Genomic DNA, 52,026 nt, shown 5'->3' on the forward strand with positions numbered 1-52,026 from the left:
TTCAGATGTCATAAGGCATGAAATGTATACAGGCAGTACTAATAACCAAGCCACACTGGCTTTTCTGTAAACTTTCTTATCCATAAGGGGGTTCATGTTCTGCCTACAGTACCAATTCCTTTGTTTTTTCAGTCACAAATCATAGCCTGTTCATTGACCAACACTTACATGCTTTTTATTTGTTCTGCTATCATGCCTAGAGTCAATAAAAATAATAATTGTGTTAAGTTTGAAAATCTCATTGTACATCTAAGAAAAGGAATTCCAAGTACAATGCTAAGTGAAACGAAGTGTGAGAAAAGTGCATAAAATTTTATTACACTTGTAAAAATACAGAAATTCTTTTGTTCTTGTTTATATGGAAAAAAGTTTATATGATAAATGAAAAAAAAGCCCTTAAATATAACACCTTAAATGGTTACGTGTCAATAAGGGTTTTAAGAGTTTAAATATGCATGCACAGTACTACTTTCCACATGTCTGTAATTGAATAAAAATTTCAGTACTTACTGTCTGCCTAAAAAACACAAATGCATGCACTCATTTTCAACACAGCTTAAACAGTTAGTACATTTTTTTCTGTAAATCGTTAATGCATCACTAAAACAAGAAATAACATACACAATCTGATTCTACAAAATTTGCTCAGTGGAACAAATGTCCCCACAATGAAAGTCGAAACTGGCGTTACAGTTTATTAGCAAACTGACATCCCTCAAGATGTTTCACTGTCCTTGATAAAAACTGGAAGTTTCAATAGATTCTTGAGGGGGAGATATTTGTTGTCATTTTGGTGCTTCAATTACAGCGTTGGCAAGGCAAGTCATCTTCGGATACTTAATCTTCTTCTTATCCAATTCATCTTGTGCCCATAATATTAATTTTAACAAATTTGACAACTTTGGAGTTGTAGATTCTCTGTTTTCCATTTTTAGTATTGCGGCATTTAGTTCACTTGCGACTTTTTGTCTATGTGTAGGGTGCAACAAATCACTAAATGGTGACTGATGGGGGTCTTCAAACGCCAAAAGGGCTAATGTTCTTTCCAACTCATTTAAAACGGTAGGATCAGATTCTGCAGCTTCTGATAACTGTTCTTGAGCAAAATGGAGCGCTTCTTCAATTTTTCCGCTTCGAATCAGTTCTGTCAAATGTAACTGCTGAAGATGAAAATATAAATACCTATCGTTATCTAGTAACTCAGGATGCAGCTGGTTAACTATTGCCGTAGCTTCCTGAATCTTACCACTCTGAATGGCATCACGTATTCGTATTCTGTCATCGAGAGAATCCAGATCCATACACGGACTCACGCCTGATTCCTGCTGGAATTTTTCAGTTGCTTCCTTAAATCCTTCTGTCACCAAATAATTCATAATAAGCTTATTCATGTCTGAACGCTGTACATGAACACCTTCGAGATGCTCCATCCAGTCGTCCTTCGAAATGTTTTCGTGTTTCTCTGTGTAGCTCATTTCGTCCACAACGCTACAGCTGTCAAGAAAAAGAAAAAAGCTTCTATAAATACCTTAAAAATAATTTCAAACATTCAACTATCACAGTAAATTATTGTTATAATAAGTTACCTCTGAATTCAAATGCAAATATTACCTGGCGTGATGACGATACACTGACTGCACATAGTAACAAGCCAAATCACACACTGAACAGCTGTCGTAACTTTACCACCACTGTCACACATATTATTTAGTCACCGACTTTATGCGCACGCCAAAGATTCGTCTATTATAAAATATTTCCAGAAAATTAGTTTTTCTACTTCTTTACTTTCTTTTTAATTCTGAAGGAACGTGTAATGGTGATACTATTCAGCTGTGACGGAAAATACTAACAATATATATATATATATATTTTCATTTTAGTTAGCGTGGTACGAAACGAGGTACAAACCGATTTTCACATGTTTTTTAAGCGGGTGGGACTCGAAATATCTGTGTTCGTCTGTTCGGACTTGGAAAACACAGAGTGGAATTGTAATTAACAAATGCTATGGATAGAATCGCAGAGGTATTGTATGTTTTATTCGGTATGATTAGTTTTGTCTTGCGTTCGGAAGTAACGTTAAACTCGTGTAGCTTGCAGGAGAGGATGATACGGAAGAGAGAAACAGGACGTTTGTGTTTGCTGACGAGGGCCACACATTCGGGAATGCTTTAAGGAGCATTATAGTGAGATAGTAAGTACGTTAGAAGTAGTGGTGCTTATAAACAATTAGAGACCATGAAGAACGTCTTTTATATATGCTGATGTAGGAGACGAACTTTGTATGAGATTATTTCGTATGAGTCGTCGTAAGCAGTCTTGGAATGCAGTTCCATAAAGCTTGTAACACACTCCATTGCGTCGTTTGATAACTTTATTTTGTACTAAGACTAGTTCAAAATTTGGAGCATGTACTGTGAAAAGATGAAGTTATCCTGTTAAAGTGTGCCTACGATATCGGTGGCTCTGCCGCTGCGTGAGCACGCAGCGCAGAAGTTTCTGACACTAAAGTGCATCGTCACCAGGTTTACATTAAGGTTATCATCTAATTTAATTCAAGCCTAGTTGTAACTGACAACGCACAACGCAGCTTTTGTACTTTTAACTTTTATAGAAAAAAACGCATTATTTGCCAGTTGCGTGTAAAAGTTTCATTAAACAACCCATGAGAGCTGTTTGAAACAATTACAATTTTACTGCAACTTGAAATACTTCTGTCAAACGGAAATTCAACATCTTATTATTAAAGAGAACTGAATATTTTCATTGGATGTTCTTTCTAAATAACTTTCATTTCATAAAATATATCTTAATTTTTGGCACTGTATCTCGGGGGACTAATGCAAAGCGTTAATTTTTGGTAGTTCACTGCAGAATACGTGGTGGTCAGAGATTCCTAGACCAAAGGAAAATTTATAAATATTTTCAAAAACATTATTTGTTAAAATATTAGTACAGATCACTGACCAACATTTTATTGAGATTTTCAAGCAGGTATTTTAGTTGTAGCTTTTTCTAGTAGTCTGTAATTAGAAACTACTATGACATTTAGCTCCTTTAACTCAACACAGTAGTTCTCAAATTTTCTCTCATAATGCAAATGATTAAAATAATTTCTTCTTTCATGTTTTATTTCGCAATGTGTTTTGCAAGGCCTTTGACGTGATTTTTGCTGTCTGCAGAAGTTGTTGCTAACTTGTAAAATTTAAAAATCTTGATTTATTTTTATTTATTTCTTTATTTGTCCTTCGACCATTCAGCACAACAGTATAGGACATATAAGACACATTAAAAATATAATCAAACACTGGAAATCTAGGGTGGACTAATAATAATATTATGAAAACGAATAGAGCAGATGTTGAGTCACATACAGAAACAATGAAAAGACTACTTAACATTTAAGATTTTGGCCAAAAGGCCTTCTTCATAAATAGAAACTACACACAATCAGATCACAATGGCAGGTTGGCCATGTGTGTGCAAGTTGTGCTTGTGTGTGTGCATTCTATTTCCAAAAATCACCTTTTGACCAAAACTTAAATGTTAAGTTGTCTTTTCATTGTGCTCGTCTGCAACTTAATGACTCCTCTATGTGGTGAGTAGCAATCTATCTTTTTCATAACATCAAAGATGTAATATATATGTAAGCTGTGTAGTCAAAAGTATCCAGCCACATGGCTTAAACGAACTTAAAAGTTCGTGGCGCCTTCCATCAGTAATCTACATCTACATCCATACTCCGCAAGCCACCTGACGGTGCGTGGCAGAGGGTACCCTGAGTACCTCTATCGGTTCTCCCTTCTATTCCAGTCTCCTATTGTTCGTGGAAAGAAGGATTGTCGGTATGCTTCTGTGTGGGCTCTAATCTCTCTGATTTTATCCTCATGGTCTCTTCGCGAGATATACGTAGGAGGGAGCAATATACTGCTTGTCTCTTTGGTGAAGGTATGTTCTTGAAACTTTAACAAAAGCCCGTACCGAGCTATTGAGCATCTCTCCTGCAGAGTCTTCCACTGGAGTTTATCTATCATCTCCGTAACGCTTTCGTGATTACTAAATTGTCCTGTAACGAAGTGCGCTGCTCTCCGTTGGATCTTCTCTATCTCTTCTATCAACCCTACCTGGTACGGATCCCAGACTGTTGAGCAGTATTCAACCAGTGGGCGAACAAGCGTACTGTAACCTACTTCCTTTGTTTTCGGATTGCATTTCCTTAGGATTCTTTCAATGAATCTGTCTGGCATCTGCTTTACTGACGATCAACTTTATATGATCATTCCATTTTAAATCACTCCTAATGCGTACTCCCAGATAATTTATGGAATTAAATGCTTCCAGTTGCTGACCTGCTATTTTCTAGCTAAATGATAAGGGATCTAACTCTCTACGTATTCACAGCACATTACACTTGTCTACATTGAGATTCAATTGCCATTCCCTGCACTATGCGTCAATCCGCTGCAGATCCTCCTGCATTTCAGTACAATTTTTCATTGTTGCAACCTCTTGATACACCACAGCATCATCTGCAAAAAGCCGCAGTGAACTTCCGATATCATCCACCAGGTCATTTATGAATATTGTGAATAGCAACGGTCCTATGACACTCCCCTGCGGCACACCTGAAATCACTCTTACTTCGGAAGACTTCTCTCCATTGAGAATGACATGCTGTGTTCTGTTATCTAGGAACTCCTCAATCCAATCACACAATTGGTCTGATAGTCCGTATGCTCTTTGTTCATTAAACGACTGTGCGGAACTGTGTCAAACGCCTTGCGGAAGTCAAGAAACACGGCATCTACCTGTGAACCCGTGTCTATGGCCCTCTGAGTCTCGTGGACGAATAGCGGGAGCTGGGTTTCACACGACCGTCTTTTTCGAAACCCATGCTGATTCCTACATAGTAGATTTCTAGTCTCCAGAAAAGTCGTTATACTCGAATGTAATATGTGTTCCAAAATTCTACAACTGATCGACGTTAGAGATATAGGTCTATAGTTCTGCACATCTGTTTGACGTCCCTTCTTGAAAATGGGGATGACCTGTGCCCTTTTCCAACCTTTTGGAACGCTTCGCTCTTCTAGAGACCTACGGTACACCGCTGCAAGAAGGGGGGGGGGGGGGGGGCGGCGGCAAGTTCCTTCGCGTACTCTGTGTAAAATGGAACTGGTATCCCATCAAGTCCAGCGGCCTTTTCTCTTTTGAGCGATTTTAATTGTTTCTCTCTCCCTTTGTCGTCTATTTCGATATCTACCATTTTGTCATCTGTGTGACAATCTAGAGAAGGAACTACAGTGTAGTCTTCCTCTGTGAAACAGCTTGGAAGAAGACATTTAGTATTTCGGCCTTTAGTCTGTCATCCTCTGTTTCAGTACCATTTTGGTCACAGAGTGTCTGGACATTTTGTTTTGATCCACCTACCGCTTTGACATAAGACCAAAATTTCTTAGGATTTTCTGCCAAGTCAGTACATAGAACTTTACTTTCGAATTCATTGAACGCCTCTCGCATAGCCCTCCTCACACAAAATTTTGCTTCGCGTAATTTTTGTTTTGTCTGCAAGGCTTTGGCTATGTTTATGTTTGCTGTGAAGTTCCCTTTGCTGGAATTCAGTACAGTGTTGGCCCACCCTTAGCCTTGATGACAGGTTCCACTTTCGCAGGCATATTTCAGTCAGGTGCCGGATGGTTTCTTGGGGAATGGTAGCCCATTCTTCAGAGTGCTGCACTGAGGAGAGGTATCAGTTGGTCGGTGAGGCCTGGCACGAAGTCGGCATTCCAAAGGTGTTTTATAGGATTCAGGTCAGGGATCTGTGCAGGCCAGTCCATGACAGGGATGTTGTTGTCGTGTAACCCCTCTGTCACAGGCCGTACATTATGAACAGGTACTTGATTGATGCAATCGCCATCCCCGAATTCCACTTCATCAGTGGGAAGCAAGAAGGTGCATAAAACATCAATGTAGGCCTGTGCTCTGATAGTGCCATGCAAAACAACCAAGGGTGCAAGCCTCTTCATTCCACTGTTCAATGTTTACGCTCCTCACACCAAGCGTGGCGTCGTTTGGCATTTACTGGCATGATGTGTGGCTTATGAGCAGCCACTCGACCATGAAATCCAAGTTTTCTCATCTCCCGCGTAACTGTCATAGCATTTGCAGCGGATCATGAGTGATGGTCTGTATAGATGTCTGCCTATTACAGGTTACAACCTTCTTCAACTGCCTACGGTCTCTGTCAGGCAACAGACGAGGTCGGCGTGCATGCTTTTGTGCTTTACGTGTCCCTTCATGTTTCCACTTCACTACCACATCGGAAACAGTGGATGTAGGGATGTTTAGGATTGCGGAGATCTTGCGTAAACACGTAGGACACAAGTGACACCCAGTCACCTGATCGTGTTTGAAGTTTGTGAGTTCCGTGGAGTGTCCCATTCTCCTCTCTCACTATGTCTAATGACAACTGAGGTTGCTGATGTGGAGTACCTGGCAGTAGGTGGCATCACAGTGCACCTAATATGAAAAACATACATTTTTGTGGGTGGTCGGACACTTTTGATCACATGAAACACATACAAAATTGTATTGGTTTAAGTAAGACTGTGCAGGATGTGTCCTAAAACCTGATCCCTATTTTAGTCAAGTCGTGCCGTAAATCTCTTTCTTCCTCAATTAGACTCAGTTGCTACTCAATAAACACTCGATCTACCTATCTACTCTACCAAATTCTTCTCTAACACTGATGTAAAGCTCATTGTCCTCAAATCACTTCTTTAAATTCATGCACTCCAGACAAATACATTCAGAAAAGACTTCCTGACACTTACATTCATATTAGATGCCAATGAAGTATGACTTTTTCAGAAATGATTTTTATGCTGTAGCGAGTCAGTATTGTATATCCATTCTGCTTTGGCCATTGTCAGTTATTCTGTTGTCCAAATAGCAAAAGACTTCTACTATTCCTCATGCCTCATTCCCTAATGGGTGATTCAGTGTTACGTGTTAGAGATGGTTCCCCCTCGACCAACTCTGATTTTGTGTAGCTTTGGTGTAATCGTTTACTATATGGCCAAAGGAGGATTTACAAATTTCTAGCTCCCAAATTTTAATATTTTGTCATTTGGGTGATTGTAAGTAAAGTGTGCATAAATGTTGCTACTTTTCAGACAATTTAGCCGTACTCGAAGTGTTGTAATTAAGTGGATATTTGAGTTAAAGCTGCAAAACTTGGCAAGGTAGTCGAACAGCTTGCAACGTGCACATTGTGTAAGCTTTATGTCGTTTGGTTCACTATTTTTGCTCGAAGTGCTACTCAAGATTGTCAGTGACAAAAGTCTCGTTATCTAGTTGGTTTACAAACTTCTCCTTTTCTGACATTATTGCCTAGTAGTTTTCTTATAAAACCTGTAAGTTTTATTACTATTGGCTCTATAGCTTTAGTGACAGGTGAGGGTGAGTATTTGAAAGAACATTATTTTCTCTGCAGTGAACAAATTGTTACGAGTGCTTTGTTACCTGTTCACTACCTAACATAGGTTTTCTGAATGCATCTTGCAGTTTCAACCAAATTATCGCCATCTTTGGTAACCCAGACCTCAGGCTACACTACAGATCAGTCTGTTGCTGCAACCAATTTTTAAGGGAGCTTAACTATTGGGAGTATCAGAAACATGTTTTATTATTATTATTATTATTATTATTATTATTAGAAAAAGAAAGTAACTATCAGCTGCAGTATAATCATATGCATGCTCTGGTACATTACCTTTTAGTAAAAACCTGGCATCTTCATCACATCCGATGGACACAGGCGAAGGGACTTTTTCCGGGTAACCAAGCCTGCTAGTTAATAGTGTGTTGAATAGTAAAGGCTCCTGAGTCATGTGTGTTTCTTAAATTGATTCTGAAGCCATTAGGGATTTAGCAGTTACCCCTGTCTTTTGTTTGGAATCTGTATAGTTTGCAAGCCAGAATACTGACAGTAATCAAAAAACAGCATTAATGCTGCAGTAATTTAAATTTTACATCAACTTTATTAATGACTCATGCTGGGAAACGGTGTTGCTGACCCACTGTTGCAGATGGTGCTGGTAAATTTGTGATAATGTGATAATTGGGGATCCATCGTGTAATTTTTTTTTTTTTTTTTTAATTGAGCTGTGAAACAATCTTGAAGGGGCCACAAGATTGCATGAAGTTTATAAGTGCATCATTCTCCTCAAATGAAATTTCACAAACATTGCCAACCCATCAGACATGCATACATATGTAAATAAAGGTATGTAACATACTGTCCCAGTTGCATTTTTGAAACCATAAATTCTGAAGCATCATCAGTTGGTTCTGATATTTTGGCAACAAATGACAAGAAATTCCACAGGAATTATTTTAAAATAATCATTTTGATTAAACTGATTAGTCTCTCTTGTTCCAGCAACTCCAAAGCCAAAGAAAACCTTTCTTCCTGAGAAGCTCTTGTTGATTCAGTTAAGCCCTCTCAACAAAATTTAGTTTATTCAAGCTTTGTTTGCATATTTTATGTAAATCAAAGATATGAGGATTTGGTTTTCCTTTGGGCACTTTAGGCTAGCCAAAGCAGCCAATTTTTTCATAGTTCCTCAGATTCCTTCACATTCTGGTTTTCCATGACTGGGTGCAAAAAAAGTTCCAGTCAGCTGTCATTCAAAAATCTTTGATGTGGTAACATAGATGATGAAATATTTGTACTAGTTTGCAGACCCTTAGCTGATGTACATGATTTTCTCGAAGTTTGTCACTTTTTGTTTCACTAAACTGACAAGCTTTATCAAAAAGACATGAACTGCAACTGTATCAGATCTTAGATTAATAACACAAAAACTTTATGCTTTCTATTTGCTCATTTTCTCTAAAGCTTTTGGTTACAGCAGGAGATGAGTCTGGTGGGCGATAGAAGGATCCAGCTTCATTTTATGCTCACCCCTAATACTGAGTGTAGCCCAAACAATCTCACATGCAGCTTAAATTTCTACTGTCGCATTCCCACTGTGTGTTAGACTTGCGACTAACTATTGCATTCTTATTGTGGAAGAAGTATGTCCTCTATGTTTATCATGTTTTTATTGAAGATCACTCAGCAGAGAACACACAACATAGGCAGTGATTACACAAAAATAACCAATGGAACATTGGGTAGACCTCCCCAGAAACATTCTATGAAATCAACAACAGAACAATTATAATGTAGCACACTGTTTAAAAGTTGGGGAACACTCATGCGCTGCGGCAAGGACTAATTACATGTCAGCACTCCTCGTGACCAGCATGCGAACCTCGTTGACACTTGCGTTCCATCAGCTGATTGCAGCTGCCAGCTGCACGAGACCGCCGTAGTTGCCACATCTACCATACTGGGTTTGAGTTTCTTGTGTATGGCAACATATACACCACCTCCAATTCTCACTTGCCCATCTTTTTGACTTACACTTTCCCCAAAAATTTCACTGCTGCAGTTTCAGGTATCAACCAGCTTTCTGTACCTACTATTATGTGAGCTTCACTGGTTTTTGTGAGTGCTTCAAACTCTGGCACTTTGTTGCCAATGATTTGGCAGTTTACCATTAAGTCTAGTTTACATGATGACATCAGGTTGCAGGCAACTATGCTACCAGCCACTGCACATGCACAGTGTGCGTTTGTGCAAGTGATTGGTGAAACTAAACACTTTCGGTCTGGTCCAACTTTGGCGACACTAGTTGCATGAGTTTTGAGGCCATATATGTTCGTAGGGTGTAGACAATCTGAAATATGAAGTGGGGAATGGAGAATAATGCTCACTTTTTATGTCTCTATGCTTTGCATAGGTGTTTGTTGGATTTCAGTGATGCTGATTACAAAAACGAGCAACATATTGATGCTCTTGAGACCATAATGTGCGATCAGAACACATGCTTATGCTCATAAATTACGGATAATGCTGATACATGGTGAAACAACGCTCTGGTAGGTGGTTTGCAGTTTTAAATCACCTTGGGGTGTGACCATGCAGTGCATTTGACCTGCGGTCTTCACACGGTGGTGATGGCAGCAGTCCACATATGCAGAGGCTTGTTGGTGCATGTCGGAGTATGGTGCAGCGAGTAAGTGTGCAGTTGTTTTCAGACATGCTAATGGTGACTGTGTGTTGAAAATGGCTCAAAGAACACACATTGATGACATTATGAGGGGTAGAATACTAGGGCGACTGGAGGCTGGTCAAACACAGCAGGTTGTAGCACAGGCCCTCTGTGTGCCACAAACTGTGATCTCAAGATTGTGGCAATGATTCCAGCAGACAGGAAACATGTCCAGGCGCTACAGTATGGAATGTTCATAGTGTACACCACCACAAGAAGACCTATATCTCACCATCAATGCCCGCAGATGGTGATGGAGTACTGCAGGTAGCCTTGTTCGGGACCTTACCGCAGCCACTGGAACAGTTGTCTCTAGACACACAGTCTATAGACGGCTGAACAGACATGGTTTATTCGCCCAGAGACCTGCAAGGTGCATTCCACTGACCCCAGATCATAGGAGAGCCCATAAAGCCTGGTGTAAAAAACACAGTACATGGTCATTGGAACTGCGGTCCCAGGTTACGTTCATGGACGAGTCCAGGTATAGTCTGAACAGTGATTCTCGCTGGGTTTTCATCTGGCTTGAACCAGGAACTAGATACAAACCTCTTAGTTTCCTTGAAAGAGACATGTATGGAGCTCGTGGTTTGATGGTGTGGGGTGGGATTATGATTGGTGCACATACACCCCTGCATGTCATTGACAGGAACTGTAAAACGTCAGCTGTATCAGGACGTCATTTTGCACCAGTATGTCTGCCTTTCCAGGGGTGCAGTGGGTCTTCCTCCTGATGGATGATAACGCACAGCCCCACTGAGCTGCCATTGTGGAGGAGTACCTTTAAACAGAAGGTATCAGGCAAATGGAGTGGCCTGCCTGTTCTCCAGACCTAAACCCCACTGAGCACGTCTGTGATGCTCTCGGTTGACGCATCGCTGCATGTCTTCAAACCCGTAGGACACTTCATGAGCTCCGATAGGCACTGGTGCAAGAATGGGAGGCTATACCCTTGCAGCTGCTCGACCACCTGATCCAGAGTATGCCAACCTGTTGTGCGGCCTGTGTATGTGTGCATGGTGGTCATATCCCATGTTGGTATTGGGGTACACGTGCAGGAAACAGTGCCGTTTTGTAGCATGTGTGTTTCGGGACAGTTTTCTCAACTTATGACCAATACCGTGGCCTTACAGATCTGTGTCATGTGTTCCTTATGTGCCTAAGCTATTAATGCCAGTTTTGTGTAGTGGCACGTTGTGTGGCACCACATTCTGCAATTATTCTTAATTTATGAGCATGAGTTTAGATGGTTTGACAGTATCTGAGCTGCAGGGCAAAATGTATTGGGTTAGGAGCACATGACAACTGAATTAAGGAAAATACAAGCAAGTAATTCTAGATGTGGCAATGCTCTCATCTACAAGACTAAAATCCCATCTTTTGAGTTGGCAGACTCTTTTTTTAAGGAATATTGTTGACAGGAGGGAAGGTTACACAAATCGAGAAGCTTCATTGTTCATTCAGTATTCATCTATTTAAAACGTCACAGCAGTGATCCTCATTCACATATGTTAGAATTTTGAAATTTTGTCACTGCATAGATCTGTCTTCAAGAGAGTAGTTCGCAAATAATTCTGTTCTTAATGCGGCCTACTTTGGATAATTATTGCTGTCAGTGTTAATAATTATTGCTGTTAATGGAAAAAGTGTCATCGCCAACAAAAACAGCATCTTATAACATGCTGAGTCTTCTCGATTGTAATGCACGCAATATGGTATTAATTTCAGTTCTGGCAACAGTACTTCATGCATTACAGTTTATTTACTCCTTATCGCATAATTAGCTCTACTTGGAAGAAACTTGAACAGTTCTGGTGACATTCTAAGATAACTGAAAGAAGTTCTTGGGTTTTCCATTGTAAATTATTTCAGCAAGGATGCTGTTCTTCATCCAGTCAAGAATCAAAACATGTTTCTTATTTTTTTCTTATGCAGTGAGTCCATGCAACTAAATTTAACTCCATCACAAGTCGTGCAATGTACATCTGCCAAAACTTTCATTTCAGATGTAGCTCAGGAACCCTCAAAGCGACGAAACTGAAATTTATACTGGTGGCATACAACTCATTCCACGCAACAAGTGGCGCAATCCGACGTTGTCATGTAAACTAGGCTTTAGGATTTTAATGCTCTCACCTGTTGGAGGTACTTCTTTTGATCTTGCACATCTTGTGTGCCCCCCACACACAGTCAGCTACCTGAGTAGTATTTTCTTATGTGTAGTGCCCATCTGACCCATTTAGGGAGACCCCACAGTTCTCAGCCGTATGGCGCAAGTTCAAGAAGTCACAGCCTGACTAGTCACAGAACCTTCAAAGTCTCTGGTTCAGTCCTTTTATTTGACTCTAAATCAAAGAGCCATGATCAGTTCTGGGGACAATGCTGTAAATTATGAGCTTAATTGAAACTTCATAAGTAGGGCTGGTCTTCTCACCCTTCTCTGCCAGTCGCTGGAATGACCCAAGAGTGACGTCAGAGCGCAAACTACAGGCATCATTTGTCCCACCGTGCGCCACAATCTAAATTTGGTTGCACCCTGTTCCCTCAGTGGCTGCTGGAATAGCCTCTTAGACATGTTGAATAAGGCCCTCAGGCACACACACTAAGTGTACCTGGTGTCCTTCCCTGTCCTTTGCTACCATTTCCCGAAGGGGTATTTTCATCCACTGTACATTTAACTGCCAACGATTAATAGATCCCTACCCTTTTGCATTTGATTCCTCTTGACACTGAACAAAACAGGTTTCTCCAAAACGGGTGAAGTGAGCCTCACTGGCTTAGTTTCGGTGAAAGACAGCACCTCAAACTTGTTGGTTAGGGGGATCGGTACAACACCTTGAGTCCTCTGTTGTCTCTATCCACCCTGTACAGGGCACCTAGATCTACCATTGACACATCACTCACTATCAAGTGGACGAGTAATGACAGATCCTGTAGTTTCTACAGAGGAGATAGGAATCACGGGAGAAGATGGTGTCTGAGCTACCTCTGGTACAAATATCACAGGTACATGACTCTCTAGAGCTCTTCCAACACACCGATTCGCAGCAGTTGCCAGTCATTTGACAGTAGTCAGGATGATTTCCAGCTGCTAAAGAATGTCTAGTTCAAGAACAGCATTCACAGTGGGGCTGCAGTGTGTTACAAGGTAGTTAGCAAATAATTGTTAATTATGCCAACTAATTATCTTTTAATCTGTTGAGTTAAAAAGTCGCTAATCCCCTATAAGAATTGGAACAAGTACGCAAAACGAAATTTCTGTCAAGGCAGCACAAAAACCTGTGGTAATGACTCCTGGTTTCCTAAAACATTTTGATGTTAATTATTGTTAGTAAATTCGAAAACGGAGTTAATTTATGGTAAATTTATGGTAAATGCAGATAGTATATATGGCTAATCCTCTGTAAGGGAAAACTAGGTGTAACAGAATGTGGTAGTGAGAAAATCTGCTACAATAACTAAATAACAAATGCCAATTTGCTACAGATTGCTCATGGATTTTGCAGAGGACAATGGTAAATTCCAAAAATTCACAAATAAAACACGTTTATTTTCGTTGATATAGAATGAAGTTCAGCGGTGACGTATTCTTTGTCAGAACTGTGAACCACAAGTGTTGATTTCCTTAGAAATAAATTACTTATCCAAAACAGACATGTATTGGTAATCTAGTTTTGTGCGCATCCGAAATTACTCAAAATAATCTATGTTTTCACATAATTGTGCAATGAAATTAGAGAAAGATTGTTTTGAATGAGGATAGTCCTACTGTTCTCGAAAATTTTAAGAGCATAAGTAAGTTTAAGCCCACAATTCACAATAACACTAAGAGTTTATCATGGCACTCGCGAATGTTTGAAATTACACAATATACAACAATATAAACAGGAATTGGTACAATCAGTGAAAGATTATGCAGAAACCATGTTAATAGTAAACTAAGCGAATTTAGAACTTTAAAACAGCACAAAAAGGTCTTGCACAAAGGAAAATTCTCTTGTCAGGTTTTATATATAAATAAATGTGTGTATTGTGTGGATTTTTCAGTTAGCTGATTCTGTGCACACTTTACACAGTCATGCTGAAGAACAACATTTCAGCCAGAGTTTCTTTGTCAAAATTGCTAAAATATGCAGCACCCACAAAGTACATCTTCTGCTTTTTGCAACTAACTGCTGGAAACTGTAGAGAAACCCTCAGTTCACTGGTATGCAAGTTCCCCAGTCACACTGTAATCATCTGTGGAGACTTTATCAACCAACTGTTAATTGGGAAAAATCTCAATTTTGTTAGTGGTGGGAGTGATAAGACATCTCGTGAAACTTAACTAAATGCCTTCTTTGAAAGCTGCCCAGAACTGATAGTGAGGAACACCACTCATGAGAGGAAGTCTGGCTCCAGTTTAAAAGAAAGTTGCCAATGCACTGGATAGATATATACCCAGTAGAACAGTTCATAATGGGAAGGAGCCTTGACAGTATACAGTCGCTGTATGGAAATTTTTAAAGAAAAGGAGATTATGGCGTAATAGATGTAAAACAAACCAAAGGGCTCGAGAGAGAGAAATACTGGATGAAGCAAATTTGGCTGTCAAGAGAGCAATGTATGATGTCTTCCATGACTACAGTGGTGGACTATTGTCAGGTGACCTTTCACAGAACACAAAGAAATTCTGGTTGTTTCTAAAGGCTGTCAGCAGCACCAAAGATAGTGTCCAGTCTGTAGTGAATAGAACAGGAATTGAAATCTAGGATAGCAAAGTAAAAGCTTAAATACTTAAGTTCATTTTCAAATGTTCCTTTACAAATGAAAACCCAGATGAACTGCCCCAATTTAGTCCTCGTAACACTGAAAAGGTGAATGAACTAAGTGTTAGTGTCAGTGGTGCTGAGAAACAGCTGAAATCATTAAAATTGAACAAAGTTCCCGGGCACGATGGAATCCCTGTCAGATTCTATACTGAATTTGCACCTGCATTAGGCCCTCTTCTAACTGCAATGTATCATAGATCCCTCGAACAAAAAACTTTGCCCAATTCTTGGAAAAAGTCACAGGTCACACCTGTCTACAAAACTATTGTCCAGTGTAGAATCTTTTAACATATTCTGAGCTCAAACGTAATGAAGTATCTTGACCAGAATGACCTCCTCAATGCCAACCAACATGAATTTTGAAAACATCAATCGTGTGAAACGCAGCTTGCAGTTTCCTCACATGACCTACTGAAAGCTTTGGATTAAGGCAAACAGATAAATGCTGTATTTCTTGATTTCCGAAAGGCATTTGACTCAGTACTACATGTTAGCTTATTACCATATGGGGTATCAAGTGAAATTTGTGACTCGATTGAGGACTGTAGAATGATGACACGGCATGTTGTCTTGGATAGAGTGCCATCATCAGATGTAGAAGTAACTTCGGTTGTGCCCCAGGGAAGTGTGTTGGGACACAGGCATCAGGCTTTTTGCAGATGATGCAATTATCTGTAATGAAGTGTACTGTCTGAAAGTAGCTGCATAAAAATTTGGTTAGATCTTGATAAGGTTTCAAACTGATGCAGAGATTGGCAACTTGCTTTAAATATTCAGCAATTTAAAATTTTGCACTACACAAAATGAATGAAAAAAAAAATAGTATCCTGTGACTATAATATCAGCGAGTCACTGTTGGAATTGTCCAACTCGTACAAATACCTGGCTGTAACACTTTGTAGGGATGTGACATGAAATGATTGCATAGATTCAGTCATGGGTAAAGCAGGTGTTAGACTTCGGTTCATTGGTAGAATACTTGTGAAATGCAGTCTACAGAGGAGATTGCTTACAAATCACTTATGCAACGTGTTCTAGAATATTTCTCAAGTGTGTGGGACATGTACCGGATAGGACTGGCAGGGATATTGAACATACGGAGAGAAGCATGAGTGGTCACAGGTTTGTTTAATCTGTGGGAGAGTTTCACAGATATAGTGAAGAAACTGCACTTGAATACTTTTGAACATAGACATAAACTATCCCAAGAAAGTCTGTCAACGAAGATTCAAGAACTGGCTTTAAACGATTACACTAAAAACATATTGTAGCCCCCTATGTGTCATTCACATAGGGATTGTGAGGATAAGATAAAATTAATTATTGCATATGCAGAGGCATTCAGTAATTCTTCTCACACTCCATACATGAACAGAACAGGAAGAAACTGTAATAACTTGTGCAATGGGACATATGCTCTGCTGTGCACCTCATGGTGGTTTGCATTGTATTGATGTAAATGTAGAAGTAGACAATAGTGATTGCATATGACCAAATGCCCTTGGATTTTGTGAAAGATCATTTGACAGTAGTCTGCTGTGGTAGTCATTATAGGCATTGTTTTCTTGACAGCCAAATGCATTTCATTAAGAATCTCTCTATCTCTCTATCCATTTCAGGTTTCTTTTTGAGATAGGACACTACTACCTTGTCCTCTAGTTTACTGAACATATAAATCTTTCTACCTGTTTTTGACCAAATAATTTAATTTAATTTTTGTTTTAGCTGTTAGTTTAGCTTGTTTTAGTCGTCCTTTGTACTTGGCTAATCGTTGTTGCTAGAACTGCCTCATGGTCATTGATACCTGTTTCAATGTGGACATCCTCAAAGACGTCAGGTCTATTTGTTGCCATTGGATCTGCTATATATCTGTCATAAGTGGGATTCTGAACTATCTGTTCAAAGCAGCATGAACTTGGGTTCTGAATGAGTGGAGAGGTCAGACTTCTAATGCTACCTCTCTGACAAAATTGTCTACCTGCAGCTGCTTAATTTCAAATGATGCATGATCTGTTTTTTACCACTTTTTGTGCATGTCTCTCAAAACAACTCTCATGTTGATGCAGCATGTAAACTTTTGTTTCTGTACCACAAGGTGTCAGATTTGTCAGATATCGTTCATTCCAATTGCCTAGCAACAGCCACTATTGTTTCTGAACTTGTATTCCCTCAACTCTAATAGGAACACAAGCCTTCATGCTTTACATAAATCTGTGGCTGCCGTGACTCACAAGTATGGAAATGATTAGCAGATAGCATTTGGATACTTATTAAACTTTCTGTCCAATTAACTTTACACTTGAGGTAGCCTTTTAAATTGCATTTACTGTCCATCTGAATTTAAAGAGTGGAAGCCCCAAGAGAACCCATACTACTATTAACCTTATCACGTACTTTCATCTGCGCAATATCAGATGAAGCCAAAGCTTTAAAAGCAACCAAATTTTGTTATGGAGTTCTCCGTGGCAGTTTACACACTATATTTGCCCATTTAAACCATACTTGCTGAAATTTCTTCAGCTGATTTGCCAGAGTTTGTTATCCATCTCCAATATTTGCAGTTGTGATGATTCTTCTGCAAGAAAGGATTGCCACACGATATTTGCAGTTTCAAATTTTGTCAGCAAAATCGCTATATGAGAAAGACAAATCATACATTCTTAACCGAACCTCCAACCAAAATGACACAACAATAGTTTCTTTTGTTCAAGAGAAAAATCTTTAACATTTGGCAGCCAAAAGAACATAATTTTCAAAATACACTGCGCAAGCTTTTGGAGCCAGTGGTTCCTTCTTCAACAGAAGGGTTGAAGGGCAAGGAGGGATGAAGGAAAAGGATTGGTAAGGTAAGGAAACAGGGAGAGTTGTGGAAAAATCGCCTAGAATCCTGAGACAAGGGAGGAGACAGGGGAGACTTACAGGATGGGATGACAAGAAAAAACTGTTGGGCACTGCACTGAATGAAATTTGAAAACTGATAGCTTGTGTGGCTCCACAACGGGAATTAACAGACTTTGAATGTGGAATGGTAGTTGGCGCTAGGTGCATGTGACGTTCCATTTCGGAAATCACCAGGGAATTCAGTATACCAAGATCCACAGTGTCAAGAGTGTGCTGAGAGTACCAGATTTCAGGCATTACCTCACACCATGGACAACAGTAGTCTTCACTTAATGACTGACAGCAGTGGTGTTTGTGTAGAGCTGTCATTGCTAACAGACAAGCAGCACTGTGCGAAATAACCAGAGACATCAATGTGAGACATATGATGAATGTATCTGTTAGGACAGTACGGCAAAATTGGGCATTAATGGACTACGGCAACAGACGACCGACACAACTGCTGATGCTAACAATATGACAACACCTGCAGAGCCTCTCTTGGGCTATATAAGTTGGACCCTAGATGACTGGTAAACTGTGACCTGATCAGGTGAGTCCCAATTTTAATAGGTAAGAGCTGATGGTATAGTTTGAGTGTGGCACTCCCAAAGCCAGGGACACAAGTTGTCAACAAGGCACTGTGCAAGGTTGTGGTGGTTCCATAATTGTGTGGGTTGTTTTTACGTGGAATGGACTGGGTCCTCTGGTCTAACTGAACATCGTTAACTGTAAATGGTTATGTTTTGCTACTTGGAGATCATTTGCAGCCATTCATGGACGACCTGTTCCCAGACTACGATGGAAATTTTCTGGGTGGCAGTGCACCATGTCACTATACCACTAGTGTTCTTGATTGGTTTGAAGAACATTCTGGACAGTTTGAGCGAATGATTTGGCCACTTAGATCGCCTGACATGAACATTTATGGGGCATAATTGAGAGGTCAGTTCACACACAAAATCCGGCACCTACAACATTTTCGCAATTATGGACAACTGTGGAGGCATCACAGCTCAGTATTTCTGCTGGGGAGTCTGTGCCATGACAAGTTACTGCTCTGTGCCAAGCAAAAGAAGGTCTGACATATTAGGAAGTATCCCATGACTTTTGTCACCGTGTGAATTAAGGCCAGGGGTCATAACTGTCTGCTTTATGTCAAAATTTTATGAAAGCTTAATGAAATGGTTTTAAAATAGTACCAAACCTCGCCCACCGTGAAAGATGGAATTCCCACTAGTGTGCGTTTGGTACTAGGTTGTGACTATCAACTCGTGTAGAGAATATGCTCATCAACATGATATTGTGTGTCAGCAATATGCATTCTCTGTCCATGCCCTTTCATGCTAAGAAATAACTTGGTAAAATAATGTCATGAAATGGGGTTCATTCCATCTGACAATTCGCCCACCGCTCCTAGAATAGCTCTTTGTCACCCATAAACAGGTCTGTGACCTTTCATGCTGCCTTGCTGTGTATCTTTTTAATATCCCCTGTTAGTCCTATTTGGTACAGGTCACACACAGTTGAGCAATTTTCTGGAGAAACTTTACTGAATAATTGTAGACCATCAAAGAAAAAAAGTGTTGTGATGCGAAAAGAGGCAGCCAGGGTTGCAATGAAAATTGATGTTTATTTAGTTGGTGACCAATTTGGGGCTATGTCCATTCTCAAAGCAAGCAATGTTTGCCAAGTAAAAAGTCGATCCAAAATAGCAGTACATAAAGTGGTTTCATATGTATATGGTCCTGGTTGATTCTGAAGTTGCGAGAAAAGCATTCATAAAACTGAGATTTTTTGTAGAGAAAGAGATCCTCTTTCAAGTAGTCGTCAAAGCAAGTAGGGCTCAGGTATCCATTCCGAGGTACAAATGTTCAGAAGTCACTTACTTCGGCAGCAAATTTCTTTGTAGGTAACTTCAACCGTGACTCTTTTTTTAAAAAACTGAACCGAAGAAGTGATAAAATTCACAAGTTTTATAAACATGCTACTGGGTAATAAGGTCACAGGAGGAGAAATTTCGCAAACCAATTACATAAAAAGAAATCGTATCACACAAAATTTATCAACAACTTTGTGTTCCAGTTGGAGCAAAAATACTGAACCAAATGACAAAACTGTACACAATGTCCGCACTGAAAACTATTCAGCTGTCTTGGCAAGTTTTGCAGCTTTAGCACAATTATCCACTGAATTGCAGCACTTTGTACATGGCTAAAATTTTTGAAACATCAGACATTTGTGCACCCTTCACTGAAGACCCTCCCACTCACAAAGCATCGACTGATTTAATTAGACTACATTCTATATCTAAATCAATTCTCTGCAAGCCACTATATGGTGTGTGTGGCAGAGCGTACCCATAACACTATTAATAATTTCCTTCCCCATTCCAATGGCAAATGGATAGAGGGAAAAAGGATCGTCTATATGCCTCCATATGAGCCCTAATTTCTTGTATCTTATCTTTGTGGTACTTAACACAAACTATGTTATAGCAGTAGACTCATTAGGCAGTCAGCTTGAGATGCTGGTTCTCTAAATTTTCTCTATAGAGTTCTTCAAAAAGAATGTTGCCTTCCCTCCAGGAATTTCCATTTGAGTTCCTGAAGCATCTCTGTAACATTTGCATGTTGTTCAAACCCACCAGTAACAAATCTAGCATCCAGCTTCTGAATTGCTGTGATGTCTTGCTTTATTATCCTGGTACGAGTCCCATACACTCGAATAGTACTTAAGAATAAGTCACATTGTCATCCCATATGTGCTCTCCTGACACTTAAATCTATATTTGATGTTAACAAATTTCTCTTTTTCAGAAATGCTTTCCTTGCCATTGCCAGTCTACATTTTATATCCTTTCTACTTCGACCATCATAAGTTATTTTGCTCCCCAAATAGCAAAACTCATTTAATACTTTAAGAATCTCATTTCCTATTCTAATTCCCACAGCATCACCCGATTTAATTCGACTACATCGCATTATCCTTGTTTTGCTTTTGTTGATGTTCATCTTATATCATCCTTTCTTCTCCATGGATTTTAATTCCTACTTAGAATTTTTCTTTTGTTTCCTTTAGTGCTTGCTCAATATACAGATTGAATAACATTGGGCATAGGTTACAACTCTGTCTCACTCCCTTCCCAACCACTGCTTCCCTTTCATGCTCCTCAATTCTTATAACTGAAGCTTTTGAAATGGGGTGCTACAGAAGAATGCTGAAGATTAGATGGGTAGATCACTTAACTAATGAGGAGGTATTGAATAGAATTGGGGAGAAGAGAAATTTGTGGCACAACTTGACTAGAAGAAGGGATCGGTTGGTAGGGCATATTCTAAGGCATCGAGGAATCACCAGTTTAGTATTGGAGGGCAGCGTGGAGGGTAAAAATCGTAGAGGGCGACCAAGAGGAAGAGGGAGGAGGAGGAGGAGGAGGAGGAGGAGGAGGATGACGTGTGCTCTCTTTTACAGATGAACCACACTTTCTTAGAATTCTCCCAATAAACCGAAGTTGACCATTTGCCTTTCCTACCAAAGTCCTTGGATGCTCATTCCATTTCATATTACTTTGCAACATTATGTCCAGATATTTAAATGACATGGCCGTGTCAAGTAGGAAGCTACTAATGCTGTATCAGAACATTATGGGTTTGTTTGTCCTATTCATCTGCATCAACTTACATTTTTCTGTATTTAGAACCAGCTTTCATTCATTACACCAATTAGAAATTTTTGTCTAAGTCACCTTGCATAGCTTCCCACTGTCACTCAACTTTGACAGCTTATCGTACACCACTGCATCATCAGCAAACAACTGCAGATAGCTGCCCACCCCTTCCGCCACATCATTTACATACATAGTAAACAACAGTGACCCTACCACACTTCTCTGGGGCGCTCCTGATGATACCCTATTCTCTGATGAACACTCGCCATTGAGGGCAACATAATGCATTCTATTACTTACAAAAGTCATCGAGCCACTCCCATATCTGTGAACTTATTCTATACGCTCATACCTTCATTAACAGCCTGCAGTAGGGCACAGTGTTAAATGCTTTTCAGAAATCTGGAACTTTCCTCTTGCCCTTCATCCATTGTTCTCAGTATATCGTGTGAGAAAAGGGCAACCTGAGATTACCATGAGCAATGCTTTCTAAAACCATGCTGATTTGTGGACATAAGTTTCTCTGTCTCATGAAAGTTTATAGTATTTGAACTGAGAATATGTTCAAGGATTCTGCAGCAAACTGGAAGGGACATAGGTCTGTAATTTTGTGGATCTGTTCCTTTACCTTTTTTTATATACAGGATTCACCTGCATCTTTTTCCAGTCACTTTTTACTTTGCACTGGGCAAAAGATTCATGAGAAATGCAAACTAGTTAAGGGACCAATGCCATAGAGTACTCTTTCATAAAACCGAATTGAGTTTCCACCCAGACCTGGTGATTTATTTGCTTTCAAATCTTTCAGTTGTTTCTCCAAGGCAATGATGCTTATTACTGTGTTGCCCACACGAGAGTCTGCCCAATGGTCAAATAACGGTATGTTTGTATGATTCTCCTCTTTGAAAGATTTCGTGAATGCAGTACTTAAAACTTCTTCTTTCGATTTTTACTTTCAGCTGCCACACCAGACTGGTCAACTAGGGACTGATTGGAAGGCTTAGACTTGTCTAGCAATTTTACGTAGGAGCAGAATTTTCTCTGGTTCTCTGCCAGATGTTTTGCTATGGTATGATGGTGATAGTTTTATACTTCGTACGTAGATCTTTTCACAGATGTACGAATCTCTACAGACCTTCACTTGGGTCATGCAGGGTAGCCACACTGTATGAGGCATCGTGCACGGTTCTTGTGGAGGTTAGAGTTCTCCTTCGGGCATGGGTTGTGTGTGTCGTCCTTATCGTAAGTTAGTTAAAGTTAAATTAAATAGTGTGTAAGCTTAAGGACCGATGACCTCAGCAATTTGGTCCTATAAGATATTACCACAAATTTACAAACATTTAACCTTTACTTGTCGTCGTTTGTACATTGTCTTTTGAACCGAGAGTGCAAAAGCTACTGCTTCCTTACCATATTCTGAATTTTGTTATTAAAACATGCTGGGTCTTATCTACCCTTTATCCACTCACTAGGCAGTTTGCTCATAATCCCTCTACGTCCATCTTAGTGGTACGAAGTGACTTCAATTCAGTGTGAGATAGTGACAAGTGCTTATCTACTATATCCAGCAGAAACATTATCCTAGCCTTCTTCACTGATTTATTAACTTTCGTAATCATAGTTGCTGTTATGATATCATGATTGCTAATCCCCATTTCTATATTGATATTTTCAATAAGATTTGTAGCTTCAAGGTCCAAGATATTTCCATTGTGCATTATGTGTGGGCAGCCGAGCTAGCTGCTAAAGGCAATTTTCAGAAAATGTGTTCAAAAATATTTCTCAAGACTGCCTGTCTGTAACACCCCCCCCCCCCCTCCCCCCAATGAATCTGCACACATCCCAGTCTGTACTTGGTAGGGTAAAGTCATCTCCAACTAGTATTGCATGATCTGGGTATTTACGCACTACTGCCTGTAGACTTTCTTTGAATGACACGAACTGTCACAGTGGAATTAGGTGGCCGGTAAAAACATCCAACAATTAACTTGTTATTCGCAGCCACATCTACCTCAATAGAAAGAATAATTTTGTCCACTGCAGTGAACACTCCCCCTCCTATGGCCTCTAATTTGTCTTTCTGATATACATTCCACAACTCGTTAAATATCTCAGAATTTTCCATTTTAGGTTTTAGCCAGCTGTCAGTCCCAAGACTAATTTGAATGAGATAGCTTCCCTGGAGGGCAGTAAATTCAGGAACTGTGGTATAAAAACTATGACAGTTCACTAACAAAAGTTTGACAGTCGAAGTGATTCTACTCTGAACGCAGCCTGACTTCCCTTGCGGTGTATCAACTCGCGAGTGCTCATCATAGAACCTCGAACTACTGTCTAGCCTAGAAAACCCTAATGTGCACTCCATAAGTACTCTGCTACCTGAGTATCTGCTTCCTTCGTGTTCCGTTATCCTTGTTTTATTTTCCAGATTTTTTTTCCGCCCTACCTTTAATTCCCTTTTTAAACTTCTCCCTGGTATTCTTTAGTGCTTGATTAATGTAGAAATTGAATAACACATGGGAACTGCCACAACCCTGTTTCACTCCCTTATCACCCCCCCCCCCTCCCCCACCCACTGTTGCAGGTCCTGGGGTTAGAATAGGCTCAAGGTATCCCTGCCTGTCGTAAGAGGTGACTAAAAGGAGTCTCACACTTTTCGGCCCCATAAGCTCAGGCCCTGTTTTATTGTTTGACCTGCCACTTTCTGAGCTCTACAGAAGTGCAGGCCATATGAAGGAGGACTCCTTATGTGGTGCATTAGTTATCTATAGTGCCCTTAGATTTGATCTCGTGAATCTCTTGTCATGGCTTTGCACCTCCACCAGCAATTCAATTATTTGGGGCGAGGACACTTTCCAGGGTATGTCATCTTCTTCTGTTGTCTCGTGTCCTCTTTGGCCCCCATGACAGTACTGGATTTCTCTGCACCCACTGTCCAGCATTGTAGTCAGTCCATTGTGGTGGGGCCATCATTTACCCATTTGGTGGTGTCTCCCAGACAACACAGGGATCAACACTCCCCATGTATGCCAAGGAGTAGATGCCTGTCTTCCTGGGGCAACAGGAGTCCTGGCAACGGCAACCATGCCAGGTGGCCTTTGTTGTGGCTGGGTGGTGCCCGTGGGGAGAGCCCCTGATTGGAGTGGGTGGCATCAGGGCGGATGACCCGCAATGAAGCGAACTAAGTCATCTCTTGCTGGTGACCATATGGTCCCTCGCTACACCATGGGAGGAATGTAGTGCTACAGAAAGAAGATTCGCCTCAATATTTAGTCTCTAGCAGAATGGACGGGGGTCTCCATTCTACCTATGAAGCCTAAATTTTTTGTTGAAAATCTTGAGGATATGTTTGGGGAAGTGACAGCACTGTCCAAGATGAGAAGCGGTGCAGTCTTGAGTCAGACAGCATCCCCAGCCCAGTCCCAGGAGTTACTTGCTTGTGACCGGCTGGGTGATATTCCTGTTTCCATCGCTCCCCATAAAAGCCTCACCGTGGTACAAGGGATTATTTTCCATCATGACCACCTCATGCAGTCTGATGATGAGCTCCGCGCCAATCTACAACGGTGGGGTGTTCATTTCATTCGGTGCATTTACAGGGGATCCAAAGACAACAGGGTTGCTACTGGTGCCTTCATCTTGGCCTTTGAGGGTGATTCATTGTCTGAAAAGGTCAAGGTGATGGTTTACCGCTGTGATGTTGAACCACATGTCCCTCCCCCTATGCAGTGCTTTAAGTGCTGGAAATTCGGGCACGTCTTCCCGCTGCACTTGCAACGTCATATGTCGAGACTGCGGACGTCCATTGCATCCAGATACTCCCTGTGTGCCTCCTCCCACTTGGATCAGCTGCAGAGAGCAGCACTCCCCCTGCTCGCCAGACTGCACAGTACTCCAAAAGCAGTGGAAAGTCATGAAGTACAATACCCTGGACCGATTGACTTACCAAGAGGCTAAAGGTAAATTTGAACAATTACACCCCGTTCAATTGACGTCCGTGTACGCTGCAGCTACATTACTGTCGTCATCACAGGTATAAGTTGTACTGCACTCTGTGCCACAAACAGTGGGCCCTCCGGGCCTCTATAATACATCCGCCCCCTTGGGGTAACAGAAAAATTTCCTTACATTGCTCCCAAAGTACCTACTTCGGGAGCAAGGCGCCGCCCCCCCTCTCCAAACGCAGGGGACATAGGTCCCCTCTCCCCCCAGCCGGAGATGCAACAGCCTACTATGGCTCCTCTCTTGCAGAAGGTTTCCAATAATGCCACAGCAGACACTCGCCAGTGGCCAAAGGAGCCAAAAGCTGCTGGACAAAGAGCTTCACGGTCTTCCTCTGTGCCTGAAGTTACTTCGGATAAGTCCTCCCAGCATGCCCCTAAAATAAAGCAAGAGGGCAAGCAAACAAAGAAGTCTGCTAAGAAAAAGGACCTTCCAGTGACCCCAACGCCACCACTCCCTACTAGTTCTGCACCCGGAGATGAGGTGGAGATCTCGGATCTCACTGATGCATCATCCACAATAGGAGTAGATACAAGTACTCAATTGGTGGCAGCAGGTGACCCTGAAATGTAACCTGCCTCCTTGGATGCTTCATACCTCCCCAGCCTCAAGATATCATCATCCTCCAGTGGAATTGCTGCGGTTTTTTCCACCATGTGGCTGAGCTACTGCAAACATTAAGCCTTACACCTTCTTTCTGCATTGCTCTATAGGAAACCTGATTCCCGGCAATGCGGACTCCCAGCCCTTCTTGGCTATAGGGGATATTACAAAAACAGTAGCGACTATAATAGTGTGTCAGGTGGAGTTTGTGTTTATATCCTGAACTCAGTGCAGTGAACCTGTGCCCCCTTCAAACCACTCTTGAAGCTGTGGCTGTCTGGAAAAGGACAACACAGGAAATAACTGTCTGCAATGTATATCTTCCTCCAGATGGTGCAGCACCCCTGAATGCATTGGCTGCACTGATTGCTGAACTCCCTAAACCTTTCCTACATTTGGGAGATATTAATGCCCATAATCCCTTGTGTGGTGGCACTGTTGAAACTTTCCTGTCTCTACTCGACCTCTGCCTTTTAAATATGGCCCTCACACATTTCAGTGTATCTCATGGCACTTCCTTGGCCATTGATTTATCAATTCACAACACAAGACTTCTCCCATCTGTTCACTGGAGAGCACACGATGACCTGTGTGGTAGTGACCACTTCCCCATCTTCCTGTCACTCCCCTGATGTCATGCTCATGGACGCCTACCCAGATGGGCTTTAAACAAGGCAGACTAGGTAGCCTTCACCTCTTCTGTCACCGTTGAATCTCCCCCACATGGTGCCATCGATGTTGTGGTTCAGCAGGTCACTAAAACGTTCGCATCTGCGGTGGAAAACGTGATCCCTCGTACTCTAGGGTGCCCCGGTGAAAGACAGTCCTTTGGTCGTCGCTGGAAGGCACTGAGGCAATTAGAGCATCGGTGAGCTCTACAGTGACATAAGTGGCACCCTTCCCTAGGGCACCTAATAGCCTTCAAGCGGCTCTGTGTCCGCGTTTACTTGCTTATAAAATGATTGAAACGTGTGTTGGGAGAGGTACGTGTCGACCACTGGGTCCATACGTCTCTTTTCCAAGTCTGGACAAAGATCAAACGTCTTTTTGGGTACAGATATCCGTAGCATTAACATCAATGGCGTGTTCTGTACCAATGCAAACGTGATTACTGAGCACTATGCTCAAGCCTCTGCGTCGGAGAACTAGCCCTCAGCCTTTCGCACCCTCAAACACCACAGTGAACTCTATTAGGCCCCATTTGCAGACTGGGAGCTTGTCAGTGCCCTTGCACATTGCTGTGACACAGCTCCTAGGCCAGATGCTTAACATCTACATCTACATCTATACTCTGCAAATCACCCAATGGTGTGTGGTGGAGGGTACTTTATGTGCCACTGTCATTACCTGCATTTCCTGTTCGTCGCATATGGTTTGTGGGAAGAATGACTGTCAGAAAGCCTCCGTGCACACTCGAATCTCTCTAATTTTACATTCATGATCTCCTCTGGAGGTATAAGTAGGGGGAAGCAATATATTTGCTACCTCATCCAGAAACACATCCACTCGAGACTTGGACAGCAAGCTACATCGCGATGCAGAGCGCCTCTCTTGCAGAGTCTGCCACTTGAGTTTGCTAAACATCTCCGTAACGCTATCACGGTTGCCAAATAACCCTGTGACGAAACGCGTCACTCTTCTTTGGATCTTCTCTATCTCCTGCGTCAACCCAATCTGGTACAGATCCCATACTGATGAGCAATACTCAAGTATAGGTCGAACGAGTGTTTTGTAAGCTACCTCCTTTGTTGATAGACTACATTTTCTAAGGACTCTCCCAATGAATCTCAACCTGGCACCCGCCTTACCAACAATTAATTTTATATGATCATTCCACTTCAAATCTACCAGTGTTTGTTCCGCTATCATATAATCATACAATAAAGGATACTTCTTTTTATGTATTCGCAATACATTACATTGTCTATGTTAAGGGTCAGTTGCCACTCCCTGCACCATGTGCCTATCTGCTGCAGATCTTCCTGCATTTAGCTGCAGTTTTATAATGCTGCAATGTCTCTGTATACTACAGCATCATCCGCAAAAAGCCATGTGGAACTTCCGACACTATCTACTGGGTCATTTATATATATTGTGAAAAGCAATGGTCCCATAACACTCCCCTGCGGCACACCAGAGATTACTTTAATGTCTGTAGACGTCTCTCCATTGAGTACAACATGCTGTGTTCTGTTTTTGCTAAAAACTCTTCAATCCAGTCACAGAGCTGGTCTGATATTCAGTAGGCTCTTACTTTGTTTATCAGGCGACAGTACGGAACTGTATCAAACACCTTCTGGCAGTCAAGGAAAATGGCATCTACCTAGAAGCCTGTGTTTAATGTTTTCTGGGTCTCGTGAACAAATAAAGCGAGTTGGGTCTCACACGATTGCTGTTACCAGAATCTGTGTAGATTTCTACAGAGTAGATTCTGGGTTTCCAAAAATGACATGATATGCGAGCAAAAAACATGTTCTAAAATTCTACAACAGATTGATGTCAGAGATATAAGCCTATAGTTTTGTGCATCTGGTCGATGACCCTTCTTGAATACTAGGACTACCTGTGCTGTTTTCCAATCATTTGGAACCTTCCGTTCCTCTAGAGACTTGCGGTACACAGCTGTTAGAAGGGGGCAAGTTCTTTTGCGTACTCTGTGTAGAATCAAATTGGTATCCTGTCAGGTCCAGTGGACTTTCCTCTGTTGAGTGATTTCATTTGCTTTTCTATTCCTTGGACACTTATTTCAATATCAGCCATTTTTTCATTTATGCAAGGATTCAGAGAAGGAACTGCAGTGCGGTCTTCCTCTGTGAAACAGCTTTGGAAAAAGGTGTTTAGTATTTCAGCTTTACACGTGTCATCCTCTGTTCCAATGCCATTATCATCCCAGAGTGTCTGGATATGCTGTTTCGAACAACTTACTGAATTAAAATAAAACCAGAACTTCGTAGGATTTTCTGTCAAGTCGGTACATAGAATTTTACTTTTGAATTCACTGAATGCTTCGTGCATAGCCCTCGCTATGCTAACTTTGACATTGTTTAGCTTCTGTTTGTCTGAGAGGTTTTGGCTGTGTTTAAACTTGCAATGAAGCTCTCTTTGCTTTCGCAGTAGTTTCCTAACTCTGTTGTTGAACCACGGTGGGTTTTTCCTGTCCCTCAGTTTTACTCGGCATGTACCTGTCTAAAACGCATTTTATGATGGCCTTGAACTTTTTCCATAAACACTCAACATTGTCAGTGTCAGAACAGAAATTTTTGTAAAAATTTTGATAGAATTTATCTCTGGCTTCAGCCAGCTTTCCGTACCTATAACGATTTCAGCTTTGGTGCTTTCTATCAGCGCTTGAAGTTCTGGTACTTTACCAATGCAGCTTTGACAGTTTACAATTACAATACTGATTGCTGCTTGGTCCCAGCATGTCCTGACTTTGCCCCACACATTTTGAAGCCCTTTCTGTACTTGCCCGAGGCCATCTAACCTAAAGAACCGCCCTGTCCACGCCACACAACCCCTGCTACCCGTGTAGCCGCCTGCTGTGTGTAGTGGACTCCCGATCTATCCAGCGGAACCCGAAACACCACCACCCTATGGCGCAAGTCAAGGAATCTACAGCCCACACGGTCACAGTACCGCCTCGGCATCTGATTCAGACCCTCCACTCGGCTCTGTACCAAATGTCTGCAGTCAGTCCTGCTTTCATCCCACTAGTGGAGACTGGCAGTCTTCACCAAATCAGATAGCCCATGGAAGCCAGAGAGGATTTCCTCCAATCCATAGGGACACACATCATTGGTGCCGACATGAGCGACCACCTGCAGATGGGTGCACCCTATACCCTTCATGGTATCCGGAGGGACCCTTTCCACATCTGGAATGACTCCCCCCGGTATGCACACGGAGTGCACATTGGTTTTCTTCCCCTCTCTTGCTGCCATATCCCTAAGGGGCCCCATTACGTGCCTGACGTTGGGGCTCCCAACTACCAGAAAGCCCACCCTCTGCGACCACCCAGATTTTGCAGACTGGGGGCAATCTCTGGAACAGTACAAGCAGCTATGTCCGGCTGAAATAAGTATCAGCGAGAGACGAGCCTGAAACCGGTTTGTCAGACAAACTCGAGAGGCCTTCCGTTCAGCCCTCTGGAATGTCTTTCACCCCTTGCCATACCTCGATACGACCTCCCACTCTACCACGGGTGAGGGGTCGGCCTCAATGTGGGCAGTATCCCGGGCAGCCACAGCCGTAGTCCGATCGGGGGATGTGTGGGATGAGCTGGCCATCCCAAACAAACCCCTGTCCAGACCCCCACAGTGATGATCATTGGCAACAGCCTCAAGCTGTGTGACCGAAGCCAACACTGCCTGAAGCTGGGAGTGAAGAGATACCAACTTAGCCTGCATCTGAACACAGCAGTCACAGTCCCTATCCATGCTAAATACTGTTGTGCAAAGAATGTCTGAACTAACAATTTGACACAAAATTTAAACAGTTATTAAAATAAAAGATTGCCTATAAATGCAGTAATGCTGCTACTTGCACACTGCTGACACACTGCTCGGCAGCATAAGGAGACTACGCGATTTTACCCTATTCCGGTACTAAAATGTGATGCTACAACAATCAAATATTATAATATGCATGAAATTTGTGAATTAAACAATGCAAGTACCTAAAAACACCCAAAGAAATCAAATTTAACTGTGTAACAAATAAGTGAGCTAAGAGTATAAGACTTGCTGCTGGCAGCTGCTTATCCAAGCAAGGGACATCTCATCATCATCTTAAACCAGAATAGAAAAGCATCTGGAATCACTCAACAGAGGAAAGTCCATTGGACCTGACGGGATACCAATTAGATTCTACACAGCGTGCGCGAAAGAACTTGCCCCCCTTCTAACAGCCGTGTACCGCAAGTTTCTAGAGGAACGGAAGGTTCCAAATAATTGGAAAAGAGCACAGGTAGCCCCGGTCTTCAAGAAGGGTCATCGAGCAGATGCACAAAAGTCTAGACCTATATCTCCGATGTCGATCTGTTGTAGAATTTTAGAACATGTTTTTTGCTCGAGTATCATGTCGTTTTTGGAAACCCAGAATCTACTCTGTAGGAATCGACATGGATTCCGGAAACAGCGATCATGTGAGACCCAACTCGCTTTATTTATTCATGAGACCCAGAAAATATTAGATACAGGCTCCCAGGTAGATGCTATTTTTCTTGATTTCCGGAAGGCGTTCGATACAGTTGCACACAAAGTAAGAGCCTACTGAATATCAGACCAGCTGTGTTGCTGGTTTGAAGAGTTTCTAGCAAACAGAACACAGCATGTTGTTTTCAATGGAAAGACGTCTGCAGACATTAAAGTAACCTTTGGCGTGCCACAGGGGAGTGTTAAAGGACCATTGCTTTTCACAATATATATAAATGAACTAGTAGATAGTGTCGGAAGTTCGATGCGGCTTTTCGCGGATGATGCTGTAGTATACAGAGAAGTTGCAGAATTAGAAAATTGCAGTGAAATGCAGGAAGATCTGCAGCAGATAGGCACATGGTGCAGGGAGTGGCAACTGACCCTTAACATAGACAAATGTAATGTATTACGAATACATAGAAAGAAGTATCCTTTATTTTATGACTATATGATAGCGGAACAAACACTGGTAGCAGTTACTTCTGTAAAATATCTGGGAGTATGCTTGCGGAACGATTTGAAGTGGAATGATAATATAAAATTAATTGTTGGTAAGTCTGGTACCAGGTTGAGATTCATTGGGAGAGTCCTTAGAAAATGTAGTCCATCAACAAAGGAGGTGGCTTACAAAACACTCGTGCGACCTATACTTGAGTATTGCTCATCAGTGTGGGATCCGTACTAGGTCGGGTTGACGGAGGAGATAGAGAAGATCCAAAGAAGAGCGGCGCGTTTCCTCACAGGGTTATTTGGTAACCGTGATTGCGTTACGGAGATGTTTCGTAAACGCAAGTGGCACGCGGTGTAGCTTGCTCGCCAAGTTTCGAGAGGGGGCGTTTCTGGATGAGGTATCAAATATATTGCTTCCCTTTACTTATACCTCCCGAGGAGATCACGAATGTAAAATTAGAGAGATTTGAGCGCGCACGGAGGCTTTCAGACAGTCATTCTTCCCGCGAACCATATGCGACTGGAACAGAAAAGGGAGGTAATGACAGTGGCACGTAAAGTGCTCTCCGCCACACGCCGTTGGGTGGCTTGCGGAGTATAAATGTAGATGTAGATGTAGATCTGGTGCGATGGCGTCCTTCTGTCACATTGGCGGGAGAGCACCATCGTCCCGGTGCTAAAAATCCGCTTGATGTGGATAGCAGTTGGCCCACCAGCCTCATCAACGTTCTCTGCAAGCTGCTGGAAAGTATGGTGTGTCGGCAGTGGGTTGGGTCCTGAAGTCTTGTGGCCTGATTTCAGCCAGGGTCACTCTACCACTGACAATCTTGTGTCCCTCGAGTCTGTCATCCGAACAGCCTTTTCCAGATGCCAACACTTGGTTGCTGTCTTTTTGGACTCACGTAAAGCATATGACACAACCTGGTGACATTATATCCTTGCCACATTGTATGAGTGGTGTCACCGAGACTCGCTCCTAATTTTTATCCAAAACTTCCTGTCGCTCGATACTTTCCATGTCCAAGTTGGTGCTTCCCACAGTTCCTCCTGTATTCATGAGACTAGTGTTCCACAGGGCTCCGTATTGGGTGTATCTCTATTTTTAGTGGCCATTAACAGCCTAGCAACAGCTATAGGACTGTTGGTCTTCCATTCCCTGTATGTGGATGACTTCTGCATTTTTTAGTGCTCCTCCAGTACTGGTGTTGCTGAGCGGCATTTATAGGGAGCCATTCATATAGTGCAGCCATAGGCTCTAGCCCATGGCTTCCAGTTTTCAGCCGCGAAGTCGTGTCTCCTGCACTTCTGTCTGTGTCGTACCATTCATCCAGAACCAGAACTTTACATTAATGATGATCCAATCACTGTAGTGCAGACATACTGAGTCTTAGGACCGGTTTTTGACACCTTATTGTCTTGGTTACATCACCTTCGTCAGCTTAAGAGGGAGTGCTGGCAGCATCTCAATGTTCTCCGCTACCTGAGCAACACCAACTGGGCTGCAGATCGCTCTACGCTGCTGCAGCTCTACAGAGCCCTTGTTCAATCCTGCTTTGAGTATGGGAGTCGGGTTTATGGTTTGGCAGCGTCCTCAGCATTGAGTTTACTCAACCCAGTGAATGGAACGAACAAGAAATGGGAAAACATACACCACAAGGAAAAGTAGGAGGAGGAATTAAAACCATAGAGCAGATTGTCTGGGGTGGCTGATCACAATAATAAAAGGGGTTGAGCCAGCCACTCTGCATATTAAAATGACCACCCCAAAAAGACAACATGAGATGAACACATGTATGGAAAAGATGACCACCAAAACAAAGAAAAGCAAAGAAAGTGTGACAGAGTTAAAATGGAGGGAGGGTGGAGATTTCAAAGAGAAGACTAAATGCCAACTCTTAGATTGTACTATTAAAAAAAACCCTCACAAATAAAACATAAAACTAAATCTGCTGTTGAGATATTGTCACTAAACTTCGGAGGTAGGGCACTGGGAAGGTTAAAAGTCCGCTGCAGAGTGGCTAAAAGTGTGCAGTCCAGCAAGAAGTCAGCGACTGTCATATGTGAGCCACAGTGAAACCGAGGTGGGTCCTAGCGACAGAGTGAGGTAGTCATGTGTTAGCCACATATGGCCAATGCAGAACCGGCAGAGAATCACATAGTTCCTGCGAGAGCCCCCTGTGGAGGTCTACCACACATTCATAGTCTCCTCAAGGGCGTGCATTTCGTTGTGCACACAGAGATTGTGCTGTTCCGTCTCCCAAAGCTGAAAAACCCTGCGGTGTAATAATAATCGCAGGTCAGTTACAGGGATGCCGATCTCCAGAAGCTGTTTCCGTGTAGCCTGTTTGGCCAGCCTGTCTGCAACTTCATTTCCTGGGATTCTGGCATGTCCACACAAACGCCATGGAACGACTGGACCGTTCCAGGGCATAAATGGACCCCTGGATGGTCGCTACCAAAGGATGGTGGGGCTAGCACTAGTCGAAAGCTTGTAGGCTGCTCGAGGAGTCAGTACAGAGAAGAAACAACTCGCCAAGGCATGAGTGGACGCGCTCAAGAGCACGAGAAATGGCCGCCAGCTCTGCAATGAAAACACTGCAGCCGTCTGGCAAGCAGTGCTGTTCCTTATGTTCTCCATGTACATAAGGGAAGCAAACGTGACCATCAACCATTGAGCTGTCAGTGTAAACCACTTCACAGTCCTAGTGCATGTTAAGAATCGAGAAGAAGTGACAGCGGAGAGCTGCGGGATTAACTGAGTCCTTAGGGTCATGTGAAAGGCCCAGGTGAAGGTTCAGTCTAGGTGTGCGCCATGGTGGTGTACGTGAATTGACCTGGAGTATAAGTGATAAAGGCAAGGACTCCACTTCAGACAGCAGAGATTGGACGCTAATCACAACCTTAAGCCCTGACCTGGGCCTCTGATGCAGGACATGAACCGCCGTGGATGGGAAAAGGAGACTGTAATTCTGATGCTCCGAACTACAAATGTGCGCAACGTAACTGGCGAGCAGGTGTGCATGCCTAACATTCATTGGAGGGACTCCAGCCTCCACCAGGATGCTGGTCACCGGACTCGTCCTAAAAGCTCCTGTTACCAAACTTTTTAAGTGTGGTGTTGGGTGTTTTTTGTACCTTGAGTCTTGCTTGCGTCAGGAAAAAAGGTCCAATGACTCTTTAGTGTGGTCTTCTTTCTACCTCAAACCAACCAACCTTACCAACTGCTGATTCTCTTTCACATTTATCAACTCTTGTAATTGCAGTCTTGTTCTACACACGTTGTTAATAACATTCTGCTCCCTGATTTAAACATCACTACTTTCAAAACGACAAAGTTTGTGTGCTCCAGTGGATACTGGCAAATACTTCCTTTAAATCTACAAATGTTATAAGTGTAGATCTGCTTTTTGTTTTTGGGATAAGTCGATGAGTGAGTAGATTCCCTTGTATATTTACATTCCTGATCTTTTCTGTGGGTAACTTCTGCCAGTTTCTCCATTCTTCGGTTAGTAATTCATGTCAGTATTGTGCAAGTACAATGTAGTGAACTTAAAGTTGAATAACATCTGCACCTGTCATCTCCTGTCTTCTTTTGAATTGGACTTACTACACTCTTATTGAAGTCTGAGTGTATTTCATGTGTGGAAACTCTAGGTTGGAATATCAACAATGTGGGAAAAGACAGTTTGCTACTTATCATAAAGAAGACACATTAAGTTGCAGACATTTACAATTAAGACATATACATAAAGCTTACAGCCACAGCCTTCATCAGTAAAAGGGACACACACACACACACACACACACACACACACACACACACACACACACACACACACCATCCATTAACACAAGCAAGCACCCCTCATGCACACATGATCACCAATTCTTGAACCTCGGGCCAGAATGCAACTATCATGTTGGATGCAAGCAGCAACCTGGAGGGCTGAGAAAGGGGAAGGGATAGTAATGTACAGGTGGTGTGTGCGTGTGCGTGCGCATGCGCGAGAGAGTGGAAACTGTTGGTGCGTGGGTGTGGGGACAGTATTTTACCATAGGTGAGTCTGGAATAATTATGGGAGTGGAGAATGTGTTGTAAGGACAATTCTCATCTGTACAGTTCAGGAACGCTGGTGGTAGAGGGAAGGATTGAGATGGCTCAGGTAGTGAAGCCTCTATTGAAATAGTGTGTTTTGTTCTACTGCATGTTGTGCCACTGTATGGTCTGGTAAATGACATGGCTGCTTTCTCAGGTGGCCCGGGTCCTTATAGGGTAGGACAAACCTGTGACAGGACTGTAATAGGAAGTGTTGGCTAGTTTTTGCACTTGGGTCGTCCACAGGGATGAGATCCTAGTGGCAAGGGATTAGGATTGGGAGTGGCATAGGGATGGATTAGTATGTTCTGTAGATTTGGTGGGCTATGGAACACCTCTTTAGGAGGAGTGGGAAGTATCTCAGGAAGGATGTCTTTCATTTCAGGGCATGATGATAGATAATTGAAGCCCAGGCGAAATATGTGGTTCAGTTGTTCCAGTCTAGGGTGGTACTGGGCGATGAAGGGGACATTCCTTTGTGGCTGGTTCTTGAGGGTGGTGGGAGGATTGGGAGATCTGGGGCATAGTGCCTGTCTGTGAAGGCATAGGTGAGACCCTTAGCATACTGAGCGAGCGAGTTTTTGTCATGGCAGATACACCATCGCTGGGTGACCAGGCTGTATGGGAGGGCTTTTGGTGTGAAATGGATGAGAGCTGTTGAAATGCAGGTACTCTTGGTGATTGATGAATTTAATGTGGACAAAGAACAGATATATGGATGGAGCAATTGGACAGGAGGAGGAGGTCAACATCTAGGAAGGTGGCACACTGGGTCGAGGTGGCCCACGTGAAGTGGATGGGAGAGGTGTTGAGGTTGTGAAGGAATGAAGATTGGGTGTCAGTCCTGAGTCCAGAACATGAAGTTATGGTCAATGAACCTGAACCAGACTAGGGGTTTGGTATTTTTGAGGGTTAGAAAGCTCTCCTAGATGGCCCATAAAAAGGTTGGCATTGGAGTGTGCCATTTGGGTGCCCATTGCTGTGCTGTGGGTTTGTTTACATACTGTCCCTTCAAAGGAAAAGTAGTTGTGGGTTAGGATACAGCTAGAAAGATCTGTGAGGAATGAGGAAGTGGGTTTAGAGTCTGAAGGAGGTAGGCAAAGGTAGTGTTAGACAGTGGTTAAGACATGGGCACGAGGGATTTTGGTGTGAAGGAGGTAAAGGGATAGGGATGCTGAAGAGTCGGTGAAGGAAGTAGATGGTATCTTTGGCATGGGAGGCTAGATTATGGGCAATTGGTTGGAGCTGTTGGTCAGTGAGGGCTGAAATTCTTTCAGTGGGGCACAGTAACAAGCCACAATGGGACATCCAGGATTGTCGGGTTTGTGGATTTGGGGGCGTGTGTAGAAGGTAGGGATTTGGGGGCGTGTGTAGAAGGTAGGTATACAAGGTGTCGTAGGGGTAAGGAAGGGAATGGATACAGGGGAGATGTTGTGTGAAGGACATAAGGCTTTAAGCAGGTATTGGAGTTTGTGTTGGACTTCCTATCCTCAAATAGGCCTGAAGCTTCTGTGGGATCACTCTGGCTGAGTTTATAGGTGGATGAGTCACATAATTGGTGGAGGCCTTCTGCAATGTGATTACTGTGATTCATAGCAACAGTGGTGGAAACTTTGTCTGCAGGTATGATGATTAGGTCAGGATTTGTTTTGGTTGGAGGGATTGGTGACAAAGAAGTGCTTCCATTGCTGTGACGAGGAGGAGGAGTGTAGGCCTTTGACAAGTCCAGCATGGTTAAATTTGGGTGTAGGGCTAAAGGTGAGGCCTTTAGATAGGGCTAAACTTCTGTGGAGCTGTAGGTCTTGGTGGAAAGGGTAACAACAGTTTTAAGGTAATCTTTTGGTTCTGGATTTGCTGGAGAGTCGGTAAGGAGTTTTGGGGATTGTGGCAAGTTGGAAAGGTCAGCTAGGAGGGATTTATCTGCTTTGAGGCCAAGGAGGAACACTGTGGGTACAATGAGGGTTGGATAGTGGCACCCAAGGTGGCAGCAGGATGTCAGTGGGTTGGATAACATACAGAGTTGATGTCTGGAATGCTCCTCCAGATGCTGAGGAGCAAGGGACTCAATTTCAGAGATGAGATGTGTGGATTAGGGATTGGAGAGTAGTAGTATCTTGCGGAGGGAGCAGAGGTGCTTCTGGGATGCCTGTGCCATGGAGATGTGCTTTTGTAAAACTAGATTTGTGATAGCCACGGCTTGGCAGAATCTGAAAAGATGTAGATTATTGTGAAAGGAGGAATGGGATACAGAGAAACGAATCTTTAAAGTTAGGCCATAGCCAGCATTTGAGAAACTGGATGTGGGACTAGGTTTTAGCCAAGGAAAGGGATAGTGTTCTTAACTGGTGCAGAAAGTCGGAGCAAGGGTCTTTTGTGGCAGGAATCATGTAAAGGAAACGGGAATAACACAGAGGCAAAATAGGTGTTGATGGTTGTGAGAGGAGCTGCATAAGCGAAAAGATGTATAAAAATTTGTAAAAAATACGTAAAGATATGCAGAAACACACACACACATACATAAAAATAAACACAGATACATAAAAATATGCCCAAAGAGGCAGGCACTATCCCCCAAACCTAGTCTGCAAACATATCTCACATGGTACATCTCCAATCCTCCCACTACTCCCAAGAACAATCCCCTTGACTGGAACAACTGATATCCTTCACCATGGCTTTGATTACTTATCATAATTCCCTGAAATTATTGACATCTTACCCGAGCCACTTCCCACCCCCTCTTAAAGTGGTGTTCCGTGTTCCATCACCCACCAACCTCCACAACATCGTAGTCCATCCATATGCTACTCCCAATCCCAACCCCCTGGTGTAAAATCTGTCCGATTCGCCCACCCACCTGCGAGCGGTGACACAGTGGTTAGCACACTGGAGTTACATTCGGGAGGACGACAGTTCAAACTTCTGTCTGACTATCCTGATTTAGGTTTTCTGTGATTTTCCTAATTCACTTTAGCCAAATCTTGGGATGATTTCTTTGACAGGGCACGACCAACTTCCTTCCCCATCCTTCCCTAATCCTGTGGGACCGATGACCTCACTGTGTGGTTCCTTTGCCCATATCAACCAACCAACAATTCCCAAACACCAAGAAGAGTCATATGCACATGCAACATAGCAGTTTGGCTGCATAGTGCATTCTGGCATTTGTGGCAGAAGTGCATCTGAGAAATCGTGTCCGATACTAAAATCCGTATCACAGCTCAGCCGTTTTGCTCTAATCTTGGTTGGTGATACTGATACAATGTGATGCATAGACATGTTCCAGGAATTGTTTTTTGCACTTGCGAAGTGCTGAGAAAGATAATGTCTAACTTGTACCATTTCCTCTTTTGAAACAGAGAACTGAAATGCCTTGCAGGTTCTCATGACAGAACCTGTGAGGCTGTAGGACTCTGATCTTTATAAACTCTTTGCAAACTTGTTTTTGTGACAAGTCTTTTAACAGTGCCACCAATACCATCACAGGAAGATTTTCCATGGCTGGTAGCAAAAATGGACCAGTTGCACTTGTTCATGGTAGCAGATATTTCTGAAATCCTTAAAATTTTTATACTGTGCAGCACAACCATCAGTGAAATATTTAACATACGCAAGATGAATTTCTGGAAATTCACACTTCAAAAAATTAAGTACAGTGTTCAGAGTCTAGAACACCAAGGCAACACCATGTTCTGGATCATCAGAACCAATACAAATACTTACTGCATGCAACTATTGGTCCATTTTGTAATATATGTGGACAGTGTGAAGAGTGCAGCTGCCGTTGTTCCGATCGTACCCCTGTACTTCATCTTGAACAACAAAATTGACATTTTCACTGAAATCCATTAAAATTAACACTTATCCTTCATAAAGTGTTCATTTTCAGATAATCAGATTGTGATTGAGAAATGAGTGTGTGGAGTAAGTTTTCCAATTTTCTTAATTAGTGTGCCACAGAATTCTGATAGAGAAGTGACTGAAACACTTAGTCAGTATATAAGTTGATACCCATTGACTGGATGGAACCATCTCATCAGGATCATAGTCTTCTATCTCATTTTCTAAGTGGGTTTGAAGCAATGAACTGGTGGGGCATTTTTCACACAGACATGTTATTATTTTAATTAGATCTTGGTGTGTTTCTTTAATAGAAATGGAATTTAGAAGCAATTCAACATTTTGGTGGTAAATGCACGCACATACCGTATGTGTTTCTGATGATCTTACAAGTATACACTGTTTGGTCAAAGATAAGAAAATTTTGAGTCCTATTTTGTCTTCAGGATACTTTTTGAATATAGAGACCAGTTCAGTTAAATTATCTAAAACAAGACACTTTTATTGATAGGTATTTTTGCTAGTGCTCACTTTGTCTTTTTTCCCTGGGGCATTATTCTTGTTTCCATCATCCAAATAAAAACTCTTTACTTTTACATTTTTTTCATTTAGCAATATCTTTCCTCTTTTTTGCTCAGCCATCAATAAAATACCCTTCTTCATTAAAAGAACTCTTGCTTGTCATACTAAATATTCAGAAACCTGAAATTTGGAACGGACTTTCTGTCGAGACCAAGTTGGCAACACAAAAGTAACTGAATTTTTTCATGATTATTTTGCATATTCAATTTTCTGTTTGATTTTGTCCATGAGTTCACTATGATGTTTTGCCTTTTCTTCCAGTTCTGTTAAATCACTGTCAGGGATAGTGCTTGCATCAGCAGCCAGCTCAATTTGATATGTACGTGAAATTTTAGTTTTTAGAGTCCCAGCAGCTGATTCCAATTTTTGTATGGCTGCTGCATACCAATTGTGCCAAGCAACTGAATGCAACTTTGCAGGAGATACTACTATGCTAATATTGAGCACAGATTTTTCAGGAGTCTGTACCTTCATATTACTGTAATTTATATAGTCTGGTGATGAGTCGCCAGTTGCTTGTTTTTCAATAATAAGTTTGATACAGGTTGGGCACTTTTTCTCCCCAGGAATACGCTGAAGCCCCCACCATTGAAGATCTTTGCTTTTCCTAAACTAATTTCACGTAATCCAGATGAAACAGATCATTTATGGCACTTGAAGTGATCACAGCAAATTTTCTTATGTAGAGAGAATCTGCGCAGGTACCTGTCTTTGTGTTTAACAGACACACATGAAACACTTAAATCATGGTATGAATGACAGTTGCTTGTCATAATAAAAGTTCTTGTTCTTCACTGCTCAGTTCATTCACACAAGTCAGGGCAGTATCACATGTACCTTGCAGGTACTATCCAAGTAAACACTGCCTACTTGTACTTTCCATACTGCTTCAGTCATAAAACCAATATTTGTCGTAAATAATTCAAAAGATGATTGGTGTTACCTAAAAAGTAATTACAAAAGTATTCCATATTATTATTGTAACATTAGGGGGACTTAATTATTGGTTAAAAATTCAACTGTTGCAGTTTTTAACTATTCATTCCAAAACAAAAGTGACTCTTAGTACAACTCGGTACAAGAGCTTAGAACTGCATGCTCAGTGAACACGATTCAAAACAAAGGAACTTGATAATGCAATACATGTAGTGGCAATAAAACAGTGTTCTCAGATAAGATTTGTTCCTTGGGAAATCCAGTGATGACATGGTAGTCATGAATTAGCAATTTCAATATTTCTTTTACGATAGCATTGTTTTCACACTTACTTTTATTTTTACAAACTGATTCTTTTTGTGTGACATAATGCAATATTTATAATAATCTTGTAAATTTTTCAAAGGGGTCTATGAGGAGGCAATACCTTAAAATTATGTCTGTGCATGGATCTTGTTGGAAAGAAATTATTTACAATTTTTTCTGACATGTAGATGATGGATATTCACTACAAGAAGCATGACTATAAAAATATAAACCTTCCTCTTTAACAAACAAACAAACAAACAAAAAACTTCTTTTCTATCATAAGTGAAAAAGTAATTGACCTGCAACATTTATATTCTGGAAATGTGAATATACGTAGGCAAAATTTCACTACTCAAAATTTCAAGGATTTGCATGACGATGGTGTCATTTTCTAAAATTTCTGAATTACTTGACGTGAAATGACCCAGCTCTGCCTGTGATCGGGTAGGAAATGCCTGTGGTTAGCCTGCCATAGGAGGTTGTCGGTGGGTATATAGAACAGATCTTGCATGAGGGCCGACCAAAAGGGAGTGGCCCACAGTTTGCAGGAAATGGAATAGAATATTCTGTTGGTTGGGTGGGTGGCGGAACACTTCATTGGGTGATGTGGGTAGGATTTTGGCTAGGATATCCCAATCTCTGGGTACAATAAAAGATAATTGAAGCTCCGAGGAATCTGTGTTTGAGATTTCAAGGCCAGGGTGATACTTGATCAGAGGCATGCTGGATGATGGCTGGTCAGCAGGTTTACTGGTACCAAAGGAGCAAATGGTATGTGAGATTTGTTCTGGATGAATTGAATTGGATATTGTCTGTCAGTAAAGGCTTATAAGTTTATTGTTATATTTTGACAACTCCTGCTTTCTACTGCAGATGTGACAACCTCAGCTGGTGAGGCTGTGAGGAAGAGACTTTCTAACATGGAGTAGGTCACAGCTGTCAAAGTGGCATTACTGCTGGTGATTGGAGCTCTTTATATGGACAGATGTATTTATGAAGCAAACTGAGAAGTGAAGATAGACATTGAGGAAAGTGGTCCGATGAGTTGAGGAGGGACCAGATGAAGCAGATTTGGGAAGAGGTGTTGAGGTTATGGCAGAAAGAGTAAAGGTTGTGCTTGTGAGTCCAGATCATGAAAATATTATCAATGTGTCAGAACTAGACAAGAGGTTTTAGGTGACTGGATAGGGAGGAGTCCTCCAGATGGCCCAAAAAAAAGTTGGCGTAGAATGGTGCCATGTGAGTACCAATGGCAGTACCATGGATTTTTTTGTAGATTTGGCTTTAGAAAGTGAAACAATTGTGGGTCAGGATGTGGTTGGTGGGGAGGATTAGGAAAAAGGAGACAACATAAATTAGGAAGAGTCATCTGTCCAAAGACTTGCATCTTTCCTACTACCACCTCCTTGCACTCTTCACTCTCCTGTATCCCCCAGGGGGCCCACAACTCTTTTGTGGATACGTGCGTAGCGAGCACGGGACCCCGAGCTAATGTGACCCTCTTTCCTTTCCGGGCTGCATACCTTCCTTTTCCGCATCCCCCCCCCCCCCCCCCCCCCCCCCCGCACCCACATATTCACCCCGCGCCCCCACCACCCCCCACCCCCCCGCATCTCCGCCTCTGTCTTTCCCTTTCTTCCCCTCTCAGAGTATGTTTTGTGCCTACGTCCGGAGACGGACGCTCGAAAATGTAACACATTCTTCGCTTTCTCTGCTTGCACGTCTTAATCCTTCCTTTGTCCTTCTCTTTTCCTTACCTCTTCTCTTTACCATTTTCTCTGCTGCGGCATTTGAGACCTCTCTTGTTTCCTTTCCCTTTCTTTGTTTTTCCTTTTCTCTTTCTTCCTCCGTGTGCGTGTCTAAAGGTTGACCCATGCATTTTCACGCGTAGCCGGTGACGGGGTAACGCATAATTCCTCGCACCGGGTCGACAGGTAGGACATGTACGTACCCCCTGGTAACGGCCAGGCCCAGGGAGGAGTGATTACCCGAGCTGATACCTTCCGAAAGTGCTGATTGGTCCCTCCGTCCGTTTCTCGGGAGGTGTGACCTGAGGTGTGAACAATCATCTAAGGCGGGAGTGCCCTCAGAGAGGGCCCTGACAAGGGAGGAGCACGCCATCGGAGACACCAGTAATCATGGGGGATACTTCCGCAATGGTTTCCTCATCATCTACTATGTCTGCTCACAAGTGTAAGTTAAATGAGTCTCAGCCACAGACAGTTCTTCCATCGTTGCCACAGTTCCTTGTTGTCTCACGAAGGTCACGAATTCTCCACGGTCAACCCTTTAATTATTCAGAAAGGTGTCGACGCAATTGCAGGTCCTGTGAAGTCTTGTTCCAGATTAAGAGATGGCACCTTGTTGTTAGAAACAGTCAGTGCCCTCCAGGCGCAAAAATTGCTGCGTACTTCACTGCTACACACCTCCCCTGTCCAGGTGGATGCGCACCACACTTTATATTCCTCACGTGGGGTCGTTTATACACGCTCCCTCGACGGATTGTCCAATGAGGAAATTCAACAGTACCTGTCTGACCATTGCATAACAGCTGTTCACCGAGTGATGAAAAGGGTTGACATGAACATCGTTCCAACCCGTACTGTCTTCTTAACATTTGACAGAGTTCAACTCCCATTGAACATCAAAGCGGGCTATGAGAGAATTTCCGTTCGCCCTTACATCCCAAACCCTATGCGTTGCTATCAGTGTCAACGGTTCAATCATACCAGCCAGACCTGTTCCAATCTGGCCAAATGTATTGTGTGGCAAGGATGCCCATGAGGGTGCTTGTCCACATCCATCCCCTCGTTGCATCAACTGTGTGGGTGACCACGCTGCTTCCTCCAGAGATTGCCCCATTTTTAAAGACGAAAAGCTCATTCAGGAAATCAGAGTGAAGGAAAAGGTGTCGACCTTTGCTGCTCTAAAATTATTCGCCAGTCGCAAGCCCACTGTGCCTCAGACAGGTAAATACAGCACTGTCCTTGCCTCTTCTCGGCCAACAAAGGAGGCGGCCACGCAGACATGTGATCTCACCTTTAGTGCCACGGTCGTGGCACATCTCCCCCCTAACGCTGAAGACCTTGCTGTCGTGCGCCCAAAACCCCTCTACAACAACTACTACTACTACTACTACTACTACTACTACTACTACTATCTCCCCTCTAGCTATCACCCCATTTCTCTCACGAGTAGTGTATGTAAGGTTTTGGAGCATATGGTGAATTGCCGTTTAGCTTGGTGGCTGGAGTCCCGCAGTCTTTTAACACCGGCCCAATGCGGTTTCCGAAAGCATTGTTCTGCAGTTGACCATCTTGTTGCTCTCTCCATTTACATCATGAACAATTTTCTCCGTAAACGCCAAACAGTAGCAATATTTTTTGTTCTGGAGAGAGCATACGATACCTGTTGGAGGACAGGCATCCTCTGCACACTGTTCTCTTGGGGCTTTCGAGGTCGGCTGCCCCTTTTTCTTCACGAATTTATGGCAGAGCGCACATTTAGAGTGTGGGTGAACACTACTCTCTCCCGTACTTTCTCCCAAGAAAACGGGGTACCCCAGGGCTCCATGCTAAGTGTTATACTGTTTGCCATTGCCATAAATCCAATTATGGATTGTCTTCTTCCTGATGTCTTCAGGCTCCCTCTTTGTGGATGACTTTGCGATCTACTACAGCTCTCGATGGACCAGCCTTCTTGAACGACGTCTTCAGGGGTGTCTCGATCGCCTCCACTCTTGGAGCATCGACACAGGCTTCCACTTTTCTCCCAGTAAGACTGTTTATGTTAATTTTTGGCATCGCATGGAGTTTCTTCCACCTTCCTTACGTCTAGGACCTGTCAACCTTCTGTTTTCAGACGTCGCTAAATTCTTGGGTCTTAAGTTTGACAGAAAACTGTGCTGTTCCTCCCACGTTTCCTATCTTTCGGCTCACTGTCTGCGATCCCTCAATACCCTCCGTGTCCTGAATGGTACCTCCTGGGAGTGGACCGAGTGGTCCTTCTCTGCCTCTATCGCGCCTTAGTACACTCAAAATTGGACTATGGAAGCATCGTTTACTCTTCTGCTCGGCCATCTATTCTTCGGTGTCTCGACTCTATCCACCACCGTGATTTACGTTTAGTGACTGGAGCTTTTTACACCAGCCCTGTGGAAAGCCTTTATGCTGAGACTGCTGAACCTCCGCTGTCCAATCAGTGAGCTGTCATGAGTCGTTACGCTATCCATCTATCTTCCATGTCTGCTAAACCGGCCCATGACATTTTTTTCGAGGCCTCCTTGGATTTAGGGTATGCAGGCTGCCCTTCCTCCCTACTACCACCGGGAGTCCGCTTCAGTCAACTGCTCCATTCTGTGTCCTTCCGCTTTCCTAAAACTTTCTTGAAAACTTGGGTTACAGCACCGCCTTGGCTCCGTCCCCGGACCTGCCTGCTCCGTGACCTTTGTCAGTTTCCCAAGGATGGTACCCCTTCACTTGTTTATCGTCGGGCATTTGCTGCTCTATGTGCACAAATGAAGGAAGCCACATTTCTTTACACTGATGGCTCAAAAACATCTTTTGGTGGAGGGAGTGCCTTTATTGTTGGCGACACCCCAAATCAATTTCGGCTTCCCGACCAGTGTTCGGTTTATACTGCGGAGCTTAACGCTGTTCTCCATGCTGTCCAATACATCCGTCGCCATCAGCGGGTACAGTATGTTATCTGCTTAGTCTCTTTCAGCTCTCTCCTCAGTCTCCAAGCTCTCTATCCTGTCCACCCTCTGGTCCACTGGATTCAGGACTGCCTCCACATGCTCGACATGGGGGGCATCTCTGTGGCGTTCCTCTGTATCCCAGGACATGTTGGTATCTGTGGAAATGAGGTGGCCGATATAGCGGCCAAGGCCGCAGTCTCTCTTCTTCGACCAGCTATTCGCACGATTCCCTTCACCAATATATGGAGTGTTTTATGTCGTCGTGTTGTTCTTTTATGGCACGCACATTGGTCGACACTTTCCCATAATAAATTGCGGGACGTGAAAGCTCTTCCCTGTGCTTGGACCTTTTCCTCCCGAATGCGTCGTCAGGAGGAGGTAATTTTAACTAGACTCCGGATAGGGCACTGTCTTTTTAGCCGTTGACATCTTTTAAGCGGCGATCCTCCCCCACTCTGTCCCCACTGCTCTCAGCTGTGGAAGGTAAGACATCTTTTACTTGAGTGCCCATATTTTACTCTGTTGTGCGCCCGTCTACAGCTGTCGCCTGATATATCTTCCATTTTAGCAGATGACATGCACTCAGCCGATCGCATTCTCGAGTTTATTAGTGCCAGTGAGATGACGTCCGTAATTTGAAGTTCTTTTTGGGGACAACCAACCTCCTTCTGTAGTGGTTTTTAAGCTTTCCTTCTGTTTTTAGTTTCTCAAATTTTTCGAGTTTCGTTCCCATTGCTGCTGGTTTCCATTTTCGTTTTTTTGCCTTTCCTAAGTCACAGACCGGGCGCTAATGACTATAGCAGTTTTGAGCCCTAAAACCACAAAAATGTAATTGGTATGGTATGCTATTGCTACAAAAAGAGCTAGTGCACGAAAGCTATTATGAATGCTGTTTTCTGTTAAGTGTTCCCATGCTCCAAGCATTGATCCACTTTAGGCGAGTGGATTCTTTTAGTTAATGATTTTTGCATGTGTAATTATGGTCTTTCATGCTAGTTTTGAATTTCCTTACACAGTGTTTGCCATGATAAGCAATTTGCGTGTCATCTAAAATGTGGCAGTAACGGGCAGCAATCATTGTCCATATGTGATTTTGGAAGTCAGACAACAAAATACTCTCCACTCTAGAAAAATAGAGTACAGGAGTTTGAATCTTAACCAGTGAAACAGTATTTCCTGTGTATACCTTGGTTATTTTTATTCTGATTTATAATATTGTATCTATATTTTGTTGGAGGCCACAGTATGGTAGGAAGCAATAGTCGTCTTCCCCATAGTGAGCAAGATGTCTCTGAAAAATCTCCTACTGGATATGCATCTATTTCATGATAGTTATCATTTATCATAGCATGTCTGCCCTGATGGGTGATTGATATTGCTGAGAACACTCTTAAAATTTCAAACTGTGCCTTGGGTATGGTGAATGTGCCTTGGGTATGGTGAATGTTAGGGGCTTTCATGTCCCATTTCTTCCCTCTTCACAATAGCTTAGGTCAACCAATGACAGACCAGTTATTCTTTATGTATAAGATCATTGAAGCAACAGTTAAAAGTTAGTTCCTCTTGATGAAAATGATGGAGACTGTTGCTGAAAGAAAGAGATTTTACTCAAATGTGAAGCAAGAAAACTACCTAAAAAATGTTACATATGTATTAAGTTACTTTCAGCAAATTTGCTATTTCGAGACTTAATTAAATTAAACTGTTCACATTATCAATATGTGAAAACAGTAGTTTATTGTAGCAAGTATATGTTTTATTCAGGGACTGGTTTCAATAGTAATGATCATCTTCAGATTTATCTGCATGTTGAATGAACAAAAATGGCAAATATAATATACAGCCTTGATCAGCACTTTCGTATGGCATGGAAAAACATGATAAAATTATGATAAAGTGTTTGCCATAATTTTATCATGGTTTTTATATCATGTGACAATACCAATAGATTGTTGTGGTTATCAAATGTTGCCAAACTTTGGATCACTATTATCTTTAAAGTGAGCATATCATTCCCTCATCATGTTTACTTTATAACTGTAATCATAAAATATTGAAATTTGCTGTATACTGTAGGACCCAACGAAAATAGAAGCAGGTCATGGTAACTACTTTTCAATTATAGATCATTGCTGGCAGTACAGAATGAACCAATTACCAAATTACAGCTCAATTCCAAAACAAACAAACAAAATTATTGTAGATCACATTATTGTCTTTACAGTCACCGAAATTACTGCTCATGTACATACATTTTTCTTAAATTGAAGAGTATGTGTTGGTTAATCAAAGTAATGTAATATAACAAAAATTATTTATTACTATAGTAAGAGTCACAAACGACAGCGGTTCATACAGTTACACACCCGATAGGGCTCACATTGTTGCTGGTTACAGGCAACAGTTTCAGTACGCTCATACCAATGTTTTCTGTGTGAAGAAAGCAGGTGTCTTGCAAATTGCTTGCTTATGTAGAGTTGGTTGCTTACGGCCAATATCAGTAATGACAGCTTTGCAACTAAGAGACTAAATTCACTAAGTAACTTGGTACAATCATTTTTAAGGCTCACATTGACTAAGACATTCACAGCTCTAAGAACACTACGGAACTCTCACTGGCTGTCAGTGAATGCTTGATGTAGGTGTGCAGGACAACCTTAAACTCATCGGCCATCGTTTGTGACTCCAACTGTAGTGGCTTCTAACCGAATGAATGCTAATGGATGAATGTATTTTTTAGTCCAGAGGTCCTATTTTGTGGGTACACAATACCTCATCCAGCAGAAACAAAGATGCATTTCAGGATTCAGACAAATGGACCACGAGCTGCTGATATTCTGAAAAAGGGCATTGAGGATTTAGAAAAGGTGTGTGACCACATATTGGAAGTGTTTCAGGTAATTAATTAATAATAATTAAAATTTGTTGTTAGATGTCTCCCCCTTTTCTAGTGATAGCTATTAATCTGTTATGTTTGAAATGTTAAAAGTTCTTAATTATTAAGGTGGGAGATATGTGCTTATAAGAAATTCAGAGGAATTTTCTGTTGTACATAGTCATATTGTGAGAATTCTTTTCATTTACAGGCAGAAACAGAAGAGTTTGAAGCACCCTGAAACAAATTGTGTAACGAGATACTATTTATGGAACCATAATTGGTTACATTTGTAATGTTTTGTACTATAAATTTTATATTATTCTGAAATAAAATACGTTTGATACTTTATATGTAATTATCTTATTGTATTGTAGTTGAGGCATTTATCTGCAGTTGTTTGTGATGCTCATTATCAGAATTCAGGCACAATAGGGATGATCTAAAAGTTTCCATTGGAATGTGCTGTTGCAGCAAATATGCAGTGTAGTGTGACTCTGATGTGGGCAAATAAGCACTGACACGTAGTCAAAGAATTGGTGTGGGATTTGTGTCTTCACTTGTGTGCAGCAAATGTGGAAACATGAATTATCGTGATAGTGATATTATTACCAAATGTATCCAGACAGGACCAACTTGCTGTTATTCTTTTGGCAGCTGAAGGACAAACACAGGTAGACATCCATCAGAGAATGAGGAATTTGTATGAGGCAGCATGTCTATCGAAAACCACCATTGTGGAATGGGTGCTGCTGCTTTACGATAACACATGTTCGCATATTGAAAATGCAACTGCAAAACTTATGCAAACTCATGTGGGATACACTCGAGCACCTGGTGTATAGCCCTGGTCTCTCCCCTTGATTATCACACCTTCAGTCCCTTAAAAATGACCTTGAAGAGTCAACGATTCCTGTTTGAAGAGGATGTACGGCAAGCAGTTATGGACTTCTTCACACAGCAGGACATAGCATTTTAGCAAAGATGTATCCTCAACTTGATGTGTCAGTTGGATGATAGCCTCAGTTCTCATGGCAACTCTGCCTGACTGCCAACTGTATGACTTTGAAACAGAAACTTTTTAATTAATAATAATATGTTCCCACATACAAGTATGCACCACAAAAAGTACTGGAGACTGATGAATAAAAATTATACTGGAACAGAACCATTATAACAGATAAACCACCACCACATAACAAACCTGACATCATACTCACCAATAAAAAGAAGAAATTAACACAACTAATCGAAATATCCATACCCAATAGAACAAATCTACAGAAGAAAACAGGAGAAAAAATTGAAAAATACATCCAACTGGCTGAGGAAGTCAAGGACATGTGGCATCAGGATAAAGTTGACATTATACCAATTATACTATCAACTACAGGAGTCATACCACACAATATCCACCAGTACATCAACTCAATACAGCTACATCCAAACGTATATATACAACTACAGAAATCTAATTATTGATACATGTTCAATTACCTGAAAGTTCCTAAATGCAAAGTAACATATACGGTACAGCTAAAAGGAAGTCACGCTTGAACAAGGTCTGCATCACTTTCCATTTTTAACCAGACATAACGTCTGAGAGAAGAAAGGAGGAGGAGGAGGAGGAGGAGGAGGAGGAGGAGGATGATGATGATGATGATGATGATAATATCTCACAGTTGTGCTGTTGAAGGAAAAATAGATGATTGATGGAATGGTTGAAACTCTGATCTCCCTCGCCTTCCTCTGTCCTCATGTAATACAGCAGCAAGTCGGTAAGCAAAATGTTGCCACATATATACTACTGCAGTTACTCAGTCAGGATATAAAATGAATGAGGTGACAAAACCTTGTCCAGTACTGCTGTGCAGTCGGTAATCTTCACCTAACAGTGACCTTGATAACCCTTTGAAGAGTTCACAACACAACTCATACTTAAACGGTAGCAGTGGTTTCATTGTGTACAGTTTAATTAAGATCAAGGCTTGGTGTTTTATTTTTGCAGACTATCAAAACTGATGGTATTTCTTAAATGTATCTTTCTACATCATAAATTTGCAAATAAATGCAACAAATACCATTCATTGCACAAATCTCCCAGAAATTATGGACTACAGTTTCAGATATGCTGAACAGAGACTGTGTAAGATCTCCTTACTAGTTGCAATATAACTTATTAAAAAGTCTTATTTCAAGGCCGGCCGCTGTGGCAGAGCGGTTCTAGGCGCTCAGTCTGGAGCCGCACGACCGCTACGGTCGCAGGTTCGAATCCTGCCTCGGGCATGGATGTGTGTGATGTCCTTAGGTTAGTTAGGTTTAAGTATTCTAAGTTCTAGGGGACTGATGACCTCAGGAGTTAAGTCCCATAGTGCTCAGAGACATTTGAACCATCTTATTTCAACGTGTGCAGAAAAATAATTGGGATATACTTTTGTTTAAGATTGCCATGACTTTGAAAGTGCCATAATTTATTTATGATTGCTTCTTTGGTATATTAGTCTTGGTGTTACTGTGTCAGATCACCAGATACAATTGACATATGAAAAAATTGGTGGGACTGGTAGGTACCTTTTGGTGCATGCAAAGATGCATCTGTCATTGTAACTAAAGGAGATATTAAATCCTACAAAACCATACGCGAAGAAGTGAATCAGATGGTCTACATAATTGTCATATGTCTGTGTTGCCAATAATCTACTTTGTCTGCTGGCAGCATTTTAAGTGATGTATTTTGTTTGAGCCAGTGTATGGCTAATATAAAGTGCAGTTTCGCAAATGTATATTAAAAGGTCAGTGATATACCCTGTCGGAAAAAAAAAAATTAATACACCCATATAGAGGTTTCCAATTCACTCCAGATTTATTAGTGCAACAGTGCATATGGAGTAAATGAAATGATTGCATTTACAGAT

General features: G+C 42.0%; 2 protein-coding genes across 4 annotated transcripts; one reads left to right on the forward strand and one right to left on the reverse strand.

The window, feature by feature from the left end:
* Nucleotides 1-313: 313 nt before the first annotated feature.
* Nucleotides 314-1,719, reverse strand: LOC126353783 (glucose-induced degradation protein 8 homolog). 2 transcript variants are annotated; one of them, XM_050002869.1, is made up of 2 exons: nt 1,612-1,719; nt 314-1,494 (listed from the first exon to the last, which is right to left on the reverse strand). In XM_050002869.1, the coding sequence occupies exon 2, from the start codon at nt 1,473-1,475 to the stop codon at nt 786-788; it is 690 nt and encodes a 229-aa protein (XP_049858826.1). In that variant the 5' UTR covers nt 1,476-1,494; nt 1,612-1,719; the 3' UTR covers nt 314-785. The 2 variants fall into 2 exon arrangements, with proteins under 2 accessions (XP_049858826.1, XP_049858827.1); XM_050002870.1 differs by having other exon boundaries at nt 1,587-1,713.
* A 191-nt stretch (nt 1,720-1,910) lies between these two features.
* On the forward strand, nt 1,911-49,462 carry LOC126353784 (probable DNA-directed RNA polymerases I and III subunit RPAC2). Of its 2 annotated transcripts, none has more exons than XM_050002873.1 (4): nt 1,911-2,028; nt 2,097-2,197; nt 48,977-49,103; nt 49,323-49,462. In XM_050002873.1, the coding sequence occupies exons 1-4, from the start codon at nt 2,011-2,013 to the stop codon at nt 49,350-49,352; spliced, it is 276 nt and encodes a 91-aa protein (XP_049858830.1). In that variant the 5' UTR covers nt 1,911-2,010; the 3' UTR covers nt 49,353-49,462. The 2 variants fall into 2 exon arrangements, with proteins under 2 accessions (XP_049858830.1, XP_049858829.1); XM_050002872.1 differs by having other exon boundaries at nt 1,914-2,028; nt 48,977-49,133.
* The last annotated feature ends 2,564 nt before the right edge of the window (nt 49,463-52,026 follow it).

The sequence above is a fragment of the Schistocerca gregaria genome, chromosome 3 (genome assembly GCF_023897955.1).
Source record: "Schistocerca gregaria isolate iqSchGreg1 chromosome 3, iqSchGreg1.2, whole genome shotgun sequence".
NCBI lineage: Eukaryota > Metazoa > Arthropoda > Insecta > Orthoptera > Acrididae > Schistocerca > Schistocerca gregaria.

What these genes read in the sequence shown, in the direction of transcription:
- LOC126353783 (XM_050002869.1), bottom strand. Translation starts at nt 1,475, where the DNA reads ATGAGCTACACAGAGAAACACGAAAACATTTCGAAGGACGACTGGATG.
- LOC126353784 (XM_050002872.1), top strand. An exon ending in AGGAGCATTATAGTGAGATA is followed by an intron (nt 2,198 to 48,976) that starts GTAAGTACGTTA and finishes TGTATTTTTTAG; the next exon opens with TCCAGAGGTCCTATTTTGTG. An exon ending in ACATATTGGAAGTGTTTCAG is followed by an intron (nt 49,134 to 49,322) that starts GTAATTAATTAA and finishes TTTCATTTACAG; the next exon opens with GCAGAAACAGAAGAGTTTGA.